At 42.6% G+C, this 72,089-nt stretch overlaps 1 protein-coding gene across 1 annotated transcript; it reads left to right on the top strand.

Moving 5' to 3' along the window:
• The first annotated feature begins 32,180 nt into the window (after positions 1-32,180).
• meox1 (mesenchyme homeobox 1) lies at positions 32,181-58,218 on the top strand. The gene is made up of 3 exons (XM_041173512.1): positions 32,181-32,869; positions 52,556-52,728; positions 57,501-58,218. The coding sequence occupies exons 1-3, from the start codon at positions 32,377-32,379 to the stop codon at positions 57,693-57,695; spliced, it is 861 nt and encodes a 286-aa protein (XP_041029446.1). The 5' UTR covers positions 32,181-32,376; the 3' UTR covers positions 57,696-58,218.
• Positions 58,219-72,089: the final 13,871 nt, after the last annotated feature.

Genomic DNA, 72,089 nt, shown 5'->3' with positions numbered 1-72,089 from the left:
TAGAGACAGCAGACAATTGAGAGTTGCTTCCATCTTTGCTTAAGCTGGCTCTTTAACTGGAATGTGTGCTTCTGCCAAATTTGGGGGAAGAGATGAGTGAGCTGAATTCAATTGCCTCTTATGGTTGAGTTATTATATGAGCATATTCATGATGAACGGCCACTAACTGGATACTGGAGGACATCTAATACGCTGAGAGCAATAAACTGGAAATATGATTCACTAACTGACCACAGAAGAGGAGGAATAAGAGGAACAATTTGTAGTTAAAAAAAAAGTAATCCAATTTATTTACCTGGGGGGAGTTACTCAATCTGAAAACAGACAGACTATTTTCTTGGGGTCTTTTTTACCTTCAGCATTCTAGATCTTTCCGGTCCCTCTATTAGATTGCTCTCTTAGATGAATCTCAACCCCCTGTGAATCCCAAAAGTATCTTCATTACCTTTGGCATTTTGATAACTCTTTTGATGCAAAAAAAATTCTGTTAGTTGTCATATAATTAACATATTCCTCCATAGGATCTTTCTCCCACAAAGAGCAGTAGAGATCACAGCAGATCTTGTTGTGTCTTTGACTACCAAATTTATTTCACAATAACTAAATAAACAAGAATAATATATCACATATACATCAGAATAGGAATTATACTATCTAACTCTTAAAGTGTTATCAAATAGTCTCAGTGCTTATTAGGGGTGAATCATTTTTTAGGATCTTACAGCTGGAAAATTCAGCTCTGTGGCACCTGTGGTTTCAGTGCTATGAAGTTGTTTTGGTCCTAAAATTACCATTTCTGGCATGGTCCATGCCAGACACTATTCTGGGGAGCTCACTAGGGTGGACATTAGGACTATGTTGTGTCCTGCATAGCTGTGCCATCATAAAGGCACAGCCACCAGGGATATGGTGAGCAGCTGAGGAACATGATGAGGAGAAGGAGGAGGAACAGAAATAAGGGAAGAGGCAAGCAACGCATCCCCATTCTCGTTGCGGTGTCTGTAGTCACCTTATTTGATTAAGGTTCCAATGAACACAACCTGACATCCTCATTCACCTATAGTCACACACCTTACCATCACAGCATCCCCTTTGCACAACATTGAAATAAAAGCCACTACAAAACAACCATTCCAAACTAACTTTATCAAAAAGACACCCAATGTTCTAAAAATAAGCGAACTAATCACCCTTGTGCATTCTCTCAGTACCTGTCTTGCAAGTGCCCTTGCCTGACCTTGTGCTCCCAAGCACTGCTAACCCAGTGGCTGCAGCGTGGCTAGTGGACGGCTGCTGACTTTCAGTGGGGGAGGCATGGATGGCCTTACAGAAGCCATCAAGCAGCTTTGAGCCGAGAAGGTCCACATCGAATTGCACCACCTTGGCATGGGCAGCAGCTGTCTGGACTGGCTGGCTGAGCAAGGACACGGGCAGAGTGGCAGGTTGGGAGGGCAAATGCTGTTATTCTGAGAGAGAACTAACAGATTTTTGCTCCATAGCCATTTCCCTGGGGCAGTGTCTCATCAATCCTGGTAATTCTGTTGGAGGACAGGCTATTGGACTGTTGTGAGACCCTGCAAGCTTCTATGAGCACTTGCATCCACAGCCATGATGACAGCAGGATGAGCTTGCATGAAAACAAGCTGAGATTTCATGGCCTCAGTTTGAGTTTTCACTGAAACACACAGACTTTGTGCTGGATTTAGTCAGCCCGATGATTGAAGAAACCAGTGGGGATTCCCTGTCAGTTCCATGGTGGAGACCCAATGATACCTAGTGCCCTTCAGGCCCTTAAGTGGCCACCGTTGGGTTTCCCCTGGGATTCAGGAACCCAGCAGCAGAAGCCCCATCCACCGAGAGCTGCCAGCCAATCAGAGCCTGGCAGCTCTCCATTGCTCATCAGTGCCACTGGCAGTGGTGGCAGCTGCTGGCAATGCACCCACCTGAGGCCCAAGATTGCCACAGGACCCCAAGCCAAAGGTGAGTGAGGACAGGATGGGGACTGCAGGATAGGGGTCGCAGGAGGAGGGGGTGTAAGGGAGTCAGAAGAAAGGACAGAAGTTGGCTTGTAGCGGCCTCTCCCCACTTCCCAACGCTGGATCCCTTGCTCAGGCCACTGAGTGCCTGATAATGAGGAACACCACCAGGGGCAGGATTTCATGTCCTGCAGATGGGCGCGCACCCGACCGGGCTTAAAATAACATGTGATGACGTCATGCGAGCTTCCCAACGTCATCGTGCATGCGCGTGATATTTCAGTCAGCGGGCGCACCCAAGAGTCAGCAGCGCGTCCACCAACAACTAAGAGGCTTTTAAGGCCTTTAATCAATTAATTAAAAGCTCTTTATCACTGCCCGTCCAACGTTACGGTTGGCGGGCAGGCAAATCGGCCAGGCGGCCTTTGGATTCTTTAGGAAACCTCATCCACGGGCAGGATGAGGTTTCCAATATTAATTTTAAAAATTAAAAATGGTTTGGCAGCATTTTTACAATGTCTTTGTTCATGTGAGTGAGCCCAAATGGGGACATGTTTTTCACATTCCTAAAATCTTTATTCTTAGCTCCCTGAGGCAGCTCTCCGCCCTCAGGAAGCTTTCAGTGTGCGTTCCCCCCGCGCATGCGCAGATTTTATTACTCGCACTCCTCCCGCCCCCACTCCTCCAGTGCTGAGCTTCTCAGCGCATCTTTCCCGCTAGCTGGCCGTTAATTGGCCAGCCCAGCATGACATCGCGGTCGGGGGGCCGATTGCGGGTGGTGGACTGTTTCCCAGCCCACCTGACGACCCAAAAATCCGGCCCCAGGACACTGATGCTGGTGTTTCTGCTTGTGCTGCAGTGGAAGCTGAAACATTGACCATCAGATGCTGCATCATGGTCAGGGTCTGCGAGTGTTATCATGGAGCTGGCAACCATTTTCATGCCAAAAAGAATGAGCTCCATGTTGGTGCGGGACTCCCTCATGTCCCTTGACAGAGGCAGCAGGTTTTCTTGCAGGCCTGCCAATGCACCAAGCATATCATTGAAGAAGCCTTTTTCTGGAGATCAGCCCTATCAAAGTCAGGGCTTAACCAATTTTTCCTCCCATATCTGCCAGTCTGTATCCAGGGAGAATAATTGGTAACAGGTTGAGATGTGATGGGATTAGAGATTGTAAGAAAGACTGTTTTTGTTCTAAATTCGAAGCCCATGAATTCCCTGATATACTTGCAGCACCTCCTTGAACTCTCACCAGTGTACAGTTGTCATCATTGCGAAGGAGCTAGAAATGAGATATTTGACCTAAAAAAGAATGGGACAGATTAGAAAACTATGTGGTTATCTTCCAACGCATTAAAATAGGGTCTTTTCAAAACAGAACGAGTTATTAATTCAAGACACAGCTATGTTAAGGAAGGAGCATTGAGTGCAAAACTGTAACCATTTAATGTTATTTTTTAATGGCTCAGGCTGGGGTTTTCTATCAGGGCTTATTTGAGAAAATGAATTTTCTAGCAAAACTCCCAGCTGTAAACCTAGAAATTACTGTTGATGATATTCATGGATGAACACTTAACACATTTGTATGATGTGGCTCTGTTTCAGTGAAGGCATTAACCCATTTAAAATAAACAGGATAACGCCCTCAAGAAAATAGCAGAAGTATGTTGCATTTATCCACTAATATTGGCAACATTAATTTCTAGGACATCGGTTCTTGCTGTAGAGCTTGGCTCAGTGGTCACATTTTCACTTCTAAGTCATAAGGTTATGGATTCAAGATCACTCCAGGATATAATCAAATGCCGTCTTTTGGATTAGATGTTAAACTGAGGTCCTGTTTGTTTTCTCAGGTCAATGCATGATAATTTTTCAAAGAAATTCAGGAATATTTCCCAGTGTATCAGCCAACAATTGTTCCTCCACTGACATCAACAAAGTAGTCATCTCACTGTTTTTTTTTTGTGGGGTATTGCTGCATTCTTATTTGTGGCCTCATTTGTCAATTTGACAACAGTGTTGATAATTCAGAAATAACTCAGTGGCTGTAAATGGGGAGCCTGAGTGGCTCAGTTGGTAGCTTTCCTGCCCTCTGCATCGGAAGGCCTTGCCTTTAAGACCCACTCAAGGACTTGTTGGCCATGGAGAGAATCTTCATGTGGCCCTGAGCAGGTTATTAATCAGTGTGCAAAATCCTTCCAATTCTCATAGGAGAAAAGAGTGCAACGATACAAAAAACAAACAAAGCGGCTGTGAAGTTATTTGCAAGACAGCGCTTCCCCAAATAATTTTCCAATATTATCCAATTTAACACCTGAAAATTAACACAACCCCAGACACCAACAAAAATTAAAAAGCAATAAAGCAGCAATGTAACATTCAGCAGAAAATTAAAGTTTGCTTATTATAGGTCAACATATAAGATATCATGTGAATATGAAAATCTGTGAGACTAAAGTACTTTGTAAATATTTTATTATTTTATGTACTCATCAGCCCATTACTTCATCTGAGTTGCTCTAGCTCATGAACTCTGGCCAGGAAGCAACGAAAGCATAGGTGGATGGTCTTGAGGTGGCCGATGTTGGAGCTTTGGTTGTTCTGCAGCACCAGCGTGATGGGGTTGGGCTCAGACAGTCCACAGCTCAGCAGCAGAGGCAAGATTTTGGGTTTTGAGAATCAGTGAAGTGGCCACATGCAGGAGCCCATGGCCCAGAGAGTGAGACTGAGAGATGAGCAGGGCAAGGGAAGGACTGGATGCTGCCTGAACATCGCAGCTGTATGGTCTTGAAGGAGAGGGAGCTCCAGACCCCATTCGATGTTTCTGTAACCTCAAAAGGGGGCATGACCCACAATTTTGGAACCATTTCCTTAAGGACATGTAAGGTACAATGTAATTGGGAAGAACTATGGACCATCCAAAAGTCCTCTTCCTTTGAGCTTAAAAAACATTTTTAGAAAAAATCATTGATTCATTCGGAAACATCAAGTAGCACATAGAAATACTTCATTTTTGGCATCAAAGAAAATTTTCTTCAAGAAAGAAAAATAGAATTTTTTGTTTAAAATTATATAGTGTGTGGTGATTCATGTGCTTTGGGAAAAGCCGGTATTTTCTTTTTGTGCAATGTCCCCTTTAAGACCAAGGTGAACTGGAAAATATTTTGAAATAGAGTTAATGAGTTTCCTGGTTTTGACATCATTAAGTTCCTAGAAATGCCCATGTGATCTGAAGTTGCCATGGGGATAAATAGGTAAGAGGCAAAGGGTAAATAGAAAGCTAACTGCAATAGTTTTGGGTTAGAATGGAGAGCTGAAGACAGGAAAACCAAGGGATTGTGGATTGGACTAGATCTGCTGTTTTGTGTTGCCAGAGACCACCAGACCATTTAACCAGTCAGAGAAGGGAGTCTTCTGTGCCATCAGGACTGTCATGACCTGAGTGAGAGAGGGTTTGTAGACTTGCGCCTTGTCACTGTTATCCATGTCCAAGGACTTTTGATGGAATGCAGCTGCTGGTGAATGCAACAGAAGAGCCAAAATGATTAGATGGGAAGTGAGAGATCTGGCAAAATGGAGGCTGAGTTGGAAAGATTGCACATGGTGCCACATTTGTCCAGAAAGTAATGTGAGTACTTGTAACTACTTGAGACATATCTTAATTGTATCAACCATTTAAAGTGAAACTTACCTTTTTATGAGAAATATCCTTTGCTTGTTATTTAATGTTTGAATTAGGTTGATTTTAGCTGGTTTGTTTCAGCGAAAGCATTTATAAGTGGAATCTTGTCCATCGGTTTTCCTTCTGTCGGCATCCTGGGGATTCCTTTCTTTTAAAAGTTAGCGGACTCTGTAGGGATCGTAGCAAGCGCCTGTCACACATTCTTCTTCTTGAGTTCTCTGCCCCAAGGCAGGTTCAACCCATAGCGCCACAACCTCAGCTAAAACAGGGACTGAACCCTGTGCTATTGGCACCAATCTGATCCACACCAACCATCCACAGGGCATCTGAGTTGCTGTGGCAGCATACACTTTTCCACACATGTTGTAGCCTGGAGCTAAGGATGGTGATGGCAGAGGCTCCAATTTCTTTCCATCATGTGGCTGACCAAGAGCCTTTCCCACTCTCACCACCTGCTATAGCTGTATATTGGGAGGATTTTTACAGGTTGATACTCAACCTCTTTGGCCACGTTGTGAACACACCTTCAATAGCCATCAAGTCCTGGAGTGGAACTTGAACCCAGAGCTCCTGGCTCAGAGGCAGGAACACTACCCACTGTACCACAAGACCTCCAGTTTTCACACCTTAGAGCATCCCATAGTGACTTACAGGGATGAAGTATTTTTAAATGCAGTGACTGATGTAATGGAGGAAGCAAAAAGCATTTACAAAACCAGCAGGTTTCATCTGGAAAATTGAAATCTCATCATAAATTAAAATATACATTTATTTTACATAAAGGAATTGTGGTGTGAAAGTCTTTAATTTACAATTTACTCATGCAAAGCTTTGAAGTGCAGAAAGACATTTCTCACCTTTCAAAATATGAAAGCATTTTCTTTAATGTAACATCTGCAGTAATGTGATAGACAATTTTGCTGGAATTTAGGATCTTTATCAAAAGAAACACATTGCAATATCTTTTTTTTAAATACAAAGATTTTCTAAAACCGAAAGATATAAAATCGGTTTGGTAAAAAAAGGTGTAAATTGAGTTGTGTAACTCACTGAACGTTTTCTAAATCCAGAATTATCTCTGAATCAAATTTTACTTTATAATCTCAGTGTTTTCAAAATCTAAGCTTGTGTAATTCTCTAAAGGATTGGATTTCTCAGTGTTTGTGAACGAAAAGGCACATTTTATAAGCATCAGTTACAGGAATGAGTCATTGCATCCTGAGGGAGCTCACTCCAGTCTGAGAGTGTCCTTGGAAAAAAATAGCTATATTTAAAACTGTTTACTTGAACATGAAGTTTGATTAAATTTGGGCCTGTGTCAACGGTCAGAGTCAAAAAAAGTGTGAATCTGCAAATCAAAGATCTTTCAACACCAAAGAGTTAATTAGACAATCAGAAGGCTTTGCAATGTATTCTCAAGTTAGAAATTTTACAGATTGCTGTTAAAAATACAGCTGTCCATTTTGAAATATATAGATTATTTTATTGGTTCACAGTCACTGTGGAATGGAATGAAAGTCCTGTGAAAGGGATTTTTTTTAACTATTTGTCTCCACTGATAGTATCAGTTTTAAGTTAGTTATAAATCAATATGACATTCAATAAAAGATGCTATTATTCCTGTTCTTATTCTCCTCTAGCTATGAACCATGCTCCAATACAATGACCAAATATGTTTGGGCTTTGAAATGCAACAGTACTACATGTCCTATCTGGCTTGCCATGGTCATGTGACCTCTGACATGAGGCAATTTCTCTGTAAGCTGACATTTTACATCAGTTCAATAAAGACTGTCACTGAGAAAGCATTGCTGTCTTTGAACCCAAAACAAGGTAATCGCCAGCAGGTTTCTGGTAATGGGTCAGCCAAGCACCTTCGTCAGCAGGAAGGGATTCCACTCCAGGAACGCACAGATCGTTTGTGACCACAAGACGCAGATTCTGCAAGTCTGTGAAAGTACCCTGGCAGCTCCCATGATGCATACATACATCCTCAGACAATCACAGGGGCCAAGGCAGTTCAGCCCTCCCACACGGCTGGGTGGATGGCTACTGGATAACAAAGGCTATCCATTAAAAAGATGGCTTTTGATGCCTCTCCGGCACCCAAGGACTGAAGCAGAGCAGTTATAATAGGATTCATGCCTCCGCAAGGGTGGTGATAGAGAGGACCATTGGTCTGTTGAATGGATGAGGGGCTAAACTGAGGAGTTGCTGAGTTCAAACTCTTCTACTCCCAACTATCCCACCATAAACCAGCATCCATTGAAGACATTGAATCCTTGAAAGCGCACCAACTGATCAAGTGCACGCATATTGCGGGATTCTGAATGATCTATCCGACTTTCATATGCAACGCAAATGTCTTACAGCGTTGCGAGGCCTTAAAACCAACCCGGACATACACATCAGTAAACTTGACAAAGGGACAGGAATAGTCATCCTTAACAAGTGTGAATATATCAACAAAATGCACGCCATTCTTAATGACATATTCAAATTTGTATCCATTAGACCTGCTGTTCAACATGAGTGGAGAACCTTGCTTGAAAGTTTGCTAAAAAAAATCGCTGGCTGAACTTGTGTGAGAGAGATGCGCTACCACCGTGATATATATGACAAGATTGACCCTCACGGTTCGTTACATCCATATATGTATGGGCTACCCAAGACACACAAAAGTGATGTCCCTTTACACCTTATTTTATCTATGACCGGTTCTGCACAGCATGAATTGGCCAAAGGGTTGGATGAATTGTTAAAGCAGTTTTGACCAAGTTTTCCAATGTATGGTGAAAGATTCCTTCACATTTACGAAGACCATACAGGACTTGCATATCGATAGCAATGCTGTGTCCACGTGCTCATTTGACGTTGCTAGCCTATTCACCAATATTCCATTTAAGGAAGCCATAGATATTTATGCTGCAGCATTGTATCATGGTGATCGAGACCTGGCACAATTGCATGAATCAGTATTTATTGATCTTATGAACTCGGCAACTCATACAGTTGAGCTCAGTTTTAATGACACCATGTATGCCCAAATAGATGGTGTTGCCATGGGATCCCCTCTAGGCCCAGCTCTCACAAACATCTTTGTTGGGTTACATGAGAAACGTGTCTTCGATGGAATGACATCTAACCTCCAACCCCATGCATATTTCCGATATGTGTATGGTACATTTGATATATTTAAATCCGTAGCAGCATGTAATAATTTCCTTACATGTCTTAATGGACGTCATCCAGTGCTAAAATTCACCTTTGAAATGGAGCAGTCAAATGAACTCCCTTCCTTGACGTACCAGTCAAGAAATCTGTCGGGGGGTTCCCTACCACATCTATCACAAGCCTACCTTCACTGGTCACTATATGCGTTGTGATTCTTACAGTTCCACACGCTATAAGATTGGTCTTTTTTGCAACCTTGTAAATAAGGCCTGAGTCATTTTGCTCACCATGTGAGCTTGATGGTGAAATAGGGCACATCAAAGAAATCCTGCAGGATAATGGCAATCCTGATCAGATCATTTTGCACTGTATATCACGGAAACTCATGAGCGGGTCTAAGGCCATCACTTTTGGCCCTGAAAAGTGCCCAGTTTACCTTAGATTACCCTGGAAGGGTGAGGCATCTCAAAAATTTGAGCAACAGGTGAAGCTAGCTGTTTCACGCTGCTACTATGCAGTAGCAGCACAAGTGGTATTCACCACTAACAGAATGCTGCTGTCAAGCCAAAAAGACGTTCTACCCTATCACACAAATGAGTAATGTGGTATATGAATTTCAGTGCCAGTGTGATGCTAGGCATGTAGGCTGTACATCCAAAAGACTGGTGGATTGTATCAAACAGCATGTCCCAGCTGCTGTTCGCAACGGGCGAGATACAGACCGTACCCAAGCAGCCCATGTTTGCAAAACTCAAAACACATTGTTCAACATTAGATGTGATTCTGCAATTGGACAACATTTGCTAAATAATCCTCAATGTGTTAAGAATTACATTGACAACCAATTTAAGGTTGTCAGTCAGGCTTGCAGTTTGGCACATTTGCGTGTACTGGAAGCTACATATGTTAATACACAGGGCCCTGTTCTTTGCAGACAAAAAGAACCTGTACACACATTGCACCTGTTTCAGCTAAACAAAATAAGTGACAGCCATTTGCTGACTCATTCTTCAGGCCAGTACCTTGGCCAATCAGGATCAAGCTGCCTGGTTTAAATTTCAAACAATGTCAGTCACCATTACTGGTGCATTCTCCATGGCAACATCTCTACCAGTCAGAGTCCACTTGCCAGCCAATCAGCACTTTCTTCACATACAGTATAAATTGTTGTTTTCCCCCTTATACTGGTATTCTTACGAAGTGTCCTGATGAGTTCAAGATGAAAAGCTTCGACATGTCTCTTTTTTCAATAATACTATCACATTGCCCTTCGAGTTTGCTATGTGTAAGTTGGCTGCCGCCTTCAGTGACCAAAATTACTTTATTGGATGTAAAGCGTTTTGAGACGTTCAGCAGTTGTGAAAAACGTTATACAAACTGAGGTCTTTCCTTTGGCATTGCAGGCTAGCAAACATGAGTTATATTGTTGAACACATTTCAAACTAATCTTAGCAACAAAGGAACTGTCTGCATGCATGTTAATTCACATGTAGCAGTAGAAATTGGTTATCTTTATGGCCATTTTCTGGACTGAAAATAGAGGCAAAAATGTCCCAATTTTACAGGGTTACGCCCAGCTCCTCAAAGATGCCTGAAAATTGTCCCACACCATATTGGCCTTAGGTGAATTTCAGGCATCTGGGTTAGCCATCTAAATCAGGTGCTAATACCTACGTATAAAGTGGGGCCTGATGCTGTTATACATCCTCTCCAAGAACTTGGGCTACCCTGAGCAAATTGGTCTGTAATGCTTAGATTATTCTTGATGTGGATGTGGCCTAGTAAGTGGTAAGATACATTTAGATTTTTCAAAATCCACATGGAATTGGAGGAACAGGAGTGCTACGGCCCTTCTGATCTCCAGAGGATCCCTGATGGCTGCTACCATTTCCAGTGCATTTGCAGTGAGGCAGCTGGTCTGAGTTATTGAAATGAGGTCTGATGCTCAATATCAGGCTGGCTTTGGGAGCTGAGGTTAGGCATCCTTTGTAGGTGCAGTAACGATTCTGGATTTGAAATGGGCCTAGGTGAATTTTTATTCCCTAGGTGGCTCACTTTTATTTCAAAGCGGATACCCACTTTCTAACATTATAAGCATCGGAAAATTAAGGTTATAAGATTCATAAAACACCCAGTGGTCTTAATTGGCATCTTTAAAATGTAGCTTTGCACTGGGCTGAATTTAAACTAAATGTTAAAATCAATAAGCGTGTAGAAAAGGTTCACAAAAACGGTTCCAGGGACGAGGGACTTTGATTACATGAATGGATTGGAGAAGTTGGCGTTGTTCTCAGAAAAGAGAAGGCTGAGAGGAGATTTAATAGAGGTATTCAAAATCGTGAGAGGGCCTGGGTAGAGAGAAACTATTCCGATAGGGGGAAGGGACGAGAACCAGACACAGACTTAAGGTGATTGGCTAAAGAACTAACATGAGGGAAAACTTTTTTTTTTAAATGCAGCAAGTGGTTAGAATCTGGAGTGCACTGAGAGTGTGGTGACTTTCAAAAGGGAATTGGATAAAGCAGCTGAAGAAAAAGATTTGCAGGGTTAAGGGGAAAGACCAAGGGAGTGGGACTAACTGGGTTGCTCTTGGAGAGAGCCAGCATGGACACAATAAGCTGAACGGCCTTCCCTTGTGCTGTAACCCTTTTATGATTCTACATCTGTATTTCATGTAAGAGTGTACTTTTATTCTTGTAAATTAGGTTTTAGGTTGTCACTTCACAGCCTAAATAGATCTGAAAGTTGAACTCTCAGTGCCAGCTGATATCAGAATGGTCACAGACTGATATGCTTGATGAATTTGATTGGGTCTTTGTTCGATTGCTGGTTTAGTTAGCGTTAGAAACTAAGGAACAGTTTGGAAGTGGTAACTTTGGCAGACTACTTTAACTAACCATGAGAGTAGAACAAGGGGACACATTAAAATTGTTAGAAAGTAAAATTTAGGACTGGAAGTTATTCTTCACACAAAGAGTGGTGAATACGTGGACTGGATTTCCAGATAGACAGCTAGAACAAAAATCCGAGAGTCATTTAAAAAACCAATTGGATGTTGCAGTGGAGATGCTTTCTTGATGGATGAATTATGACCAGCCAAATGGTCTCCTTCACCCATTGTGACCTTGTGATTAGCAGTGTTTTTACTTCAAAGGGGAAAGAACAGGTATTGTCCAGCCTGCCCTGACTGTGTTAACTGAATGCAACAGTACAGCAACAGTAACTGTTCTGTTTAGCCAGAAAGATTGGGTTTGGGCCACTGAATTCTCAACATGCATCAACAATGCAGCTTGAGGATCATCTAACAGGTATGCTTTAATTTATGGGGTGAAAAATGGATCTTTACTTACTGTTTCTCCAGCTGGAGCGGACTAGTGTCATAAAGTACTCCCTCTATGGGACCGCTCAGAACAGTTGAAGACCACCTAGTGTGGGAGGGGGATTTGATTGGCAGTTAATGCTGGTATTCCAAATTATTGTTGATCCCAATAGTTGAACATCTGATGCTCAGTGGCAAAAAAAAAAGAACAAAACTAACTCATTCACTCCTGATTCAGCTGTATTCTGCAGGAATTCTCATCATTTTCCAGTACCTGGAGAAATTAATACATGTCTGCTTGCAGTGGAAAACCAGCTTGTGTTTGTTGTGAAAGCGTTTTAACAAACACCAGTGTTAAAAACAAGAATGGGTTCAACTAGGTCTCAGCAAATGGATTTTAAGGTTTTGTTTTCTCTGCTGGACTGTTTCTTATTCTTTCTGAGCCAAACTGTCAGGAAGATGTATTAGCAAACAGTGATAAACACAGAGCTCCCACTGAGCCCAAGAGTGACAGCAACAGGTTCTGAAGAAAATCATCATGGCAACATATTGTGCTCATCCGATCCCCACTGGCCACAATGACAGCTTCTCAGTACGCCACTGTCTGTACACAGTAGAGGCTTTGGGATTAGTGCAGTGAAGGCAAATCCTAAGCACAGTCTAATCTTTTAAGAGCCCTGGTATCATTTTTCTACCAGATAAAGATCTGATTAATGCTCCTCTAACTTTGTTCTGAGCTGTAGAAAAGTAATATTTTGTTTTGGGTTGCCACTTTTTGGAAGATAAAGTTCACAGTTATAGGGCACTACCAATCTGGGATCAGAGGCTGCAGAGTCTGTGGAGGACCTGGCAAAGTCCCTGTAAGATGCGTGCTTGCAACTCGCACTCCAAGCTACCTGAAGAGAGTTCCATGCATGCGCACAGCTGCATTCTATGACAGTACATTTTTATGGAAAGAACGTGCATTCATATAGCAAATTCCATGACCCCGGGATGTCCCAAAGTTGCATCACAGCCAATGAAGTACTATTTAAGGTGTCCTGACTGTTGTGAAGTAGGAAATACAGAGCCGACAAGCTCCCACACACAGGAATGAAATAACGAGCAGACAATCTGTTTTCAGTGACGTTAGTTGAGGGATACAAACGTAGCCGGATAAATGTTGGCCTGAATACCTGGGAGAACAGCCCTGCCCCTCTCAGAAGAATGCCGTGGGATCTGTCACACCACCTGTGTTCAATGTGTCACAAGATTATGTCCTCAAGTTTCGAATACACAACCTTCTTTAAAATTTAAACAGCACAGGTAGTCCACATTTTCAAACATTGAAAAAAAAGCTGCTTAGGTTTATGAAGCCAGACGATGTTCAAATGACTGCCTGATTTCAAACTATATTGGAATTGTGCTGCCAGTTTCATATCTATGTACCATAGAAATCACAGCGCATTGACATAACAGTGACAGTATAACTTGGATGTGTACTTCTTTAAAGATACAATTTCTAATTTTCTTTTCTGGTGGATTTTTAAAAAATGAAACCTCTAAAAGACAATGTAAACTGCCAGATGGTTACAATATACAGCCTGCATTCCACCAAGTGGGATGGAAAAAAAAGACACTCAAACCCCTGGGGGAGAGGTGTGAAAGACCCCATCTCCTGTTGGCTTTACACTATCCTGAAACTTTGCAAATGTTTCTGAAATAAGACATCAAAATGCAATTTCCTGTTCTAAAACAATAATTGCAGCAGATATGGACTAATAGAATTTCTCCGGAATATACAGCCAGCTGGGTACTTTTAGAGACTATTACCAAGCAGGAGAGAGTTCGGAAATCAGAATGCTGTACTGAAACTGTTTGCTATCTCCCTCTCCCTCTCAGAAGTATTGTGCCGGATTAATGTAATCATTCTGAGGAGAGAAATCTACTGCAATCTGAGATCCTTTGGGAACAAACCATGGAAATCTCCTCTGTAGAACAACACCTAGGAACACAATTAAACAAAACAGCTGCAGCTTGGAATCACCACATTGAGACCAGCCAAAGAACAATAGTTTTTTTCAAATTCGGGATATAGTTTTAATAAACTTATCTTGTTCTTTTTTTAACCTAAGAAAACCTGTCTGACCAATTCTTTACAATCTGAAATCTTAAAATAGGACTCCTGAAGTATTGGCAAAGCTCATCCTATCTAAATTTTTAAAAAGACCCTGGGCAGAAATTTTCAGTCGACAGGTGGGCTAGTGCCCAACCCGCTCGAGTGTGAAACGACGCGCATTGACATCAGCCGAGCGTGCCAATGTCAACGCACAGTTGCGCGATAGTTTGGTCAGCGGGCGCGTGCTGGAGCCAGCAGCATGCTCGCTGACAATTGAAAGTCCTTATAAAGCCATTAAGTAATCAATTAAATTAAAATTTTCACTGGATGAAGTTTCCAAAAGCAAATAAAAATAAAATAAAAACTTTAATTTTACATGTCCCTGCTCATGTGGCAGAGTCACATGAGGGGACATGTTTCATATCATTTTTATTTTTAAAAAATTTTCTTTCATACCTCTTCAGCTGCCTGAGGCAGCTCTGTGCCGCAGGGAGTTTATGTAGTGCTCACTCATGCATGTGTGAAGTTCGTGCCCAGCCCACTCACTCTCCTCCCCACACCCCATACAGACAGCATTCAACGCTGCTGCTCGTGTTTCACGCTGGGCAGGTCTTAATTGGCTCACCAGCTTGCTCTTTTTAAATGCTTCATACTTCAGTATTGCTGAAAAATGAGACATTTTTGTTGAAGCTTTTCGTCTTGCACTCATCAGGACAATTTTCAAGAATACCAATGTAAAGGAGACAATACATTTATAATGTAAGAGAAGAGAGTGCTGATTAGTTGGCAAGTGGACTCCAAATGGTAGAGGCGTTGCCATGGAGAATGCACCAGTTGATAGTGACTGACAGCGATTAGCTAGTCTCTTTTTGTCTATTTTTCTCAGCAATACTCAAGTTCTCCACTACCAAATGGCTACTTGACTGCTTCATACTTTTTTTGGTATAGCAATAGCTTGTAAATCAGAACAGGTCAACATTCTGGGGGATTGGTCGGATTGGGTCTGGATAAATGATGTCTAATCCAAGTAGGCTTCCGATGCAACAGTGCCATTTTTTTTATCAGTTTAGAGTGATCCTGACCCCATAATTCTGATCCCTACTTGCAGTATGTGGCTTTGGCAAATTAGTTATGGGTTTATCTGGATTGATCTTTACTGCATCAAATCTGGAGCTGGCAGTGTTATTTTCACCAGGGTCAAGGCTTTATGATAAATTTATTGACAGCAGATGTCTTTCAAGTAATCCAAGATGGGCCAGGCTCCCAGAAGTGAAGCTGTTTTAGGTCTTTTTGACATCTTTCTTAACCAATTGAAAACAGTGAAAAATGAGGTTAGGTTTTCCACTTATTTACTGTGAAAACCATACTTCTTAGCATACATATTTCAAGCAATGTTATCCCTTCAGTTTCAACATTGTCAGTTAGCCAATCACTGAAAATAAATATATGTGTCCTTGTCTGAGATACAAAGACCACCAAAAACTAGTTCATTACGAGGATAGTTCAATTAATTATTGCAAGAAATTAAACAGGTTAAAATCCAGGAATCTCATCGTTTGAACACTGTTTTGTTATAGCTTTGATATAACACACATTGTTGATGGCTCAATCCCTGATTTAAAAAAAAACAATTTACAAAATACTTTTTCTATAGTGAATCTATGCCATAGCATATTGGCGAACTTGGTCAAGTCTTTCAAAGTGGAAAATTGATCAGGACCAGAAGGGATGCATACTGTAGGAAGCAAGGGTGGAAAAAGCAGAGGCTCTGACTATAGTGGTGCTAGACAACTGGAGGGGTTGTAAATATTACATTCATGTTCAAAACAAGAGAGAAGTAAACCCAGTGCAGGACAGTTAACCTTGCGCCTATAGTGGGTAAACTATTTGGGGAGTAGTGGAGGACAAGATTAATTGTCACTTGGTAAAACATGAATAAATGATAAATGACATCCAGGCATGGACTTTTTAAAGACAAATCGTGACTGACAAACTTGGATTGGATTCTTTGCTGTAGTTGATGAAAGTTGTGTAATTGATGTATATATGGACTTCTGAAAGGCAGTTGGTAAAGTTCCTTGTAGCAGACTCATTAGTATATGCCACACACTAATGTATATTAGTGTATGTTAGCAAATTGAAGGCCATGTTATTAAAAGGACAGGGGTAGCATAGATACCAAATTGGCTAAGAAACAAAAGCAGAGTGTAGCAGTAAATGGTTGGTTGTTTTGAGACTGGAGGAAGGACCACTTCTCTTCTTGATTTTATGGCCTGGATTTTCACGGACTCCAGAGGCCTTTAAAAATGACAGCTAGGACCCGATTCCAGGATTTCCGTCCCTATGCCTGACACCGGCAAGTTTCACCATCGTGGCATAAGGGTGTGGATAGTGAGCTTACACCCTGCACTCCTGACCTGTTTCCATTTTTGGGGGTAGACATATCATAGCCCCTGAAATTTCCAGCCAGCTTATCGAGGACTTGTGTTTCATGGCACCTCAGAGGTGTTGTGAACTATAATCTGGATTTGGGAACCTTTTGAAAAGTAAGTTTACGAGCGCTTACCCATGCTCCCTCATATTCTCCATGCCTCCACCATGCCACCACCATGTCCCAATGCTCTTCTATGCCTCCTTGCATCCTCCATGCCCACTCACCCAGTATGCACTAATGAGTCATATAACACTGGCAAGTCTTGAAATGCTCATGAAAAAAAGACATTCAGGAAGCCACTTCGGTAAAAAATCTGCTGCTCTTACAACCTTACAAGATTATCAACAAGACACTGCCATTCAACAGAAGCTTTACCCAACTTCACACCTCTTAATCTTGTCCAAATAAGAATATAGACATTGAAAAAATCAATCAAAGGAAGAAAAGCATATTATAACCTCATAAAGATGTCAATCAATCAAAGCTAACACTCCATTTCAGCCTGTTTAAACAAACCACTGCTAAGTTGATCTATTAGTGCCTCTTGGAGCTCAGCCAAATATTCATAATGAGACCATCCGGAGAAACAGATGTCTGGCAATCTTTTACTGTTGATACAGTTGGCAGGAAGGCAGATTAGACCTTTACAAATCACTGATTGAGTTTCCCTCGAATACTGTGTCCAATTTTGAACCATCCTTGTGGAAGGATGCCAAGGCCTTGGAAAGAGTGCAGTGGAGCTTTACCAGAATGATACTGGGGATGAGAGACTTAAAGACTAGAGTCGCTAGGAGTGACTAGAGAAGCTGGGGTTGCTCTCCTTAGAGCAGGGAAGGTTAATGGTAAATTCACTAGGTATATCCAAATTATGAGGGGTTTTGATAAGAGTAAGTAAGGAGGAACTATTTCCATTGGCGGCAGAGTGAGTAACCAAAGGTTCCCAACCTGAGGTAATTGACCAAAGAACCAGAGGGGAGATTACTAGATTTTTTTCAGCCAGTGATTTGGAATGCTTTGCCTGAAAAGTTGGTGGAAGCAGGTTCAATGAAAAATTTCAAAAGGGAATTGGATATATAATTAAAAAGAAAAAATGTGAATGTTGTGGGGAGTAGGAATAACTGGATAACTCTTTCTAAGACCTGGCACAGGTATGATGAGCCAAATGACCTCCTTTGGTCTTGTATGATTCTATGAATTTTGATTCACCACCTGTAATCTTTCATTATTTATTTAATTAAAGCATTTTCAAAGCTTTAAACACTTCTGATGGATTCACTCCTTTTCATTTCTTGGACAAATACTCAATTTTTGATCTTAATCCACTGATAAGTGTCCTTTTTTAACACTAGTTTTTTTAAATTTTTGTCACCTCTCATGACACATACTACAAAAATGAACTACCATTATCTGACAGATGGATTAATCGCTCTAAAAGTGTTGGTGAACCTTTATTCTAAAAAGGATTTAATTTAGTCAATTTGTTCACTGTGATGTTAAGGTCTAAAATGATACCTCAGACTGCAATGTGTTGGGATGGATGCAAGGTCTTCAGTAGAACAAGCAATTCAGCTGAATTTGGTGCTTGGAGGTCTTGCATTTCACTGCTGCATTCTCCGTAGTTCTACTTAATGCTGGATGCCCCAATTAACAAGGATAGTTGAGAGATGTGTAAAATCTATTAAATTGATTATGTTTTGCAATCATTAAAAAGCTGTTGGAGCACAGAAAAGGTCATTTTCTATTTTCATCACCGGACAATATTATAAAATTCCTCAAAAGTACTGGTATCGAATTTTTTATTAATCACATATTTCTGAGACTGAAGCATTAAAACATATTGTGATGATGTACTGGTGATCTGTCTAAGGGCAGATCCTCTGCTCATTTCTCCATGCCTCGTGGTCCTGCACCTTCCTCTTCAGTTGCTCAAATTTCAAGGAGCAATATGACTCAGGAGAACATACATGAGGTGCTTTCCCATTGCCTTTCTCTTATGTGTGTAAAGGAAACACCAGTTCCCTTCCCAAAGGATCCTCCGCCTGTAAGCAGCCACTGCCCCTTGAGGTTCGAGCTCTTTTGCCATCAGCAGCAAAAAGTCACTGGTTCAGCCTTTGGCCATGGCTTGTAACCCTGAGCATAGGACCTTTACCTGGGCCCGAGGCAACTTGCAAAACGGCAGGGACGGCCATACCCTGATGTCTCAAATGACCTTGTTAAACTAATAACACATATTCGGAATTAAACCTTCAGAGCCTGCATTGTGTGGCAGATGCTGGTGTCACGGTAAATATCATTTCTCCTCTTGACTGTCACTTTAGCGTATTTCTTATGAATACCATAGATGTACTGTGCTAAAGGGATAATTGATCTTGCCTCATAGGTTAACAGGTGAGGTTCTGGAACAGCAGCCAGCTCCATTAGCAAGGGAATTGCTTTTGTACAGCAAGCAATGTGTGTGGTTAAATTTGCCCAATCTGTTCTGAACTTTGTACTTTTAAAACAGAAAAAATAGCAAACATGAGCATTTGGGAAATACACAAGTTTTGTTGGCTTGGAATCTGTGATGACTAATAGCTTATAGGAAATAAAGGATGTTTCATATCTTCAGATGTTCATAGCCACCCAATAAGTTGAACCTCTTGATGTTTAAGTGTAGAAAGCCAATGTTTGTTTGAGATGATGTTTCTTAATATAAACTGAAAATCACCATGTGGTGCACTGATGAACTGATTAAATATTCAAATCTAACCTCAGCCCTGCATTATAAAATGATGCTTTAATTAACTACTCAGAACAGATTTACCTCAACCATTGCTGGTTTAAATAAAGCTGTTTTAGAAGCATTATGCTCTCTTTACATGCTAGGGTAATGGTGATGTTTATATTGCAGCAACCAGGCTGTATATTGGTGGCATTAGTGACTGGTCACCAGTGTAGATAATGATTCACTAAATGGCTGATCAGAGCTAGCATTCCTTACTATCCTCCATGTACAAATACACTTTCTACCAAATAATAAACATACAATAGGAAATGACTGCAGTTTATTCCACTGCTGGGTCTTGACAACTTGTGTTTCCCCTCCCCTTCCCTTCTCGTCTGAAGATCTTGAAACATGTCAGGATATTTTCCATGTTCTGGAAGGTCATTCAAGTGCCATTTTTTGATGTGTGAGGATAAATAGTGAGATTCAGCAGGCTAATCCTCCATCATGGACATCACAGCTAAGTTCAAACATGGAAGGTTTTCTCACCTGCCATTTTTCCTGTACTCTGTTTGAACCCCTCCAATCAACTTCCTTGGCATAGCACTAAAATGACCGGTCTCAAAGTCACAAAGGATGGTAATGGTAAACTATCACTCCTAATCCTTCTCGATCTAGCTTCAACCTATAACATCGTTGACCAAACCTCTTTTCCATTGTGACTGGGTTGAACTGCCCGCACCTGGTACCATTCCTTTACCTGCAATTCGCAAAAGAAGCAAACGCAATAAGAGAAAACACTTTTTCACACAGCGGGTGTTTAAGGTCTGGAATGCATTGCCTGGGAATGTGGTGGAGGGAGGTTCAATCTCCTGCAATGGCTCCTCTTCTCACTCATGTTTACTTGGTCCCTCCTATTTCTCATTTACATGTTGTCACTCAGCAGCATCATCCAAAAACCCAACGTCAGGTTCCACATGTACACTGATGACACCCAGCCCTATCTCACCTCCAACCCGTGTGATGCCTCTACTACCTTTGGTCAGTTACGCTGCTTGCCCGACATCTAGTACTGAATAAGCAGAAGTTCCCTCCGATTAAACACTGGAAGGATAAAAAGCCATTGTCTTCCGTTCCTATCACAAGCTTTGTTCCCTAGCCACTGAAACCAATCCTGCTCCCTGGCCACTATCTGAGGCTCAGCCAGATAGTCCACAACCTTGGTGTCATACTTGACTCTGAGCTGAGCTTCTGAAGCCTTATCCTTTCCATCAAAAAGTCCACCTACGTCCAGCTACGTATCGTTATCCATCTCTGCCACTGCCCCAGCTTATCTTAAAATAAAGGGTAGAACTCTAAAGGGGGTGCAGGAGTAGAGGGACCTGGGTGTATATGTGCATTATTCATTGAAGATGGTAGGACAGGCTGACAGAGCAGTTAATAAAGCATACAGTATCCCATGTTTTATCAATAGGGGCATTGAATGCAAGAGCAAGGTGGTTATGTTGAACTTGTATAGCACACAGGTTTGGCCACAGCTGGAGTATTGCATCCAGTTCTAGGCACCACACTTTGGGAAGGATGTAAAGTCAATAGAGAGGGTGCAGAAAAGATTCATGAGAATGGTTCCAGCGATGAGGAATCTCAGATATGAAGGTAGGTTGGAGAAGTTAGGACAGTTTTCCTTCGAGAAGATTGAGAGGAGATTTGATAGAGGTTTCAAAATCTGGACAGAGTAGATAGAGAGAAACTGTTCCCACACATTAGAAAATAAAGAATGAGAAAGTACAGATTTAAAGCAATTTACAAAAGAAGCAACAGCGATAGAGAAAACACTTTTTGATGCAGCAAGTGTTTAAGGTCTGGAATGCATTGCCTGAGTGTGAAGGAGGCAGGTTGAATCAAGGCATTCAAACGGGAATTATACTGTTGTCTGAAGGGGGAGAATGTGCAGGGCCAAGGGGAGAAGGCAGGAGAATGGCACTTAAATGAACTGCTCACTCGGAGAGCCGGTGCAGACACGATGGGCTGAGTGGCCTCCTTCTGCACTGTAACAATTCTGTGGCTCTGTGATCTTTATCCATGCACTACTTACCTTCAGATTTAACTTGCCAGCTTCTAACACCCTCCATTAACTTGAGCTCATCCAAAACTCTGATGCCTGTAATCCTCACTCCCATCATCCTTTATTTTTTCATGGGACGTGGGCGTTGCTGGCAAGGCCAGCAATTTATGCCCATCCCTAATTGCCCTAGAACTGAGTGGCTTGCTCAGTCATTCCAGAGGGCAGTTAAGAGTCAACTACATTGCTGTGGGTCTGGAGTCACATGTAGGTCAGACCAAGTAAGGATGGCAGATTTGCTTCCCTAAAGGGCATGAGTGAACCAGATGGGTTTATACAACAATCAGTGATAGTTGTCAGGGTCACCATTACTGAGACTAGCTTTATATTCCAGATTTATTAACTGAATTCAAATTCCACCAGCTGCCATAGGGGGATTTGAACTCATGTCATCAGAGCATTAGCCTGGGCCTCTGGATTATTAGTTCTCATTGACCTGTGTAGGCACCTGTTCCACTAATGCCTCAGCTCTAAAATTCTCATCCTCATGTTCAAATACTCTATGGCATCCATTGCTGAAGTTCTCATTGGTGTCATATTGCTCAGTAAGATTTTTCCCTTTGTCAAATCTCCACTGATCAGCACCTGGCCAGATGTGATTTACTATTCTCTGGATCAACGTGGCAAGAAATCTAGCCATGCCGAGGCTCGAAGTGCAGATTTCGTCCGCCATTATCCGAAAACTAGAGACGCTGGAGAGCTCACCGGACGCGGTGATAGAGGCCTCTTTTGAATTCAGCAGAATTGACAACAAACAAACAATCAACTCCCTGAGGAACCTCAAAGTACTCAGAGAGATCGAAGAAGCCCTCAAGGATAGTGGAGGTCTAAGAGGGACAGAGGAAGGAAATGGCGTGGATGAAATTGGTATCGCTATGGGATGGATGGATACTACCCAAACGTCCAGGCCCAAACCCATCAACAGATTTGCTGCCAGACCTGCTGAGTTTTTCCAGGTAATTCGGTTTTTGTTTTGGATTTCCACAGTTTTTTGTTTTTATTTTTATGGCAAGAAATCAATTGACTGACTCTGACTACATCTCCAGGACAAGCATCAAAATACGTCATTCTGACCCCCAACATAATCATCAGTACCCCTCAGTGATGCAACAAAAAACATGATCCCAAACACCGTTCACTCAGAATAAAACACCGAGAAGACATCTTTTTATCAACTCATTTATTTGTCCCTCCTCCTTCTCTAAATCCCTTCTTTTCTCAATTAGTTACCTGATTATGCAACATATATTGGCTTAAAATTCCTCTGCCCTGGCGACGCAAAACTTCCATTATCTGTAGGAAAGAATTCAAGATGGCTCCCTCTCATGCAAAGTGTCCATCACATTTATGAGCTGCTGTGTGAAACCATGATTGGCATGTGGCATCATCCATCAGAAACTCAGTTAGCTCTGCCTGACTTGCCCATCCCTACCTCCCCCATCACCACCCCCCCACCGCGCCAACATTATGAATCAGCCAACACCTGAGCCTAGCATAGTGGGCCTGTTTTGTTTGTTGTTTGACAGGTTCTGTTGGGAAAGCAGCAAAACCAAAATTGGCTTTCAAAGGATGTTCCCCTATCGTTGACTGCGATGATATCCTTCCCAGCTCCTCACATCCCCATTCAGGTGAGATGCCAGTCCTGTTGAAAATTGTGCAGGCCCTGACCCAAAAAATACCCCTGACTCTGGGATTTAAGACGAAGATCCCAGGATGCATCCCGCCATTTCCCCACCTTATTTCCCACCAACAAAACCAACAAGGGAACCAACAGAAGAATTTTTTATTAGTTTTCAGACTTCCCACAAGGACTTTGTCATTCGGATAGAATCATTATGGCACAGGAGGAGGCCATTCAGCCCAATGAGTGAATCTCACCTCTCTGTAAGACAATCCAGTCAGTCCCATTTCTCCGTTCTATCCCTGTCGTTTATTTATTTCAAATGCCCATCCAATTTTCTCTTGAAATAATTCATTTTCTCTACTTCCAACACCCTTGTAGGCAAAGAGTTCCAGGTCCTTGCCACGCGCTGCATGAAACTGTTCTTTTTCACATCACCCCTGCAGCTCTTGCCCCCAGGTCTTTTACGATCAGTTCATGGCAACAGCTTTTCTTTGACTACCACGTCTGGACCTGTCATGATCTTGTGCACTTACGTCAAATTGCCCCTCAATCTCCTTTACCCCTACAGAGATCAACCCCCAGCTTCCCCAGTCTGAACTTCCAGCTTCTTGCTGAACACATTATTGGCTTGGCACTTCCCACACCTTAATTTCTTATGTTTCTTTTCCCACCACTCGCACCTCGACAGTCTTGGGGGAGAAATGCGATTGTGTGGTCACCACTTCCAGTAGTGCTGTGCAGACTTAGCTTGATTTTCTAGGGGCAGGCAGCATAGCTGAATGCTGCTGCATGGTCTGTGCAGTGTTTTCAGTGATATCTCTGAGATGGCACAATGCAAAAAAAATTTCTCCCTCCTTGTTTGCTTATTAAGTGCCTGATTGTTGTATGACGCTGATGATCATGTTACATTCTGGCTACTGTGGTTCCACTTCTTTGCTACTTTTGGATCACGCGCGTTTAGTTAATCAGATATTTGATTGGTAGCTGGTAAAATTTGGACCTTGTTGCATGAGTTTTAAGGATGCAAAGTGGGCACAATGAAGTCCAATTTCAGGCTATGACATCGAGGGCCCCAAGAACACCTGAAAGACATGTGACCTGATATTAGGTTGGCCTGTTTCCCAGCATTCCCTATGGCCATCTAATATATATATATAAATGAGCTGACGCCTATTTTAGGCTGTGACTGTGAAAATTAATTCTGATTAGCAGCGCAGGAGCCCAACCTGCTCCATTCAGGATTCTTCAGTGGCTGCTGCAGCCTAAGTTTACTTTGTTAAATAAAATATAAGAGCCAGCAGCTCACCTAGATTTTTTGTACAAGGTCGGAAGCCTTCTTTAGTCTTGCATTGAACTTTCCCATTCAGACATGTGTTGTGGCCATATCACTACCTTGAGACCTGAACCCAGGAGCTGACAGGTTTCTACCCTAAGGTGTTTCACAGAATTCATCGGGAAGAATTTTCCCATCGGCGAGCGGGAGCGGGGGCGGGGCCCACTCGCCGACGCGTAAAATGACCTGCGGTAACATCGGGCAGGGGTCCCGACGTCATCATGTGTCATTTAGATTGTCAGTTCAGCGGGTGTGCAGCCACATCATACTTATCAAAGTAATTAAAGCTGTTGAGAAAGGTGCTTGTCCAACCTTAAGGTTGACGGGCAGGGGAAGAGCCCAGGCGGCCTTTGCGTTTTTCATGAAACTTCATCCACGGGCGGGATGAGGTTTCATGAAGGGTTCATAAATTAAATAACATGTTTTGAAAAAATGAACGGACAGGTTCACATGAGGGGACATGTCCTTAAATTTTTTTTTTTACCTTTATTACGTTTTTCACAACTTAAACTGCGCTAAAACTTTCTGCGCCATTTCGTGCGCATGAGCGTGAAAGAGCGCAGGCCCCAACTCAGGAAATCCCCCCCCCCCCCAACTGCACAGGGAGCGCACAGCACACCTGGGTGAGCATCACGCTGGGCGGGCTTTAATTGGCCCGGCCACATAAAATGGTGGCATGCACCCGATCAAGTGTGCCGATTGGGTGTGCGCCCGCTCCTGCCCACACCCACACAACTACCACCCCCCCCCCCCACCCAGGCCAATGGGCGGAAATTTCAGCCCATAGAATTGCACTGAATGTACAGCCAAGGAACAGGTCATTCAGCCCAACTGGTCCATGCTGGTGTTTATGCTCCGCATCAGCCTCCTCCCACCCCCTTTTCATCCAGCTGGATATTATAGGAAATACACACGTTGTTTGTGTAATTCACTAATAAAAACAGCTCAGGGTCCTGTGAGGTTTACTTATTGTGAACCAGGTCAAAATTATCAGCTGAAGACAATGGTGAGGCAGTTGCTGCTGAAAACATAAGGAAGTCTTTCAGAGCAGTAAGTTGAAGATTTACTGAGGTTAGATTTCCCATTTGCGGTTGAGGTGTGGAACTGGTGTTTTGGATCAGCACCCATTATAGAAACTGCCCAATTATCATTCCAGTGGGAATGAAAATCAAGGGGTTTCGACACCTGATGGCTGAGCTTTGCAAATTTCTACGCCCATGTCCCAAGCTGAAAATCAACCCCACTGACCTTGCACTGTGCAAATAATAGCTGTCAATGCAACAGCGACAACTTATATTTGTATAGCACCTTTAACATAATGAAACGTCTGGGTCTTCACAGGAACATTAACAAATAATGAGACAGATAAGGGGATATTAGGTCAGATGACCAAAAACCTGGTCAAAGAGGTAAGTTTTAAGAAGTGTGTTAAAGGAGGAAAGTGAGATAGAGAAGTGGAGAAGTGTAGAAAGAGCATTCCAGAGCTTTGGGCCGAGGGAACTGAAGGCAAGGCCACCATTGTTGCAGGAATTATAGTTGGGAACACACAATAGATCAGAACTGGAGGAATGCAGATACCTCAGAAGGTTGAGGGTTTGGAGGAGATTGCAGAGATAGGGAGGGGCAAGGCCATGGAGGGATTTGAAAACAGGGATGAGAGTATTTTAAAATGCACTTAAAAAAGGTTCACCTAATGATTAATAATTCCCAGGATTTGGTATGTATTTAAATTCTACAGTTGGATTACTGCTTTATAATGCACAGGCAGCCAGGACTCTCAGTTTGCAGTTTGCAGTCCCCTTTAGTTCATAGCATACATAAACATTTTAAGCTTCCAGAAGACATTTTTTCTTTCACAGCTGCCAGAGCATTTTCCTCCTCATTTCTAATGGTGAATATTGCAGATGATACATTCAATCATGGACATTCTTTAATTAATGGCATCCAGTGAATTGACAGGAAAGAAAAAAGTAGACTTGTTCCAGTTTTAATTTCCATGCAGTGAGCTCTCCTGCAATTATCAAAGGTTATGTTCGCCAGGAGCTGTCAGGGGAAGGCCCGGCCAAAACCTTAAAATTAGGTTGTGTACACTGAAAGATATAGGTCTCGATCAATGTTAACCCCATCCAATGATGGACAGGAGTTGGGGAGTTGGGTTTCAAAAGTTGGAATTGCAAAACCCAATCACAACCCACCACATACACGACCACCACCATTTTAAAGCTGGCGATTATTGGGGCTAGAGAGTCTTCAGCTGTGGAGGGGCTCAATGACATTAAAATCGGCATCAGAGAATAGGAACTTAAATCGAGATGAATGTTAACCTGGGATTTTAATCACAGTCGTGACACTGTTTATGCAGGAAATGAGTCAACCTTTACCTATGTGTAAGTCTTCACAGGACTCATGGAAACTGTTGAAACCAGCAGTAATTGGTGTCCACTCAACACAGTCATGACAAGTACCCATTTAGCAGTTTTCATTTAAAGAAAGTTTTCAACAATGATTCAATAACAAAAAAAGCCAGCGGGAGGTTAAATGCAAATCAAAATGCCGCTAAATTAAATTACGCTGTGTATTATCCATCTAGAAAGTTGTTAATCTTGTGGTTATAATGTTAATGCCCAACAGAGTTGTGGACAATATGCGAGCTGTATATGTAACAGCTTCAGCTGTCTTTCGTCAATGCTTCTCTTTTCCCTTGAGATAACCTAAATGCCAAATGCATTGGAAATGTTCCCCTTTCTACTGCTATTCAGTTTTTTAAAAAATTACAAATATAACTTTATTACAAAGAGTTGGATCGTTGGGTGTTAGTGTAACCAGTGACATTAAAATATTCAAACTTTGCATATCCTTTTGATTGCATATTGCTTAGGCTTCTGTTGTAATGAATTCTTGATCTATAAGTTGTGCGACAAGGGTTATAAAATTAGGATATTCTTGCAGAATTAATTATGCCATTCTACAGCTCTCCGTTCCTGGAGTTTTTAATGTTACAAGTCTGAAAATACTATACACAGTCTGCTGTTTTAATACTCTTACATTATACTTTTCCTAAAACAAACTTGCCACGTAGATTTAAATGATTGTTAATAAAATTTTAAAAGGAGTATGCCATCTTTTAAATTCAGTGGGAAATTATAGGGATTATTCAACCGTTTAAGGTATTTTTGTAATGTACTTTCCATATGGCTTCTTTAAGTGTATTTATATATTGTAGGAAATGGACCTTAGGTTAGAATATACTTTCATTCATTTTTTAGCCCCATAAATACTGAATTTCCTTTACAGCTTTGAAAATACGCACGCTCTCCATCATAGTAACACTCCCAAAGATGAAAAGAACCGGCTCTTTAGTTGCTATTATTGGATATTATAAAACAGAACTAGAGAAATGTGAGGAAAGTTGCAGAAATCCTGCTCCGCATAACCTCTGAGAAATGGATCACACTTTAATGAGCAACACTCTGTCAGTCAAAGCAAGGCAGCTTATTAAAGAAGTACCATAACATGTTTAACTTTCTTCAGGAGCGCGGTCATAATAAGTAAATATGATACTTGGATTGTTTTGTCGCAGGTGTTTCAAAATCACAAGTTTCACTTCGTCAGCTAAAAAATGGGGATAAATATGCCGTTAAGTAGTCAGCAGAATTAAAAGCCTTTCGCATTTACCACAGTAAAATATCTGAACAAAGGCAGGCACATTTAAGTTTTGTATAAAAACTTTACTGCTAGAATTGTGCAATATTGAAGCAAAGCAAAAAAAAGTTCCATTATAAACCTGCAAGCCGTTCGTTTATCTGCAAGGTACTCAGGAATAGTTAGTGGAAGGGAACATGGCAATTGGAATAATTCTTTCTTCACTTAGTCAGAATCTCCGTGAGCCAATTCCAGAAACCTGTACTCCTACACCGCAATCATTTACAGTCACAAACAGCTGAGATCAGTTTGAATTCTGTAACCTGATCTTTCCATAGAAGAAATGCCATATTATCAGCCTCAAGACTTACTTCAATACAATTTATTTTCTTTCTTTTTTGCTACATACTCCATACGTAGCACTTGGCTTAAAAAAAAGCTTAGTGAAAGGTTTAGGAAAGCTCTTTTTGTCGAGATTTATTGTATATAGTTTACAGTGCCCTTGTTGCATGCAACTAACCAGTTAAGATTCTTGTCTGGTTAAAAATAAAAACAAGGGAAAATGTTGGAAAATTACAGCAGATCTGTCAGCATCTGGAAAGTGAGACGATTAGTTAACTTCTCAGGTAAAAGCCGTTCTCCAGAGCCGACCCGAAAGGGAAGGCAGGAGAGCTGTGAAGAAGAATTGATTAAAATAGCTTCTTTGTTCTTGTCATTACTGTTCAGGGTCTCTTCTGCCTTCCTTTTTAAAAAATATTCTGACAAAGAAGTCGCTAGCTGAAATGTTAATTTTTTTTTGAAAAAAACACTGTTGCTTGCAGGCTGGACGTACTTTGTGATTTTATTTCAGATTTTGAGCATTTGCATTTTTCCCTTTGGACCTCTATGTACATAAATTGTGATTCGTTTCCAAAATCTGTTGTCTGTTTCACTCTTGATAATCATACCCAGTGGTTGTAAGGAGTTCCACTTAAAGGGCTATTATGTGCTTTTGTTAGCATGCATAAGAATTAGGGACCAAAGTATTATATGCTACACAAACAGGATAAGCTGCTTTACGTTCTATTAACTCAATGTGATGGAAATTCCTGTCGCAAGCACTTTTCCTCGTGCTTGAGTAGTTTAAAATCTGTATGGTTTAACATAAATCAGTGATGGAACCACAACTACCTTTCTGAGACAAAGTGGTATATTGGATATGCTATTGTACAGTTATTTTATGATAAGTGGGTAGTATATATAAAAAGGTGTTTAATTTAGTATAATGTGCCAAGAGGAGTTAACCTGAATTTTGGCGGCTTCAGTGTAAAAAGATTAAGAAAAATTGAAGCTTGTGTTTTAAAGGAGCCATTCTGCATGATTGTGCCTACATGTTTTTCTGGGTAACAAAGTTGTAACCTAGTGTGTTTCCACTGCAAGCAACCAGTGTCTGTAGAAATTTAATTTTAATTTAAATAGGTTTCAAAAGGGCAGTGTCATCATAATTCAAAGGCAGGCTTTATTCTGGAACCACACACTCTGAAAATTTACTGCACTGTCAGTGTGATGGATATCGGGAAACGTTTGCATGCCAATTGTGATACCTCTGTTGCCATACAGCCGCCGACAAAGCAATCTTTTGATATTTACTATTTTTATTTAACCTATAAAATGTTTGATTGTGCAACATCAGACACCATTCATAAATGACATAGTCACATTGCATATTGTATTTACCTATCCTTTAACTACATACATGGCAAAATGTCTTACAAAGGCAAGGCCCTCCTCTCCCTGCCCACCCCCGCCCTCCCCCCTCCCACCTCCCACACCCCCCCCCCCCCCCCCCCCCAACTCCTTTAAGGTATCTCACTCTCAACAGCTAATCTCATGAGCCTCTAGACCCAACAATGGCCAAGTACATGGGCAGGCATGATAGTTAGCCCAATGGATCTATGATCTCTCTATTGCACTGTAACACCAGGAGAATAAAGTCAAGAGTCTAGAGAGGAAATCATCATGGTATAGTACAGGCACAGTTGCTCAGGTTGACTCAGTTCCAAGATGCTTGGAATGCATGAAATAACCAGTGACTCTTAATCTTCATCATTTTTGTTTTAGAGTTTTCAGTGGGCACTTTTGAAAAGCACATTCTGTTTTCTACTAACTGTTAGCAATCTTTGCATGACGAGCAGTTCCATCTGAACTGAACAACTCTATTATTATTTCACCCCTTTCTTGGACTCACTCAAGTTCTGTCGAAGGGTCATGAGGACTCGAAACGTCAACTCTTTTCTTCTCCGCCGATGCTGCCAGACCTGCTGAGTTTTTCCAGGTAATTCTGTTTTTGTTTTGGATTTCCAGCATCTGCAGTTTTTTTGTTTTTATCTATTGGAGGGGTATTGTCCTAGGCAAATTAATGAACTTTTTATTTTAAATTGGCGAACACAACACAGCTATCTGTTATTTTCATGTTACTGGGATTCAATACTGGTGACACAATGATTTTTTTTTGATGCAAGTCCATCAGGTCTTCCAGGCAACAATAAAAGGTGTGGCAAATACTACTTGATGAATCTAGTAGCTCCTTAAAATGCAAGTGTAACAATTGGCTGTGTGAAACATTGAAGTGGAGGATTGCATCATTGTGTTTGATCAATTAAAAGCCACTATAGGGTTTTATTAACTACAATTTAAGGGTTATTCCCCACTTAGCTTATACTATGAAACAAATGTAGTCTTCCTCTATTGCTTTTCAACTTGACAAGGTCTGGAATTTGAAATCACCTTGCTTCAAAATGCTGGATCTGGGTATAGGACAATAGGTCAAAAACACAGTATAGGGACTTTAAAATGTACTATAACAGAAAATAGCCCTAAAACCTATTATAGAATAACTCCTGCTAGTCCATCTTTTTAAAACAGTGCCAGTCTCTGCATCATAGATTCCTGGGAATGAAAAAAGGACATACATGTTTCTGCATTATGTAGCTACAGGATATGGTTATGTAAATTATAAGTATCATGCCCATTTCCTAACTCATACCAAGTCATGTTCTCCCATCAAACTGTACCCACTGACCCACATTAGCTCCTAATCAACCAATGGCTCAATTTTAAAATTCACATTCTTGTATTTAATTCCCTCCAGGGCACTGCCCCTCCCTAACTATATAATCTCCTCCGACCCTTGGAGAAATGTGCATTCCTCCAATTCTGGCCTGTTGTGTATCCCTCACTTCCTTGGCCACACTATCTGTATCCATGCCTTCAGCTATCTACACCCTAAGCTCTGGAATTTCCACCCGAAATCTCTCTGCCTTATGACCTTTCGCTCTTCCGGTGAGGCCCCTTAAAACCTACCACTTCCATCAAGCTTTTGACCATTTGTCCACATGACTCCTTTCCTGGCTCTGCATCAATTTTTGTCCGGCTATGCTCCTGTGAAGTGCCTTGGGACGTTATTCCACGTTAAAGTCGCTATATAAATGCAAGTTGTTGTTGTTGTTGACATCAATCTTATTAAAATGATGGACTCCTGAAAACAACTGAACACTGTTGCCCTCTTAACAGCCCTCAAGGGTCTCGGGCTTGCAATCCTTTATAAACTCACTCATATGCAGCCAATGGCATCATCTGATCCTCTAGCCCAAGAGCTGGTTGAAGTGTTGTAATGATCTAAACGTCATGATTTTTACCCCTACTTTGACTGCATTTAACTCAACCCACTCTAAAAATGTGTAGCTGCAAACATGAATTATTCCAACATTGCTGGTGCAGGAGTTTGCTATCCTGGATTATTGGAGAGGCTACCTGAGATGTATTTAGGAATCACGTTAAACGTGTTCAAGTGTTTCTTTTTCCCTGAGAAAGCAAGCTAGGGAGGGACAATGCTGTCTGGCTTTCAAACGTCTGTGATGTCCTTGGTCTGAAAAAGCCATTAACTTGTGCATATAAAATTTCTGCGCATACAGTAATGCTGGTGATTAATCGCAGCAATGTTTTGCTTGGTTCGAGTAATCCGACATGTGGTGCTCAACCCCGCCCCTCTCACATTACACACTATAAACTTGTCACTTTTCCCACCAAAGCACTCAGAGGGAGTCAGACTCATTGACTTGCAGGCATGTGAGCATTTTATTTTATTATTTTAAACAAAAACGCTTTTCCAAAGTTCTGATCAGTGCAAAATTTCATTTGAAGGCTTGAAGTGGCAAAGGACGCTGCATTTTGCAGAGTGGTAGGATTCAAAGCACTTTCCAGTGCAGAGAGCATCTTCCAGCCTCTCAATGGATCAGAGCACAGGCAGCTGTATGCGCAATTCGCATTCCGGGGCCGCCGTCTGGGGCTGTATGAGAAATCCACATTCCGGGGCCGGGGTGCCCGGCCTGCACCATTACCCGTCTCCTTTCTCTTTCTACAAGAAGTCGGACGCCGCCGATTTCTCCGCCTACTCGGAGTTCACGTCGCCCTGCCTGGTGTCGGCGGCGCACAGCTTCCCCGGGGAAGACCGGCTCTATGTGGACCATCACCCGGGCCGCTTCCCCCGCTCCGAGTGGCACATTCCGCCTCCCCCGCCGCCGCCGCCGCCGCCTCCTCCCCCTCCGACGGCGGCCAGGGAGAGACAAACCTCCTGCCTGTCCGCCAGCTCCGCGAATTTCGAAACCAGTGGGAGCTCGCAGCCGGCTGGCTGCGTCGGGACTGGGGATTACAGCAGCCAGCGGGGCATCGCTGCATCCGAAATCGACAAGAAAGTAACCAAGAGGAAACGCGACGTTTTAGGTGAGAGCAGCATCGAAACTTTGTCATTCATTGTAAAACATGAAATGAAACATTTTTTCCAATGCAGCTTTTCCCAAATAAAATACGTGTTAAATCCTTAGTTGCCTCTAAAAGTTTCAGTTTTAAAAAGTATTTCACTTGCAGTAAATCCAAAGCCAATTTGTGCATTTATTTTAAAAGTGACAAATTCCATTTGTTGCAATCCCACAGCAACGAAATAAAAGGAAAGTTTCAAATTAACCTATTTCCCAAACTATTAAATGTTATTTCGTTGCCACCGTTTTGACACTGAATAAGGTCCCAAGTGATGAATCCAAGTGACAAACTTGAAAGAATTTGGTTTCTACACCTGTCAGAAAGTCAGCTGCTAAAAGTTGCATTCTTACTCTGTTACTAAACTTAAACATGAACGGGGGGGGGGGGTGGGGGGGAACACAGGTTTTCAATATATATATATATATATCTGTCTTCAGAAAAGTTATGAAAATTGATTTCAATGCAATTCCTAATGTTCACTAATTTGAAATTGTGCCCGAAATCTCAACCGGCTGGAGCAGTGGAATTAGTCCTCCTCAAGTACACTGACCTGTCTTGGACGACATGAACCACCCGAGTTAATGTAAATGCATCGAATCTTTGTCCTGTACAGGATCGGGATGCACAGCTGGAGAGAAGGATATAGCGGGACTGAGTAGTGCGAATGAGGGCCAAACGGGGAATTGCTCCCAGTTGGGTGAATCGAGATGTTGCCAGGATTGTGCATATATCAGAACTGTGTGTATATATATATATATATATATATATACAGTTCTGATATAAGCATATATATATATATATATATATATGCCGTGCATTGTCAGCGTTCAGCCACTGCAGATGATCTTAAGATAATTTCTGTCTCTAGGATGCGAGCTATACTTCAACTTTCTTTTGCAATGGTGGCTGTTTTATGTGAAGGAAATAAGTTTTAGGTTATCATCGGAAGGACAGTTATATGTTTCAGATACTTTGAAATACCTTAAAATAATCTTCACCTGAATTTAAAATTTTGTCAAAGAATTATATGTATGGAAATATTTAACTGAACTGATGCCAAATAGCCAATTCTAGGAACAGTTCAGTTGGCTTAAATCATTCAAGCTTTGTTCCTGGTTTTTGCCATTTAGACTCATTGGTTAGGTTTCGACCTTGTGACTCCAATATATTTGCCATTTATATATTTTAAGTTATTCTTAATCTTAATTAAATTATTAAGAAAAATATGTGTGGTTTTTTAACATAATCCACACCAGTACAGAGACTATTTCTAAATCCCTTCCATACAATCTGCATATGTTTTGCATTATCAAAATTTAATTTGTGCTTTAAAGAGTACCAGGTGCTAATGTGTTACAGAGCTAAAACCTAAAATTGAGAACAGAATGAGCATAGTAGGGCACTCATTTATGAAAATGATAGTATTAAAGTGAATTTTATAAGCACAGCATTGTTAAATGTGTTCATTTCACACTTCAGACATGCCCTGAAACCCAGTGCTAACCTCTAGCTTTATACAAGCAGTTGTGTAATGTACAGTTTAATATATATACAAAAGAACTGCTTTTGAAAAAAGCAAATTCAATGTCATTTGAAACTGCAGAAGGGTGTATGTTGAAGTAATATTGAAGTTCCCAGAAATTTGATTTCACTTTCAAAATAAACTACTTGATGCGTATTAAGTAGTGGATCAGAGAAATAGTAAGTTATAAAAGAACCATAACAAAAAATACATTTGAGCAGACGGCGTGCCATGAATAAACACCATGAAATTACGTTGTGGCATTTGGTGGGCTCCACTCGATAGTATATTTATGACTTAAACAAAAAAATACAAAATGGCTAGCAAAACAGCAGAGCTGAACACATTGCTAGTGCAGTATCGATCTAAATATCATGTGAAAAAATGTAAAGGAATATCGCCCAAAATACTGTCCTTGAGTTTAAAAAAAATCTTTACTGAGTTTTCTGATCTGGAGGAGAAAAGCTTTTCCAAAATCTAAATGAACTCAAAATTATTTGAAATTTCAGAAAAGTTGCAATGACTTAAGTCATACAGGAAGATTGTTTCTGATTGTAACTTGATTCATACCCACTTTTCTACAACCTGGAGTCAATTTTTTTGTTGCTCATTTTTAACATTTTTTGTAATTTAATTTGCAAAATTAGTAATGAAATTTTGAATTTTAGGGGAATTTTTGAAAAGCAAGAAAGTTACTTTGTTAATGAAGATATTGCAAGTGCCCTAGATAATCTTTCAGCATTTGCAATAGTTTTATTTTATACATACTAATTAGATTGTAAATAAGCTTAGGAAATATGTTTGAATAATATTTTTTCATCACAGCCAATTAAGTTTCAGCGGTTTTAGAGTTTCTGTCAGCATTTATAGTTTTAGGATTGTTGTTGGTTTTGTGTTTGATTATCCGTACTGATTTCTTTTTAAATTGGGACTCCATTTCAAAACTGAGTTGGTACAAAAAGTGACTTATTTGTGCCTCCGTGTATTCTGCATTCTTTTTTACTTTACTTTCAATTCAGTTCTCTATTTTTCTCCCATTCTGGCTTGCCACCTTATTCTTTCCCTGGTTTTATTCAAACTTTCTGTGTCATCTGTTTGTTACCTTTTATGATTTTATTTTGCTTTGCTTTTCTCTCTCTTCAGAATCTGATTTTGGCCTACCGAAATCATTGCTAAAGCTGCCTATAATACCTGATACAATTAGCGCAGTCTAGATCCATGCTGTCAAATCTAATCATTGATAACATGATTACATTTTCCATCATGGATCATAATTTGCTTCATACTTTATGCTGAGTAACCATGAGGGAATTGATGCAACACCACAAACATCAACAAACCTTAACGTCAGTTGCAAAAAAAAATCATAAACTTGTTTAAGAAGAACTTGTGTGCCTTGGCAAGAGAAAACTTGCACAAATATACTTACAAGTTGGTAAAAATAATGAACACTCTCTGCCATATTCACCAAGACTTTTGCCCTGGCATTTTTCTGCAACGCATAAGACTTGCATAAGAAAAATAGCTATAAAAATGGAAAGCAGAGGTTGACTTAACTTTTTTATTGCCCAGTCACAGGAAAGAACTTTTCCCTTTATCACTACACAAAGAATTTTAGAACCTGCATCGCCTGAGAGAAAGGTCTCTTTGAAGAAATGTCCCTTTGAACAAACTTGGTGCCTATTAAGTAACACATAATGTTGATACCCCAGTTATTCTTCCATTCTGAAACTGAAACAGCTGCTAAACTTGGTTGTTCCTGAAAACGTTTATGTATTTGGCATTTATATGTTATAAGATAGCTACTGGACTTAGAACTTCCTGTAGTTGGCTGCATATCTTTGATACCCGTGCGTGAATCATATCATAAATCAATAATGCAGTGCGTAAAGCAACCACTGTCATTACAAATAATAAATGAATACAAATTAAACAAAGTGCATTGAACAAAGTATATTATAGCAACAAGATGTACCCTAATTTTAGGGGCTAGTTATAAACAGATTGAACTTGACTCAAAAGTTTACAACATTAATTATGCCCACTGGCTGGATAACACATGCCTAGCTAATTTTAAGGTAATCAGTATGATCCGCTTATTATTGATAAAAGGGTTTTATTTTTAAAAAGCAACATCTGGATAAAATTGATTTGACTTGATGCCAGCTTTTTATTGGGCCTATAGTTGGGGAAGAAGGCTTGAGAACTGGTAATTTGGTTATGTTTTATCTATTTCAAAGTCAATCATCATTGCATATACTGTAGTAGGTACCCCTTTTATCCAATGATTGAACTTATAATCCAATTCTGACTTATTTCTGCAGTTCAAATGGTTTATTAATCTTATTTAAAAAATGAGAATGCAGGCAGATCACTCAAAAATGGATCAATAACATTCTATGACACTATAGATTTCACAACACAATGCACCAAATTTGGAAACTGATGCACCATGTAGTTGTACGCACTCAAAGCAAAATGTCAAAATGGTTCTTTTTGTTCTGGTTGCTACATTATTCAGCTGCCTACAGAAGAAATTATAGTCCATCTTTGGTTCTGAATTTTAATCAAATTTCAGGAGTTGTTAAAAGTGGAGGGTAACCACGGTATTGGCATGGCCCAATAAATGGCATAATTATGAACACAAAAATTGGCAAACTATTTTTACAAAGTTAATTGTAAACTCCATGAGTGTTATATTGCTTTCTCCTTGTGACGACACTACAGTAAACTGATTGAGCTTCAAAAGTGCAGTCTTAATAGTGTAAAGTATTTGCTCTCCTTAAAACTTTACATTCAATAAACCTGCCTAGGCACAATGTAGAAATTTTGTGCATCCCAAATTTCACAAAGTATAAGAATCACAACTTTGAAAATTCTTGATTACAAAATAACTTAAAATAATAACCTCAGCTCGGAATCCAAACTAGATTCCTTGGCATCACACATGCCATAATTAGCTTCTCTGCTAATTTACATCATGCCCATACATTAAATCGTGTCTTTTTTTTAAACTCCCCATTGGCAATAAACTCACTGGGAATATGTTTGTTGCATAAAGCCACCCTTGAATTTATAATTTTTTCACTTATTGCAGGGGGATGCCCTTAAATTATGAAGACATCTTGGGTTGTAACAGTGTAAAGTCTTAACTATGACTTTTTATTGCATTTGGTCTGACAATAACACAACGATCCAGCAGGGAAGGTTACAATAAATCACAATTGCATTTTATTTGTGGATTAATTCATTTGAGTCTTTCTGGCTGAAGGTAACTGAGAAAGTCTCTCTGCCAGTATTAGTGGAATTGATGCTGGTTGAACAGAGGAAGTGCTATTGTTGCAGGCTGGCCCTTCAATACATCAACACTTTGTCTCCTTTGTTTCCTCAATTATTTTTTTTTAAGCATGACTTTTTTTCATTAAGGTAAGAAACTTCTGTGCTGGGAATTGGAACCTATTCCCACTTTCTCTTTGCATCCAGAGCCTGCAATGAATACTCCCAAATCAAATAAAATTACACTAACTTACAGCAGAGGAACAGACAAGTCGACCCAACCACACTATGTTAGTGCTTAGGCTTCACATGAGCCTAAACAAGCATTACCATACAGCCTAAACATGGAGTAAAGCTCAAATATAAAAGCAAAATACCGTGGAAGCTGGAAATCTGAAATAAAAACTGAAAATGCTGCAAAAACTCAGCAGGTCTGACAGCATCTGTGCTGAGAGAAACAGAGTTAACGTTTCGAGTCCGTATGATCCTTTTTCAGAGATGAAGGAGGGTCATAAGGACTCAAAACGTTAACTCTGTTTCTCTCTGCAGAGTTGCTGTCAAATCTGCTAAGTTTTTCCAACATTTTCAGCTTTTATATGGAGTAAAGCTCCTCTACTTTGCTTCAATCGTGAGATCTATTTTCCCAGTTTGCAAGTGGACTGTGTATGAAGTGTGGTTTTCCCACTTCACGTTTGTATTTTTTTTTTTGCTAACATTTACTAAATGGAAGAAAATATACCCCAGTGTGTCTAAACCTTAGTAGGATCAGCTTTGTAGTACTGAGTGCAGTTTTGGGTTCCACATATAGGGAAGATGTCGGGCACAATCTTGTGCCCTCCCCCATGGTGAGTTTAGCGGTGGGCAGGTATTTAATCAACTAGGGGGGTGGTGGGTGGGATCCCGCCATCTTCCCACCTCCACCTCAATTAAGTCCATGGCAGGAAAGCCTGTGGGTGGCCTCCCTGGTCCTGCTGCTAAATGAGGCCCTTAAGTGGGCTATTAAAACTCATTTAAGGTACTCCTTCTGCTGCCGCTGATATTAACCCAGGGGCAGGCCAGAGCCTCCACATGTGGGTTGCTTGTGGACTCCTGATTGGGGGCCCCATTCAAAGGCACGCAGTGCTTAATTACAGGAACCAGCATCAGGAAAGGGGAACCCACTGTGAGCCCCTGCCCTTGCTGCTGAACCCTCTTCCCCTCTCTCCCGTGACTCCCCCACATGACCCCCATCATTCACCTGTGCCCTGGGACCCAGCGACGATCCTAGGATTCAGGTGGGCATCATACTGACAGCAGTCACCACCTCTCTGATGGTGCTGACGTCGAATAGAACTGCCGGCCTCTTGGCGGGCCGGACTTCCGTCCCTGGGGCCCTTGTCCCTGGTGGGGGGGAGGCCCACAGGTAGCCTGTTTATGTGCCTGAGTGGCACAAGATGTGATGGGCCTTCCCAAAGAGAGGCACTCACTAGCTGTCCAGCCTGTAGCTCGAGACTGCATTGCCTCCACAAGATTCCGCCTGTTGGGGCAATAGAAAGAATACAGAATAGATTCATAGAGGAAATATAAATTCAAGAAAATTGGGGTGACTTTTGTTAGAACAGAGGGTAAACTTAGGGTGACTTGATAGAGGTTTTTAAAATTATGAAGGGACGTGGAGCAGATTGTTTCTAGTGCCTGAGGGGTCTAAAAAGTGTAAGATTACATTTGAGATTTAGGACAGGAATTTCTTACACAGAAAATTGTGAGGCTGGGATGCACCTCCTGAATTAATAATTGAAGTTGAGTCCATGTTAACATTTAAGAATAGGTTAGGTAGATGGTTGAAGAAATGGGATATAGTAACAGCGCAGGCTCATGTGGAAGTTAAATGTTAGCACAGACTGGTTAAGCCAAACAGCCTTGTCTCGGTATTGTAATTTCTATGCAAATCTAACTTCAGGAGAGAAGCCTAGCTGCACCAGTGTGAATTTTCCCAGTTCCAAAATGAGTCACCCATTGTATAGCCTCTTGTGGTAATGATAATTTCATCTTAATTAGGGCTGAAGATTGCATAATTTTACCCTTGGGTGTTCACCTGTTCAAATCATTTGACTTCAGGTGATCTCACAGCCTGGAAAAAGGGGCTTGCAACTTTTCAGTTACATGTTAAAATCAAACCTCTGACCCAGGGATGAAAGAACTTCGTGCTGATAACACCCGGTCCCCAGGCAGTGGTATTTCATTTTTACAGTTGAGAATGAAAATGCATATTCTTTATCTTTTTTACAGGAGCTGTTAACTAAGCACTCCTGAAATAAGAATAACAAATTGTGGGATTAGAAAGTTGGTGTATTGCACATTTATAAGGTATTCTAATTGTTGAACTGTAATAATGCAGAAAATTTATTTCATTCATTCATGGGGTATGGTTGACACTGGCAAGGCCAGTATTTATTGCCTGTCCTTAATCGCCCTTGAGAAAGTCATGATGAGGCACCTCTTGAGCTGCTGCAGTCCAAGTGGTGAAGGTACACCCACAGTGCTGTTAGGTAGGCATTCCCAGTATTGTGATCCAGTGACAGTGAATGAATGGTGATATATTTCCACGTTAGGGTAATTGGAAGGGAACTTACAAGTGGTGGTGTCCCCATGGGTCATCCATGCGGCAGAGGTCCTGAGTTTGGGTGGAGTTGTGGAAGAAGCCTTGGCGGGTTGCTGCAGACAAAGAATTGGAAAGTGGGGTTAGGCTCAATTGTTCTTTTTCAGTATGCAACAACACAAAGGGCCAGATGGACTCCTTCTATGCTATAAATTTTCTATGGGCAGAATTTTACATCCTGTACCACTGTCCCAATCTGGCGCAAAATAGCGCGCAATGGTGTCAGGGGAGCGTCCCGGCGTCACTGCACACTCACACGATTTTTCGGTTGGCGGGCGTGTGCGAGAGTCAGCAGTGCGCCTGCCGACAATTAAGAAGCCCTGTTAAGGCCATTAAAGAGAGATTTTTCACTCCCGTCCAACCTTACGCTTGGTGGGTGTGTGAATCGGCCAGGCAGCCTTTGCATTTTTGAGGAAACCTCATTCACAGGTGGTGGGGGGTGGGAGCTGGGGGGCTTGGAAATGAGGTTTCCGACATTAATTTTTAAAAAATGTTTTGACATAATTGTTATTATTTTAATGTTTATGTGAATGAGCCCTACGTGGCGACATCTTTTCCAGATTTTCAGAATCTTTATTTTTGATTTTAAAATTCTTCAGCTCCCTGAGGCGGCTCTCTGCCCTCAGGGAGTTTTCAGTGCACGCTCCTCTGCGCCTGTGCAGACTGCGGCGCTCGCCCTCCTCTCCTCCCCCCCCCCCCCCCCCCCCCCCCCAACCCCCACTACGGCAGTGTTGAGCCGTTCAGCATGAGTTTCACGCTGGCTGGCTGTTAATTGGCCAGCCAGCGTGAAATCGCATTTGGGGGGGGAGCCAATTGCAGGGGGCGCAACGTTTCCCAGCCGTTTCCAAGCCCGCCTGCCACGCCCGAAAATCCTGCCCTATGTTTCTATGTTAGCACTGCAGCAAGGATTGGAGCTATAGGGCCACTCTCAGGGAGCTGAAACACTGAGGAAGTGTTAGGCGAGAAATTTATTATCAGCCGAAGTAAGGCAAATTACAGATTATTTAAACATATGCAACAAAAACAGCCTCCATCAGGGTAGGTCACACTTTTAAACCAAGTCAAATGACAGACGGTCATTTCCAATGAGTGATACTTGGCAGGGCAATGGTATTGCACAACTCTTAATGCATTAACTTCTTGTAATCAAGCCTTAGGTAAAAATGCCACATTCTGGCATTTTTACTGAGCCTGTGCTGCTAGGTCGGGTAGTTTATTGACAGGCTACGGTCCAGAATAGCCAAGAATTTCCTGCTTTGAAAATTCCACTCACAATGTACCATGCTAGTCATCAGGGCAGATGTACATCTGCTGCATTGCAAATATTTACTGCACATATTTTATTCCTTTTATTTTCAAGACACAATTGATAGATTATTACACAGATGCCTATTGGTAAAATATTGCATTTTCAAAAATGTACCGAGTGTGCATCTGAAAGAGCTCTGAAAAGCAGTTGAGGAAGTAATGCACATTGTAGAAAGCATCTTTCAATCCACGGGCTTGAAAATTTATATTGTCTTTGTTATATAAGAGCATAATATGTTTATGGCAATTTTTCCTCTGCCATTTTAAAGGAGACATTGGCACATTTACTGGTCAAAATTTCTATAGAATAACAGAGGAAACTGAATACCACAGTCAGTTGCCTTTTCCCTCTGGGATTTGGGTTCAAATCCTGCTGATCCTAACAGAATGAAAGAAGCATCTGTTTGCTGGCTGAGGCTTCTGTGAGATGGGTTTTGTCAGTCTCAGTCCAGTTCCTAATACATAGGGGTGCAATGCGTTTGGAAATTTCACTCAGAGACACAGCTGGGTGGCTGGTGCAGGGGGTCAGGGATGGGATTGAGGTATGTGGTTGGCACAGGGTTAGGAGTAGAGTAGCAGGAACTACGCTCATTTGTTTCTGGGATACGGGCAAAAATGGCAAAGTGGCACTTATTGCTCATCCCTAGATGTTCTGCAAAGGTGGTGGTGGGTCTCCTTCTTGAACTTGCTGCAGTGGTGCCCTCACAATGGTTTCTGGTGGCGCTCTGCCTCATCAGGAAGTGATTGATGCTGACTCTTAGTGGAAAGAGTTCCATACCCAAATGCTGATATTCCTTAGTTTGATTAGCATAAAAATTAAAAACATAACAAAGAGGAATTTGATATATTTGTATGATAACATTGTAGCTAATAATTTACAGGCAAGAAAAACAACAGTTAGTATAGCAGAATTCTTTTTATTTATAGTCTGTGGGAGGAAGTAGCCTGATAGACTAAAAAGGCTTTTCTTCTAGATGCTTGTTTTAGAACATAAACTTTATTTACACTGTATTTAAATCCTGAAGGAAGCTGCATGTTTTCCCTGCTACCGATACAACAATTTAAACAGCAATGAGGGCAAAAACTAGTGAGAAATTCCTGTGTCTACTTAATAAACTGAAAGTTGATTGAAAATTTCAGCCTGGAAGAAAAAAGACAATTTTCCGTCTGAATATGCTAACACTGACATAATTACTAACATTTCACTGCAGTAAAGTCTTTGTCTCTACCAAGGTAAATTGCTGAGATCCTGTGGTAACTCCGCTTTACAAAGAAATTTAAGTTATCAAAACCCTTTTAAAATTTTGAGTTGCTTTTTTTTAATCAAGCTTTTTTTTGCCTTGAGGCTATATCCCAGTTCCATAGGTAGTCCTGATCAGCAAACCATCTGTAGCTGACAGGACAGGCATCTGGCCTGTTCCTTCCCTTGGCCAATAATGTGCAGTGCACATTTGAAGTGCACATCAACAAAAGGGCGCCTCTGTCCAGTTTTTCCCTCTTCCATTTCAGGAGGAAACCTGGCTTTCGCTCAGCACTGCGCTTGGCAAACCCATTTTGTTGCAATCAGGGCTCCACTGACATATGGGGAGATTTAGTAGATCCTACAATGAAATCTCCCACAGCATTTTGAGGTGCATTTCCCCTTCAGCACGTCAGTGACTCAGTCTATTGATGGTTCAGTGCATTGGAGCAATACAGCACCTTTTAGTTCTGTTTTAATTTGTCCTGGGGAAATGCAACTCTCACTATGGATTCCAAAAAGGACTTAGAGGAACTAGCATGATCCTTTTAAAAGCAGATGGCATTTGGAATGCTGACATGGTTGAGCTCATCGCAATTAAGATAAATTACTTTCCCGCTACATTTGACATTGCATGTCTATTGTTTTTATGCCCCTAGACACACATGCCTTTCTGAATTGTTGCTATTCTCCCACAAACTCTGTTGCAATGCAGTGCTATATGTTTTCTTCCTTTATTGTAGGCGCTGTTTGGCTTATAGTTGCTACCTCAGAGCTATACCTTACAAGGTACACTGCTCTAGAGATTTCAGTATTTAGCACCAAACCTAACTATTCGGCAATTATGAGAATTCCCTCAAATGGTTTTAAGGATTTTTACCCAGAAAGAAAGATTGCATTTATATATTGCTTTTCATGATCTTGAGACATCTCAAAGCAATTTGCAATCAATGAAATACCAAGTGGATCCACTGCTGCAATGTAGGAAACACGGTGGCCAATTTGCACACAGCAAGGCCCCCTTAGACAGCAATGAGAAAATCTGTTTTAGTGATACTCTTTGAGCAACACATATTAGCCGAGACACTGGGGATAATCCCCCTGCTCCTCTTAAAATAATCTCCTGGGATCTCATAGAAGTACCTGAAAGGGCAGGCCAAGGCCTTGCTTTAACACCTCACCTGAAAGGCAGCACATTCAGCAGGATGGCAGTCTCTCAGTCCTGAACTGAAGTGTGAGCCTAGATTTTGTGCTCAACTTTCTGGAGTTGCAGTTGAGCCCACAAACTGCTGGATCAGCGGCGAGAGTGCTGCCACTCAGCCAAGGCTAAACCCCCTCCCCAATTTGATTCTGATCTTTAGAGAGTCACATGAGCGGGGACATGTTACTTATGAAAAATTAAAGTTTTTCTTTAATTTTTATATGTTTTTGGAAACCTCATCCCGCCCGTGGATAAGGCTTCCAAAAAAGTGCAAAGGCCGCTTGGCCTTTTTGGCTGCCTGCCAACCGTAAAGTTGGACGGGCAGCAAAAAATTTACTTCTATTACCTTTTAAATGGCCTTAATAGGCCACTTCATGGTTGGCGGGTGTGCTGCCCACTCCAGCGCGCATCCACCGGCCAAAGTATCGCGAGAGTGCACGATGAGGTTGGGACGCACGCCTGACACCATGGCATGTCATTGTATGCTCGGTCAGGTCAGGCGTGTGCCCGCCTTCTGAGCTAAAAATTTTCCCCATAACGTCCTGTAGGATCGGAAATCTGCTGCCTTTATCCCATCTGGCCAACCGTGACTCCAGACTCACAGAATTGTGGTCGACTTTTACAGGCCCTCTGAAATGGCCACGGATGGATTCAAAAAGACAAATCACTAGCACCTTCTCGATAGGGAAGGGCACTAAATGCTGACTTTGCCAGAAACCTCTACATGATTTTAAAAAAAGAATAGCTCTAGAATTAGGAAATCAGGTTAGGACTTTGAAGTTGGTAGAAAAAGTAAATTATTTCAAAATTTTAGTAAGACATCAACCTGGAATGTTCCTCAGATAAGTTTTTCCAAAAAAATAACTAATTGGCCGTGATTTACTTTGGAATGTCCGACGGACAGAAATGCAAGTTCTTTCTAGTTGAATAAAATGCTATTTTGGTTTTGTACGAACAGTTTAAACTTTTCCACCACTGTCATCTCGTTACCATCTGCTCATTAACTGTAACTAGCTGCAAGTGAATAGAAATCACTAAGACCATGGATATTTACAGCGCAGGAGGTGGCTATTCGGTTCATCATGTCTGTGCTGGCTTTTTGTCATAGCAATCCAAAACTTAATTGTTCCATAATCCAAACACCACTCCCACATTGTAATGAGCAGATGTATATCATTCAGCAATATCCAGGTTTGGGCTGACAAGTGGCAAGTAACTTCGCACCACACAAGTGTCAGGCAATGATCATCTCCAACAAGAGAGAAACTAACCATCACCTCTTGACATTCAATGGCATTACCATCGCTGAATCCCCCACTATCAACATCCTGGGGGTTACCGTTGATCAGAAACTGAACTGGACTAGCCATGTAAATACTGTGGCTACAAGAGCAGGTCAGAGGCTAGAAATTCTGCGGTGAGTAACTCACCTCCTGACACCCTAAAGCCCGTCCACCATCTACAAGGTACAAGTCAGGAGTGTGATGGAATAGTCTCCACTTGCCTGGTTGAGTGCAGCTCCAACAACACTCAAGAAGCTTGACACCATCCAGGAGAAAGCAGCCCACTTGATTGGCACTCCATCCACAAACATTCAGTCCCTCCACCATCAACGCACAGTAGCAGCAGTGTGTACCATCTATAAGATGCACTACAGGGCTTCACCAATGCTCCTTATACAGCACATTCCAAGCCCACAATCTCAACCATCTAGAAGGACAAGGGCTGCAGACAGATGGGGAACACCGCCACCTGGAGATTCCCCTCCAAGCCACTCACCATCCTGACTTGGAGATATTTTGCTGTTCCTTCACTGTTACTGGGTCAAATCCTGGAACTCCCTCCTTAACAGCACTGTGGGTGTACCTACACCACATGGACTGCAGCTCATCACCATCTTCTCAAGGGCAATTAGGGATGGTCAATAAATGCTGGCCTTGCCAGTGATGCCCACATTCCATAAATGAATTTTTAAAAGTGACCAGTGATTGTCATGCTTGTAGAGTCTTGGTATAGAGATCATTGCTAAGTGACATAAATACTGGCCATCAAGATTTGACATGACACTCAGTGCCAGGAAAAGTAATCTGTCCAAAACTAGAACAAGGTCCGTGGTGTATGTTATAACTAAAAATGGGAGCAATTTCAATCCCACATGCTGGCTTCAATGTTCAAAATAATGGTTACAAATCTGATTTTATAGTCTAAGTGGCAGCTTAGTTGACTCAAAACCTTTGAATTTGAACTCAACCTCCATTCCAGAACTTGAGCATTTAATCTAGATACTGAAGCATTACTGGATTTCTAGTAGCGCTGTTTTTTCAGATGGAACATTTAGCCAGGACTATGTGCAGCAGGTCATAAAAAAAAATCCATGGAACAGTTTCAAAAGCAGAGTTCTCCCTGTGTCCCATCCAATATTCAACAACAATACTCAAATGGATTAACCTGTCAGTTATTTCATTGCTGATTGTGAGATCTTACTGTGCACAAGCTACCTGCTGCATTTGTCCGAATGACTGCGCTTCAGAAGTAAGCTATTGGCTATTTCTGGGCACCCTGAGGATATGAAAGGCACTATATAAATTCCTTCCACTTATGATGTTACTTGAATCTCACAGTTCGATCACAACTTTCTAACCCCTTGCAACCAATAACTATAAACAATAATTCTTGCATTGATTCAGCATCTTATTGCATTAAAATGTGTCAAAGCATTCCATTCAATGCATTGCTTCTGAAGTGTAGGAACTGTGCTGCAAGCAAACGTGACATCCATTTTGCGCAGCAAAATCCACCAACAGCAGTGAGATGAATGACCAGTTAATCTGTTTCTGGGCCGAGGGAGGAATGATGGCCAGGACACCATAAGGACACCCTGCCCTTCTTTGAATTGTGTTGTGGGATCCTTAGCTAGTGGAGCAGGAATACAGGACCCTCACATTAAAACTGAAAACTGACCTCTCTGACAATGAGCCACGCCCTCAGTGTTGCACTGGAGTTCCAATTTACAGTATGACCTGAAGCATCGACATCGAGCTAAAACCCACAATCACCTGAGCCAAGTTAAAACCCGTTATTCTCTTTGTACACACACCATACAACTCAAGAAAACATGGAGCTGAATTTTAATGGGGTGGGGTGGGGTGGGGTGGGGGAACTGCTTGCTTCCCAAGGAGGAAAGGTGTCTGGAGGCTGACGTGCTGGAAAGAAGCCCGCCTCGGAGCCATAACACGTAGGGTGGCGGCGGGGGGGGGGCTAAACTAGCTAAGAGTGGGACTTCCACTCCTCAGTGGGAGGAAGTACTACCCAAAACTCAGCATTGGGCACTGGTCAGGCTGCAGAAAGGTGCACGAGGGAGAGTGATGGCTAACGCAGGAAGGTAAGTCCTGGATTTTTAGGGTGGGGAGGGATCTGAGAGCCCAGGAAGAGGCCCGGGGTGGGGGGGCGGGTTTTGGAGGACAGCCGACAAGGAAGGAAGTGGGTGGGTGACATCTTGGTGGGGGCGGGGGGAACGTGTCACTGATGCACCCAGGGTACCCCCCCCCGAATGAGATGCCTCCTCTTCCTCCCTGTTGTTTTTCACCTAGACCACAAAAAAACCGCCTGCCCACTCCGACCGGCCTGCCCATGCCAGCCATATTATGGCACAGGCAGCGTATTATTCCAGTCAATAGAATCACAGAATCACATAATGCAGAAGAGGCCCTTTGGCCCATCACGTCTGCACCGACACATGAGAATCACCTGATCTACCTACCTAATCCCATTTACCAGCACTTGCCCCATAGCCTTGAATGTTATGACGTGCCAAGTGCTCAGCCAGGTACTTTTTAAAGGATGTGAGGCAACCTGCCTCCACCACCCTCCCAGGCAGCACATTCCAGACCGTCACCACCCTCCTAAACCCTAAACCTCCAGCACCTCACCTTGAACTTATGTCCCCTCGTGATTGACCCTTCAACTAAGGGGAACAGCTGCTCCCTGCCCATGCCCCTCATAATCTTGTACACCTCGATCAGGTCGCCCCTCAGTCTTCTCTGCCCCAATGAAAACAACCCAAGTCTATCCAACCTCTCTTCATAACTTAAATGTTTCATCCCAGGCAACATCTTGGTGAATCTCCTCTGCACCCCCTCCAATGCAATCACATCCTTCCGATAATGTGGTGACCAGAACCGCACACAGTACTCCAGCAGTGGTCTCACCAAGGTTCTATACAACTCCAACATGACCTCCCTACTTTTGTAATCTATGCCTCGATTGATAAAGGCAAGTGTCCCATATGCCTTTTTCACCACCCCACTAACATGCCCCTCCGCCTCCAGACACATGCCAAGGTCCCTTTATTCCTCAAAACTTCCTAGTTTCCTGCCATTCATTGAATACTTCCTTGTCAAATTACTCCTTCCAAAGTGTATCACCTCACACTTTTCAGGGTTAAATTCCATCTGCCACTTATCTGCCCATTTGACCATCCCGTCTATATCTTCCTGTAGCCCAAGACACTCAACCTCACTGTTAACCACCCGGCCAATCTTTGTGTCATCCGCAAACTTACTAATCCTACCCCCCACATAGTCATCTATGTCGTTTATATAAATGCCAAATAATAGGGGACCCAGCACAGATCCCTGTGGTACACCACTGGACACTGGCTTCCAGTCACTAAAGCATCCTCCTGTTATCGCCCTCTGCCTCCTACAACTAAGCCAATTTTGAATCCACCTTATCAAATTACCCTGTATCCCATGTGCATTTGCCTTCTTTATAAGTCTCCCTTGTGGGACCTTGTCAAAGGCTTTGCTGAAATCCATATAAACTACATCAACTACACTACCCTCATCTACACACCTGGTCACCTCCTCAAAAAATTCAATCAAATTTGTTAGGCATGACCTCCCTCTGACAAAGCCATGCTGACTATCCCTGATCAAACCTTGCCTCTCCAAGTGGAGATAGATTCTCTCCTTCAGAATTTTCTTCAATAGTTTCCCTACCACTGACTTGAGACCACTGGCCTGTAGTTCCCTGGCTTATCTCTACGATCCTTCTTAAATAACGGAACCACATTAGCTGTTCTCCAGTCCTCTGGCACCTCCCCTGTGGCCAGAGAGGACTTAAAAATTTGGGACAGAGCCTCTGCGATCTCCTCCCTTACCTCCCTCAGGCAGCCTAGGACACAAATCATCTGGACCTGGAGATTTGTCCACTTTTAAGCCTGCCGACACCTCCAATACCTTGTCACTCCCTATATCAATTTGCTCAAGAACCTCGCAGTCTCTCTCCCCGAGTTCCATACCTTCATCCTCATTCTCTTGGGTGAAGACAGATGTGAACTATTCATTCAACACTCTATCGATGTCCTCTGGCTCCACCCATAGATTGCCTCCTTGGTCCCTAATGGACCCTACTCTTTCCCTGGTTATCCTCTTCCCATTGATATACTTGTAGAATATCTTGGGATTTTCCCTACTTTTACCAGCCAGAGTTTTCTCATATCCCCTCTTTGCTCTCCTAATTGCTTTCTTAAGCTCCACCCTGCACTTTCTGTACTCCACTAATGCCTCCGCTGATTTGCTCCCCTTGTACCTGCTAAAAGCCCCTCCTTTTCTTCTTATCATATCCTGAATATCTCTGGTCATCCATGGTTCTCTGGGCTTGTTCCTCCTTCCTATCACCCTAGAGGGAACATGTTGAGCCTGTACCTTCCCCATTTCCTTTTTGAATGCCTCCCACTGCTCCTCTGTAGATTTCCTCACAACTAGCTGTTCCCAGCCTACCTTGGCCAGATCCTGCCTTATTTTACTAAAATCCACTCTTCCCCCAATCCAAAACATTTTTTTTGAAACTTGTCTATTTCTTTGTCCATAACAAGCTTAAATTGTACCACGTTGTAATCACTATCACTAAAATGCTCCCCCACCACCACCTCAGCCACCTGTCTGGCTTCACTCCCCAGAATTAGGTCCAGCAATGCACCGTCCCTTGAAGGACCCTCTACATATTGACCTAAGAAGTTCTCCTGTACACATTTCAAGAAATCCACTCCATCGAAGCCCTTAACACTATGTCTATCCCAATTAATGTTGGGAAAGTTGAAATCACCTCATACCCTATTGTTATTGTTTTTACACACCTCCGTGACTTATGCACATATTTGCTCCCCAATTTCCCGCTGACTATCTGGGGGCCTATAATAAACACCTAACAATGTGGCTGCCCCTTTTTTATTCCTAAGCTCTACCACAAAACTTCATTCGATGCCCCCTCCAAGATATCATCTCTCCTTACTGCAGTAACTGACTCCTTAACTAATAATGCAATGCCTCCTCTTCTTTTATCCCCTCCCCTGTCTTGCCTGAATATTCCATATCCCAGAATGTTGAGCTGCCAATCCTGCCCCTCCCTCAACCACGTCTCAGTGATGGCTACTATATCACAATTCTACATGTCAATCCTCACCCTTAACTCATCAGTTTTACCTGTAATACTCCTGGCGTTAAAATAGAGGCCATCCAGCCTTGCCTTACTCCCTTGAAACTTATTGCAGCTGTACTCCCTCTGACTTAATTGTTTTAGTGTATTATGATGTGTCCCTATTCTGCTAACATTCTGTGTCCCTCCCCCTGCCGAATTGGTTTAAACTCCTCCCAACAGCACTAACAAGCCTGCCCGCAAGGATCTTGGTCCCGCTCTGGTTCAGGTGTAGATCGTCCCGCTTGTACAGGTCCCACCTTCCCCAGAAACGGTCCCAGTGATCCAGCAATCTAGAACCCTCCCTCCTGCACCAACTCTTAAGCCACATATTCATCTGAGCTATCCTCCTATTTCTGTGCTCGCTAGCGCATGGCACTGGGAGTAATCCAGAGATTACAACCCGAGAGGTCTTGCTTTTTAGTCTACTGCCTAACTCCCTGAATTCTTGATGCAAGACCTCATCCCTCTTTCTACCTATGTCATTGGTACCAACATGTACCATGACCTCTGCCTTATCACCCTCCCCTTTCAGCATGCCCTGCAGCCGTACCAGACCCTGGCACCTGGGAGGCAACATCCTGGAGTCACGTTGATGGCCACAGTAGTGTCTATTTGTTCCCCTGACTATAGAATCCCCTATTACTATTGCTCTTCCTCTCTTCCTCCCTTCCTGTACAGACAGGCTGCTTGTGATGCCAGAAGCTTGGCTCTGTCCACACTCCCTGGAGGAACCAGCGCCCTCATTGCCTCTAAAATGGAATACCGATTTGCGAGCGGGACCCCAGGGGACTTCTGAACTACCTGCCTGTTTCTCTTGGACTGCCTGGTGGTCACCCCATTCCTTCCTTCCTCAAGCCCCTTCATCTGTGGAGTGACTATCTCTCCAAACCTGCTATCCACAATGCTAGCAGACTTGCGGGTACTCCACAATGTCCCCAGCCACCGTTCCAGCTCTGAAACCCAAGCTTCCAGGAGCTGCAGCTGGACACACTTCCTGCACACATGCTGGTCCTGGGCACTGGAAACGTTCCTGGCTTCCCACATGGAGCATGAGGAGCACACCATGTCTTTGAGCTCTCCTGCCATGACTTATCCCTTTAAATTAAACCTTTTAAATCAATTACTCTAGGGCCCATTTTTCCTGATCCTCATTACTACAGAATATAAACCACAAAAAGATCTTAGGCTATAAGCGATAAAAGTAGTAAATACTTACCCGACCTTACCCACTACTTACCAGTCATTCATTTCCCATGTGGACTGTACTGCTGTAGCAGGGCAAGACCACTCTCTGAAGATTTAAGAAGTTGGATAGCAAAGAAAAAAAATGCAAAGAGCACCTCTGTCCCTATGCACCGACTTCTCATTGTGCACCAAATTGCCAATACCCACACTCACTCTGGTATCTCACTCACGATGAGGTCTCTCCCCTGTCCGTGTGCAAGCACACTGTGGTGTGTTTCTAAATCATCCCTTTCTTAAATAGAGCTGAGATAACTCACACTAGTTAAGCTTCAAATAGTAATCAACACCTATTCAGGCCCTAATCAGGCTTCAGGTGATTGACAGTTAACTGTCACACAGCCAGCTGAGTCAGTGACCTTACCAACCTTTTAACTAGACTAGTGAATAAGAAATGAAAGAGAAAGACTTACCGGTTCAATTCCCACTGTGCACCAAATTGCCAATACCCACAATCACTCTGGCTGTGTCTCACTCAGGATGAGCTCTCTCCCCTGATTGTGTGCAAACAAGCCTAATTAACATTTAATTATTCAGTTAAATGGCAGCTGCCAATTTTAGCATATTATTGGGGGGGGGGGGTGGGTGGCGGTGTCAGCTTGGGGTTGGGTGGGAAGGCAATGGGCTACCCACTCAATATACTTTGCATATCCTCCTCTCCACCAAAAAACGCCTGGCAGGGAGCTGTAAAATCCAGCCCATGGATATTGTTTATAATCAAATGCTGTTATAACTCGTTACAGAAACTCAAGATTCAAATTACAAGTCAGAGTCTAACAACAAGGCCAGAAAAGAAAGGACAGCGTTCACTAAAGAACAGATTCGAGAACTAGAGGCGGAATTTGCCCATCATAATTATCTGACCAGACTGAGGCGATACGAGATAGCGGTTAACCTGGATCTCACAGAAAGACAGGTGAATATTTCATTGGTTTCAATATCCTTGCAACTGGTCAAGAATCACACATTTTACTTTATGTTTTTTCACTCCACCTTCCACTACTTTTTACATCTTTGGACACCCCCACCCCCATGCTTCATTCCTCATGCTGTTCCTGAAGTCACTGCACTGCTGCCTGCTGCAATACACTTGAGACTCAGGAACCAGTTTTTTCCCCTTGCTAGGGGAGTGGCAAGCTTCGACTTTCCATTTCTTTCTGATGGTCCAGGTAACTGGGATTTTGCCAGAACGAGAGCACAAGCTAGCATACTGTATTGCCTGAGACTGATGTTGCCTGTTGTTGGAACATGTACACACCAGGGCACTTTTCCCATAATATTCCTGGGACAATTTTATGATGGTGAAAATGAGGAACAGTTCCTTACCTCACACCAGCCATGCTTGTCGAGTCTGAGTACTACTGTCAGTGCTGAATTATGAGCCCCATACTGCGCACCAATGTATTTTTTATTATTCACTTTTTTTATGTGATGTGGGTGTCGCTGGCTGGGCCAGCATTTATTGCCCATCCCTAATTGCCCTTGAGAAGGTGGTGGTGAGCTGCCTTCTTGAATCCCTGCCATCCATTTGGTGTAGGTATACCCATAGTGCTGTTAGGGAGGGAGTTCCAGGATTTTGACCCAGCGACAGTGAATGAACGGCAATATATTTCCAAGTCAGGATGGTGAGTGACTTGGAGGCGAACTTCCAGGTGGTGGTGTTCCCATGTATCTGCTGCCCTCGTCTTTCTAGATGGTAGAGATCGTGTGTTTGGAAGGTGCTGTCTAAGGAGCCTTGGTGAGTTTCTGCAGTGCATCTTGTAGATGGTACACACTGCTGCCACTGTGCATCAGTGGTGGAGGGAGTGAATGTTTGTGGAAGGGTTGCCAATCAAGCAGGCTGCTTTGTCCTGGACGGTGTCAAGCTTCTTGAGTATTGTTGGAGTTGCATTCATCCAGGCAATTGGAGAATGTTCCACCACACTCCTGACTTGTGCCTTGTAGGTGGTGGACAGGCTTTGGGGAATCAGGAGCTGAGTTACTGACCGCAGGATTCCTAGCCTGGGACCTGCTCTTGTAGCCACAGTATTTAATTAGCAAAGGAGACTACCTGGATTCATTTTTTATAGGATCCTTGTAGTCAAGAGCAGAGGGACATTGGTGCCTTTTCAGTTTGGATCCTGTCCTAAAGCTGAAAGGGTAGTGTTCTGCACACTGAGTTACCATAGCACACTCATACAGACATGATGGGTATGGGAACCACAAGCAATGTGGGAGTCTGACCTAGTAATCATGCGGTTTGCCAAAAGTTATTATTTTTGGCCTTCATATTGAGGATTTGCAATGGAAATTTTTAAAGTGCAAAATTGCATTCCTTGGAAGAGCACCAGGGTTTTCCTGAGTATAACCTGAGAAGTGCAGAGATTGGGAGTAGGCTGAAGACAACTGTTTGGTCAAGAAAATGTGGAGTTAAAAGAGCTTGTCCTCCACTTATACAAAAGCAAGGGCAAAAATATAAGCGTGTTTGCAATGCTGCTGCACCTACCAGTATGAAGAAATTCCTCCCCTCCCTCGAAGATTTATGAGGGAACACTTAGGGAAAAATAGAATTTTGCACTTTCCATTTTCTCTCCATCTGCCCTAAAGGTGCTGTTGTCTGTTGCAAGGTTACAGTTCTATAGGCACCCATTTCCCTCCGCCCCAACCCTCCCCCACGTACTTCATCCAACTGCCTATTCTTCATGTGCGGACCAAGACAGTGAGGGCCAGCAGGCAATATAACTGTGGAGGCTGAGTTCATCCAAGCTGCCCTAACACACTGCTGAGTAAGTGATTATAGCTCAGACAGAGGAATTGAAACAGGACCCACATCAGAAAACCGTGCAGGGAGGAAAGGGACATGCGTCTATATAAATACAAAGAGTACTTTCTAGAACACCAGCAATACAGAAAAAAAATGCATGTGCAATGCCAAAATAAATGCAAGACTATTTTGATTTGAGCAATTAAATTGACTAAGACACTTGGTTTCTATTGAGTCATGCCATTTGTGAAGAACCTTCGCATCCAAACATTCAATCACCCCCAACAGCACACAACACCAAAAGTGCTAAAATAACACAAAACCTGCCGTGCCTCATTTGCGTGGCATCTGGTTACAATTGATTCCCCTAAAACAGGCCATAACCTTCTGCCCATTTTAAGAGCAATCGCTCTTTTATTTTAAATGCTGTTAAATCGCTTGAATTGGAACAGCCCTGTGTGGCTGGGTTACACAATTAGAGAAAGGAAAAGACCTGGATTTCAAGGTTCAAATGATTTCAGTTACAGAGGCTGTGAGTTACAAGTCCCAATTACCAGGTAGAAACCTTACTTAAAGGGGGACAGCGATTGTTTTGACGAATGAACATGAAGCCACTCGTCAGAGAAATTATATGCAAAAGCTATCTTTCTATGGGGGATTGTTTCTGACACGTCACATATGATTACCGGGGATAGCATGACCAAAACCTGAGGTATATTTCAGGATTTCTGCCACTTGCTGCTGGTCTTTAATGTCAATATTGACACAGAATCTTTTTGAAAGCTGCATTTAGGTATCTCTCATGAATCACAAGCGTGTATATAAAGTGTCCTCCGGGTTATGGGACTTAATTGTGAGTGAATGGCAACGGTTGGGAACACCGCAAAAGAAGGGAAGGGTTTGTATTCAGTTTCAGGGTAATAATGCTTCTTTAGAAAAACAGCAAAATTAAACAGAAGACAGGAAACTCCTTTGAAGAAGCCAAAAATTTAAACCTAAGTTACAATGTCTAATTTAGCAGCGATGTGACCTGTTGGCAAAAATATTAAATTGTATTTGTTCTGAAGTCCAAACTTCTATTGAGTGAATTAGAACTGGAAAGTCAGAACAGTTTCCTGTTTACACTGGCTCTATTTATTTCTGTAGGTGCGAATTCCTGTTATTTGAGCCTATTTTTCCCCTCAATTTGCTTGGGGCTTACAGTATCACTTTTACTTGGCTGCTGGCATTATTGTTTGCAAGTACAACAAACTTAAAAAGATATTGTATACCTCTTCATTGCTCTAACATTTCCCGCAGTGGGTTGGCCATGGGAAGCTTCAATGGCAATGCTTCCATCTGATTTCCTTATATTTCTGGTAAGTGAATACAGTTTTGTGGAAAACTAGTTATTCATGGAATAGGAATTTGGTTGTATAAATGCGGTATTGTGCAATTTACAGATTAATCACTGTACGAGCCCTCGAGCTGTTGGTTGTGGCATTTGTTGTTCCAGTGGTATGTAGTCCCTATATATTAGCTGAGTTAAGAATTAACCCATCAGATTCCTAATTGATTTGAAAGCATAGTTTGATGGGGCTTATCCGTTTGGTGCAGTGTGCCCTCATAGGTAGAGAAGGCTAACACACCCATTGAGTCTATATTCGTTGTTTGGGAATGCGGGAATACACTGCATATAGTTTTAGTTTTCAAAATATGAAGTAATTTATGAAATATTCCCCCGATCTGTCATTAAGTTGGAAAACTGTGCATATCCTTGTGTCCACACTCATATGCATGATGTAACACGTTCAAGCCGAGCAACCCTTTGCCTTGCCGTTTTCACAAGCAAGCAGCCTGAAAATATTTAGAATAGCATAGAAAGGTATTTATTTAAGTACTTTCTCGAAGTACGTTTGCTGCAGCTTCATCAAGTAAAAGTGCCCCCTTTTTCAGAGGAATGAAATAAATGAGAACTAAGCAAGAAAAAAAAAGGAAACTTAATATTATTGGTGTCTACCACGCACTCCAGTCCCTGCGTTTCCCACTGGGTCACAGAAGGCCTCCACGGTAAAGGCCGACACCACATGCTCCTTCTCCAGAACCACCTGGGCGTGGACAAGATCACAAAGGAGAGAGGGAGGCAGCCAGCGTGACAGTGCAACTGCCCCACCCACCATGCGCCACATCCACCCTGGACCTTGACTAGGCTCAGGAGCAGACATATGAAGATGCCCTCCAACTTGCCTGCCCAGCCCCCTCCACAGTGCTTGGTAAAAGATCAGTAGCATGAGAAGTTGAGCCATGCCCAAGAAGGAAGTGTTGGATTATGGGGAGGTGACGGAATTTGAATTCAATTAATAAATATGGAATTAAAAAGCTAGTGTCAGTCATGGTGATCATGAAACTATCATTGATTGTTGTAAAAACCCATCTGGTGCACTTTTAGGGAAGGAAATCTGCTGTCCTTACCTGGTCTGGTCTACATGTGACTCCAGGCCCTCAGCAATGTGGTTGACTCTTAACTGTTCTCTGAAATTTTCAGTTCAAGGGCAATTAGGAATGGGCAACAAATGCTGGCTTTGCCAGTGACACCCACATCCCATGAACTTGTAGACTTGTGAAAACTCTAAAACTTCGAGAGAGGAAGTTTAAACAAATTGGAGAAAGAAAGTAATTAAAATAAAATAAAAACATTGAGTTCACAGGGAATGCTGACTAAATCTCTATTTAATCTGCCCATTATATTTTTATTATAGCAAATTAGTCCCTAATAATTCAGCTTGTAAATCAACCCAGCTCTGGAGTAACTAACTTATTGGTTGGCCAGTGTTTTAGGAAAGGAAATCTAGCTGAGTTACCATTCCTGGCCAGAGTTTTTGACCAGGGGGATTGATATTTGTAAGGAGGGCAAGCAAGGACAGGACGTACATATGAGCTGTAATTTCCTACTCTTTATTCTGTAGGTAAAGGTCTGGTTCCAGAACCGAAGGATGAAATGGAAACGTGTGAAAGGTGGACAACCCATTTCACCACAAAATCAAGAGCCAGACGATGTGGACTGTGTGACTCCTGACTCAGGTCTCAGGAGTGCAGATGGAAAGAGCCACATGGTGGGCTTAGTGGACAATAAGGAAACAATACAGGACAGTATCAGATAAATCCATTGGCCTTGCCCATCAGGTTCAGACTCTAAAGTGCCTTAAGTTGGAGGAACATCACATATTTAATATCAGGTGTCAACTTGTTCAAACTTGAATGAAAATTTGAACATTTCAGAAACATCGTCTTGGACTCAGTCCGCTTCTAAACCAAAAATTCGATGGTTGTTGACCATGAACTTTTCGCTGTTCTATTATAACTAAGAGGGATCACAATCAGAACTGGAAATCTGTTGTGCTATTACTCATTTCAGCAAAATGTCATCCATTTTGTATTTTTTAAGGAAAAATTAGCTTGCAGGTTTGTTGTATAAATAATGCCAAAACTTCAGTTCATACCACAATAAGTTAAATAACAGCATATAGGTATATGATGATGAAACCATGAATGGAAGTGGACAGTTCCTCTGTAGTAGTAATTGTTCCAACATATATTAGGTGTATGTAAAATAAACTGATTCAGTAAAATGCAATATGTTAAATGTTCATTTTATATCATTAAACCTTTGTTAATGATTTATAACATATGCTTTCAGGGGATTTATTTTTGGGAGGCATTTTTAAGGGCATCAAGATGTCTACGATTGCTTTCATGTCCATGCCCATTCTTATTTCAGCAAAAAAAGGAAATTCATTTAAGGGTTAATGTTTATTGTCACAATGATGGGCAGAAAAATTTCATGTTACATAATTAATTTAACACTATAGAAGATTACAGCAGAGATGGAGGCTGTTTTACCTATTGTGTCTGTATCAATTCTTTACTAGTGCAATTCAAAACTAATTCCACTGGCTTGCTTTCTCCCCATGGCTCAGTATCTTCCTCAGCTTCAATTGTTTATTCACTTGTCATTTTGTAACCCAATGTTAAGCACTTTTAAGTCAGATTAGATTGAGGGAGAAACAAATTCGCCATCTTCAATATTCACTCCTTCCACCACTGTGGCAGCAGTGTGTACCATCTACAAGGTGCACTGTAGCAACTCACCAAGGCTCCTTAGACAGCACCTTCCAAACCCACAACTTCTACCACCCAGAAGGACAAGGGCAGCTGATGCATGGGAACACCACCACCTGCAAGTTCCCCTCCAAATCACACACCATCCTGACTTGGAAATATATCGCCTTCTCTTCACTGTCACTGGGTCAAAATCCTGGAACTCTCTCCCTAAGAGCACTGTGGGTGTAACTACACTACATGGACTGCAGTGGTTCAAGAAGACAGCTCACCACCATCTTCTCAAGGGCAATTAGGGATGAGCAATAAAAATGCTGGCCCAGCATTTTCATGTCCCATGAAATAACTTTTTTTAAAATTGCCTAAATTCCAATTTGCCAAGACTGTGACATTTTCCTTTTTCACTCTCATGACCTCAGCGAGACTGCCAATTTAAGACTAAACCAAGAAATTGTTTGGTCAAACGGGGAAGTGGGCTAAATCGGTCAAGCTCGTACTGTTCAAGGCCTTCACAGTTATCAAAAAGGAGAAATTATCATAGAAACACACAACACAGGAGGAGGGCATTTGACCCATTGGGTTGAGTTTATGGACCCCCCCACCATGCATGTTTTGTGCAGGGGCTGTGGAGGTGGGGGTCATGTAAAATATGACTGGCAGCTAGATCACTGCCTTCCCACCCGCCCCCAATATCTTCCTCATAAAACTCTGGATGGGCGGGCACTGAAATTGGCATCCTACCTGTCATTTTTAACAGGCAATTGAGCTTGTTAACAAGCCAGTTGAGCTGAATGTTACACTGCTCATGCTGTAATACGGCTGGAGCAGGCAGGCGGGCAGTAGTCAGAAGGATGCTCTGTAAACTACTTTGTTGAAAAGGCAGGATGGAAGAGGGGCACATCATTCAGGGGATGCCACATGCGCATCTGGGGCACCCACCCCTCCAGGGCCTTCCTGCAGCCCCAGCAGCACCCATTACTCAGGTGAGACTGACGGAACTGAGGGGTGGAAACCCAGCCCTCATCTCCTTAGGGCCCTTCGGAGCTTATTATGGCTGGAGGGCAACCTTGTAGTATATTACTGCTTGGGGCACTGGTGGCGAGCAGTTTGCCCCACTACCCACCAGCACCCACCCAATCCCCCACCCACCTCCCAGTCCCCACCCACCTCCTTCCCACCCCCCTCAATCCCCCTCCCCCGTAGTTAAATTCTGCACATTGCATCTGCACAGGCTCTTTGAAAGAGCTATTGAATTAGAGCCATCAAATATTAGTGGGACTTTCGTCAGTCCTGCAAGTTTCTCCTTTCCAAGAATTTATCCAACTCCCTTTTAAAAGTCAATATTGAATGTGCTGTCTTCAGGTAGAGCACTCCAGATCATAACCACTCGATGCATTACACAAATTCCCCTTTCCTTCCTTCCTTCCCCAGTTTCTTCTGTAAATCATCTTCACTCTATCTTTCTGGGGCTAAATTTGAACTCAGCTCCCACTGGTGAAAGCAGAATATGCAGAAACAGTCCCATGGCACTCCATGAAATTGTATTTGGATAAAAATTGATGACAAGCCAGTGATCGTTTTGGAAGGTCACGCAAATTCAAATGTTAAAAAAAGACTCTATTCTTGTGAAAGCTCCCCATCCCCATTTAGGTAAACCTTTGAGTCCAGCATTCACAGAGTTTCTTTCAACAACTCTAAACTCCCAACTACATTTTTCCAACTTTAAATTACAGTTACAGCACCAACAGCAGAATGTTTCAACAGATATGCACAGAAGACAGAAGTAAAATTAGAAAAATCAATATTCAGCAGGAGTAGAACCAAACATTTTCAACCAATGTCTGTTGTACTGATTCCCCAGTGATCATATTGCTGGATCTGCCTTTTAGCTAACCTTACTGTTAAACTCTTTCATTGTATTTTAACATATCCTTTATCAGCTGTGGTAAGATGCACTGAATAATAGTGGTGGTCGTGAACTGGTAGCTCATTATAATGTGGCAGAAAACAAAGTCTTTTATTTTGGACTAATTAATCCAGTTAATAAGGTTGCACATAGTAGGGGGTACCACATAGCAGAGCATGTTAGAAACAGTCCTTTGATTTTACTTCTGAGACCCAAGTTAGCATTCAGCACAGGCAGGAGGTTTTGAAAGACTTCTTTCTCAGGGTGTTATGGTGCACAGGTTAAATGAGTTTTGGCAGCTTCAGTCTAATTCGCATTAGACAGACATTGGGAACACTACAGTGACCCAGATTTAGGAAATAATTGGTGCTAAATTAGCAGATTTTCTTGGAGAGGCCACATGGATAAAATGTGAGGGTAATGGAAATATCACGTTATTGCTCTCGAACTTCTGGTGTCAGTACTGTCAGCTAAGTGCCAACATTTTGCAATGTAACTGACCCACACAGTGCTATCTATTACTTTTATTAGTGCATTCATTAAGAAACAAAATAAGAGGAAATTAGCATTTTATCATTCTTGCTTATTTTGAGTGCTCTTTGATGGTGTCATGAGTAGGTTTTATAATGTGCCAGTGTTCTGCTCCCACAGATGAAATAGACAGAGCATCATTTGTTCCTTAGCTGAGAAATGATGAAACCCATCATCAGTGTAATTGGAAAATTACAGTGTTAGCTTCTGCTGGGATTCAAAGCTGTGAACAGAGCACCAGCGTCAATGCTTTTTTAGGTGCATTTAACGTCTCTCTGGAGCTATTCCACCTTCAAACTGTTGCAAAATTGGCTGTGCTAATTCAGAGTTCAGACCCAAAGTGATTCCAGAGTTAACTGCAATCAGGCTACCCAATGGAGTGGCCACAGACTCACACCATAGACCAGTCAGCATCGGTTTGCAAAATGCTCAGGGTTGTCTGTTGGATTCCCCAGGTCACTTTTCAGCCGTACTTTAAAAGTGTTGAAACAGATAATCTACCTCTCCCCCGAACATTTGCTCTAACTGCTAGGGTTACCAACCCTCCAGGTTTGGCCTGGAGTCTCCAGGAGTTGAAGATCAACCTCCAGGACACTGCTGTGTACAACCCTGGAGAAAAATCACTGGGGCATGAAAAAGGGATATTTTTTGCCACTTTCTTTGAATATTTCTCTGTACAAACATAAAAATATTGAAAATGAGGGGGGAAATGATGTTTGGCTGATGGCAAGTATCATCCAAATGGGTAAGAGTCTTTTTGCTTTCCAATTGGCATAAAAATACAGTACGTCACAAGGATGGATATTTTGGCCGAATAATGGCTGGAGTGTGGGGGCAAATCATGTGGTGAAACCTCCAGGAATACATTTAATCAAAGTTGGGAGAGGAACTTTCACATCCAGTGATCGGTCAAACTTGCTTCAAAACAACACAGTTAATGTCCAGCCAAGCAGGAGTTAAGCAGTGTAAATAAGAGTCTGCTTGGCTGGGACCTGATCTCAGACAGTGCTGTATAAATAGGCCTTTAGATCCCTGGTCTCCACTTAACCACAATGCCAATATCCTGAATCACTGGAATACATTTAAACACCTTAAAGCCAAATGTTAGGCCACAAAATTATGCATCAGATGTTAATGTACAAATTCCCAACAAGTTCTCCGTAACTCCTCTCTCCATATTTTGATATGTTTGTTAACCCACATCTCAAATGGACTAACCTGACATGAAAACAGCAGAAAAGGGGGATTTAGATAAACTTGATCCATGTTCATAGGAAATATCTCACCTCATAATTTCAAACCCTTAACTTCTGTTTATATTATCCCAACTCAGGCACTTTGCTCTTTAACTGATGTACCAGATCACTAATCATGGGCGTCTTTAGCCACACAACTATGGGCACACTCGGTAGAGATGTGACAAGTTTGGATCAGGAACATTTTTTCATTTCATCTTATCAAATCTGTGCAGCAGCTGCAGAATTCTCTCTAAGTGCAAGTACGATACAAGGGAAAATTGTCCTCCAGTATCACAGTCCATGTTGCACCATGTGAAACCATTTGAAGCTATTTTAACTCCCAATTGGAGTTAAGTGAGATGTAACTCCAACCCATATCCAAACCCTCTATTTGCAGGTTTAATGGAGAAGTGACAAAGGGTCAGCAGCTATTCGGTTCTAAGGAGGTGGATAATCCATGCAAATTTCGTAATGAAACCGGGAACCTCACATTTAACCTGTTTTACAGGTTTCAGCCTGGCTAGTCCCATTTCCCAGACCTCTGGAAACCATGGGGCCTTGCCCCATCCCAAGACCCCCTGCCCCTTCCCAGTTGATGATCAGACTGTTGTAAATTGTTGTAGTTGTCTAAGGAAGAGGTACAGAATCTGAATAGTAACTACTTATTGTAAAACATAACTCTTTACAGATGTACACAACAGTAGGCTTCTTCATTTCAAGCCATGAGCTTTCTCCATTTGGACTACTAAAAGATGACTACTAGTCATGTGACTCCTTTTACATCATCATGTGGGCGGTACAGTTTCCCCAGTCCTACATTAGACTTTTCAGTCCTGAACACCCTAGGCTGAATTTTCAACTCAGCATGTGGGCATGCGCCCGACTTGCACAAGCGTGAAATAGCACGTGATGACACCAGGTGAGCGTCCCGACGCCATCGCGCACTCGCATGACATTTCAGTTGCCGGGCGCGTGCAGGAGTTGGCAACGCACCCACCACAAATTAAGAGGGCTGCTAAACCCACCAATTCATGAATCAAATGGGATTTTTCCCTGCCCATCCAAACCTATGGGGGGGTGGACGAAAAGGCCAAGTGGCCTTTGGATTTTTGAGGACACCTCATCCACAGATGGGATGTTAATTAAAAATAAAATAAAAATGTTTAAATCTCATTGCTCATGTGACACAGTCACATGAGGGGACATATTTTCCTTCATTTTGCCATTTTTATTTGTAAAGTTAAAAATTTTCAGCTCCCTGAGGCAGCTCTGTGCCTTCAGAGAACTTTCGCTGAGCACACTCGTGCGCATGTGTTGACTCCAGTGCTCGCCTTCCTCTCCCCAGCCACCCAGGCAGCCATTAATTGGCCAACCAGCATGAAATCGATCACAGGTAGCGGGACTGTTGTGCGGCCATTCCCGAGCCTGCCAGCCACGCCCACCCAACAAGGGGAAAATCCAATCCCCTAATACTACACCTCTCCCAAAGTCTTTATCCAAGTATATTTACATGCTACTCCTTCTCCTCCCAAGTCTCTGACTTCCCAAGTTTAACCAGTCAGGTTTCACCACTCTCCCTGATCATGTTCTTTTGGAGTTGGAGGATTGGTAGTCCCAACCTGGATCTCTTTGTTCTGACTTGACTGTTCTTCACTAGAAGCTGCAGTATTTGGTGTTTTGTTTGTGTGAGGTTCTACATCTGGTTCACCCAAATAAATGATAGAAGGCTGTCCTTGAGGACTTCTACTGTTCCTTCTGGGGTATGTATCAAGACCATTGTTGATCTTCACCCCTTAGGACAATGACGGCTTCTGTGATGAGATCTCCAATCCAAACCTTGTCTCCATCATTTAGCTTGGGCAGGTTTCTGTTATGGTGCCTCCTATTGTAAATGGAAAGGACTATTCCCAGCCCCAAATGTTGTGACAGTCCCAGACTGCTAACCCTGGGATTAACTTTGTAGGCAGCATGGAAAGCTGAGTATGAAGTTTTCTGCCCATTATCAGCTGTGATGGTGCCAATCCACATTGCAGTGGAGTGGACAGATATGTCAAAAGTGCCATTGGAATGTCATCATTTCTCTTTAAGAGGGTTTTAATAGTGTGGATGCCCCTTTCCACCTCCCCATTAGATTATGGACACCTCAGGGAGTTGGTGAGGTGTTGAAATCCATAGCTCTCGGCAAAATGAGTGAAGTATTCATTAGCGAACTGGTTGTTGTTAGAGAGCACCTGGTCCAGAATGCCATGTATCACAAAGATGTCTTTCAATGACCTAATGACTGACTCTGCAGTCATTGTGTATAAATGCCTCAACTCAACCCACTGAGAGAAGTAGTCAACAATGATCAGGAAGGATTTGCCATTGTGCATAAAGAGATCCATTCCCAAGCTTTCCCATGGTCTGTTAGGGAACTGTGTGGGGCTAAGGGGCTCCCTCTTGACTGGTTTGTGCAGAGGACACACCTGGCAGCTTAAAATCATCTCTTCAATCGCTCTTGATATTCCTGCAACCACACTGCAGATTGGGCTCGCGCTCTACACTTTGTGATGCCCATGTGGCCTTGGCGGATTTGTTGCAAAATCTCTGGCGGGAGCGAGATGGGAATCACCAATCGCTCACCATACACCAGCAGATAATCAATTATAGTGAAGTGTTTCTATTGTTCAAATCACATTTTCATGGCAATGCCACTGGAACATTGCTGTAGCCAATGCAGGATTGACAGATGTGGATGCTCTTTTCATCTTGCATCTGCTCTTTGCGTATCTGTTGTAGCTACTTAGAGCTCATTGGCAATTGTGTTGTCAGAAACTTGGAATAGGACTTTACCTCATTGAGGAGATTAACATCCTGTGGTGTGGGGTGGTCAGCTGTGGCCCTGGGCAGTGTGACTGCAGTCGTTTGATACTTTCCTTGGACAGACACTGTCTTGTCAGTGAAGCTCATGAGATGCAAGTGGAATCTCTGAATTCTGGGGGGCATTCTGATGAGCTTCTTCTCATCCAGCAGTGCGACTAATAGTTTGTGACCTGTCTCGATGACAACTTTCAGCCTAATGATATAGTCAGAGAACTTTTCACAGGCCCATGTGACTGCGAAAGCGTCTTTTTCTATAACTGCATACCTCATTTCTGTAACAAAAACAGAATTACCTGGAAAAACTCAGCAGGTCTGGCAGCATCGGCGGAGAAGAAAAGAGTTGACGTTTCGAGTCCTCATGACCCTCTGACAGAACTGATAGTTTTTCCAGGTAATTCTGTTTTTGTTTTAGATTTCCAGCATCCACAGTTTTTTGCTTTTACCTCATTTCTGTGTCTGATAGCACCCTAGGCACATAATACCGGTCAGTAGCACCCATCCAGCTGCTCTTCGAACAGGACTGCCCCTAATCCTATTGCTGAGGCATCCACTACAGTTGTGGTTGGCAGGGATGAGTCGTAATGAGCTGGAATATCTGATGAGAGCAGCGTGCCTTTGCTCTGGTGGAATGCGTGCTCCTGGTATGCGTCCCAACACCATACTTGGGTCTTTTCCAACTGGTGTCACAAGGGCCCCATTACTTGTGTCAGGTTCAGCAAGAATTTCGTGAGGTAGTTTACCATGCCCAGGAATGTTAGGTAGTCTGGAATGGATAATGGGGTCAGAAATTCACTAATTGACTTTGTTTTATGTGGATCCGCCATGATGCCATTTTTGCTCACAATATGACCTAAAGCTGAGTGGAGGTCCTGGAGAATTCACACTTATCATTCAGTGTTAACCCTGCTTCTTGCAAGTGGTTCAAGACAGCCTTGAATGTCCTGTCGTATTCCTTGACAGCCGTTCCATGGATAAGGGCATCATCCACTTGGCAGATGACTCCTTTTATGCCTTATAAAATGGCCAACATTGTGCGTTGAAAAATCCCGTGTGCCAAGGTAATGCCGACGGGCAAACGATTGAAGCAAAATCTGCTGAATGGGGTGATAAAAGTTGTCAGCAACTTAGACATTTCATCCAACAGAACCTGCCAGAAGCCACCGTTGGCATCAAGTTTCGAGAACACTGGACTCTTGGAGAATTTGGTCAAGCTGTCGTCCACCAAGGACATCGGATGGATTTCCCTCACCACAGCCTTGTTGAGTTGTGTCAGGTCGACACAGATGCAAATGGACCCATTTGGTTTTGGAACTGGGACCATCCCCGAATTCCATTCTGTCAGCCGAGGGACAGGGGAGATAACTCCTTTGTTGGTCATCCCATCAAGTTGCAGTTGTACTTGCTTCATAGGCGGGTGCGGTATTTTTCTTGGAGTAAACAGATTTGACATTTCTCAGTGTTATGCTGTATTCAGTCTTAAGTCGCCATAGCCCAGTGAATAATTTTGGAAAATCCTTTTAAAATCAGAACCAGATCCTTTCTGGTTAATCGCTTCAATCTTTTGGATGAGGTTGAGGTTGACGCAGGCTTTCCTGCTTAGGAGAGAGAATTCTTGGTTGTGAGGCACATATAAGATTTCCTGTATCTGCTTGTTCTTATATTGGAGTGTTGCTTGCAAAGTACCTTTGACCTGGAGCCTGATGCTTGCTGGTCCGTACAACTGTGTTGTAGGTGCCTGCAGAGATTATTTAACCTGCCACAGTTCTCTATCGGACAGGACTGCCACACTTAATCCTATGTCTACTTTAAAATTAGTAATGTGCCCAGTGGTGCATATGTCAGCATTCCAGAAGGTATATCTAGGATCTTTAACCTCACCTAGGAAGCAAAGTTGTTCTTTGCCTTGGTGTGACTTCTATTTTGTTGATGTCTTTTTGTGCTGAGATTCGCTGGGATTCCTCTGTATATTTAGAAGTTTTTGATCTGCACATTTTCCCAAAGTGGAACTATTCTGCCAGGACACTGTTCCTGCCTATGAGGCTTTTTGGTGCCATAACGCTGGCATGGTTTACTGCATACAGTCTTCTTTGCCCTGGATTGTCTTTCACATTTTATTGTTTAATGAGCTGTCTTTAGGAATGTGCTGTACCTTGTTTATTTTGCCCTCTCAATATGTCTCTACTTTCCTGATGGACCTCAGATTGTCTGATAATTTGTATCACCTTCTCCAAAGTTCGGTCTTCTTGGGATTGAAGCAGGTCAGCAAGGATATCGTCAGTCCCCCCAATTACTATACGGTCTCGTATCAGCTCAGACTTAAGACTACCATATTATTAGCCTTCATCCAACCAATATAAATCATTAATGAAGGTGTCCACAGGCTCTCCAGGCTTTTGGACCCTTCTGCTAAACTTTGCACTTTCCAAAATGCTGTTAATTCCTAGGTTAAAGTAAATGTCAAAGGGTTCTATGACTTCTTCTAATTTGTCAAATTATTCATTAACGCCTTGTCCGGCTATCACATCATCAGCGATTGCACCAACTGAATACAAAAAAGTATTAACTTGCTCAGCCTCTGATTTATTATTTAATCCTGATGCAATTGTTAAATGTGTCTTAAAAATTTCCTCCTCCATAGTGTCCAATTCTGTGTCTGGCCTGGCCCTTCCATCTGCCCAAATTGTTCTGCCAAAGTAAATTTTGAATCCATCACTGCTTTCAGCTCCGGAGAGGCTTGCCTTAAATTTTTTAAATGGTGCTGCAGTCATTGAGTTTTCCTGCAGGGAGCGGGACTTGCTGGACACCCACTGCGATCACTTAGCCATTTCAAACCTTCTCCGGATCTCAGGAAAAGTCGCCAAAATGATTATTAAAGCCAGTTGGCTACTTTGGTCCTGCTGGAGGATCGAATTTAGTAGACAATTGTTTCTCTTCCCTTTCTTTGTCCTCTTTTTTTTTACCAGGCAATTACCCTCATGTAATGGCGCTGACTCTGGACCCAGGCTGCGGCATGTTTCACACCACGTACTTAAAAATGAGCCATCTCTCCATGCTGTCTAGTCACCGCGCCTTGTTTAGAAAATTTTTTCAGCCTTTTTTAAAGTTTGCTCGCCCTTCCTCGATCATCACCAAGTTCTTTGGCTCTGCTTTTAAGATCAGGATTTTCAAAGAAACTGCGTGCGCCATGGTGGAGTCCTCCTGGAGCTGCCGTTGATTTTGTCTCTGCCTCTCAGCCTCCATGTCTGTCATGGAGCTTTCTTGGCGATTTCCAACTGTTTCATCGAAGTCTTCTCTTTTGGTGCATTTTCTCTTTTCATGCCAGACTGAAGATTTTTCTAACAGGTCATTGACAGGTCAGCGGGCGGACAGCTGATTTCGCTGTCCGCCCGCCTTCCTGAATATCTAAATGGACCGGGATGACATCAGGGGTTCCTCCCGATGTCATCCCACATCATTTTCTCGCCGGCGAGTGGGCCCCACCCCCAAATTGTCAACGGGGAAATTCTGCCCATAGAGTCTGAACAGCAAGTACTTATTGTAGAACCTATGTGTGGATATACATGGCAGTAAGTCTTTTTAGCCCAAGCCATGAGCTATCTCCATTCAAACTACTACTAGTCATGTGACCTCCTTTGCATCATCATGTGGTGGTACTGTTTTCCCTAGTCCCTCATTAACCCTTTCAGTCCTGAACACCCTAATACCACACAGACCTCCACTAGGGTTAGGGATCAGACACCTGCCCACCTGCTGCACTGACATACACACACACACACACACACACACACACACATACTCCTACTAATGTGGCAGCAGGTTCCTTACCTGGTCTCCTCCGGAGTGCTGCTGGCCCAACTGAGAGTTAACCATGTCAGTCAAACTGGATTCTGGGTGGGGATCCTGTAAAAAAGAAAAAGCTGCACGCTTTGGAGTTAAAATCCCACAGCCAGTGGGGCCTGCATGCCCACCAAGGTAAAAATTCTGGCCTATGCCTCTGGATTTCTTCCTTTTCCTGCCTGAAACCCCAGGTTCCAGCTCAGAAAACTCACCCAAATCAATGCTGGGGTCATTGCGTCTCTGGGCATTCTTAGATTGAGCTCGGAAAAAGTCACCAATTTGTCAAAAAGCCTCTCCTTTCAGCGATCACCAATTTTAACCAATAAGTGTTTTCAATACATAGGCGTGACAACAAAATGGCTTGTACAAATCTAACCATTTACCATTGACCCAGAACAACAGGATATTTAACATAATTGAGTAAATTAAAGAATTCTTTCCTTATGTTTACAGTTTCCTAGATACAAATGTGAACTGATCATGGATTCACTAACTCTGTGCAACTGTATTTTAAATAATTCCAGTGAGGTAACTGTGGCAACAGGAACATTTCAGAGGAATTGCTGGGCCTAGGATATTATTACATAAAGGGCACAAGAGAAATCTCCTCCCTGTGGGCCTAATCTCAGAAAAACATTTACTACTGCACCAGTATGACATCTACATTTCCCACATTTGCCATCTTTGTGGCATGAGTTAGACCAGCAAGTTGATGTCAAATTAACCAGCAGCTTGTTGCTGTGGAGAATCTCCAGCTTGGAGCTGGTCAAACCTGCCCAACTTAATAAAATATTGGGTTCAGAAGAAGAGTCATATTGGACTTGAAACATTAACTTTGTTTCTCTCTCCACGGATGATGCCAGGTCTGCTGAGTTTTTCCAGCACTTTCTGTTTATTTCACATCACCAGCATCCGCAGTATTTTGCTTTTAATATGATGTTGGAACTTGGCAGAATTTTCTCCTATTAGTCTTCATTGGATTTCAACCCATGACTCATAGGAGAAGGAATTATTTTCTAACCCGGACAAGATCCAATCTCCAGTTATATTTGTTTTTGGGAGAAGGAGCCTTGTGAATTCAGTGGTAAGTCACACTTCTATTAAATAAAAACTCTTTTAAAGTTTAAGTGGACAAACCAAACAGTAAAAAGATGTACATGATATATCAAATCTTGTTTCCAAACAACAGTGATTTACTCTTGACAATATTAACACAGGATCTTCCTCTTGAATTCCAGTACAGCATGGAGGCAGGTTCCAATTCCACCTCAGCCAAAGCAACAGGGAACAAACCACATGCTCTGTTGGCGCAATCTGATCCACTCCAGCCATCCAGACCCCCTCCCCTGAAAGTCTAATTTGCTGTACATGCATGTTGTAACCTGGAGCTATGGATAGAGACATTAGAGTCTCCAATTCCTTCTCATCACATGGCTGGTCAGGAATCTCTCCCATCTTACTGCCTGCCACATCTTGGAAGGATTTACAACTTGATACTCAAACCTATTTGGCTGCATTATGAAAACACCTTCCTTGGCCACCAAATCCTGGAGTGGGACTTGAACCCAGAGTTTCTGGTTTAAAGGCAGGGACACGACTCATTGCGCCACAAAGCCTTCTCTTAACATGGGGTACAAGGGCTGGAATTGTCCCAGGTTTGCACAAAGTGTGTTGGGGGCACAAAAAGAAGTCATTTTACCTGCCAGCTGCAATGGTGAATTTTCATCCCATATCATCCCATTTCCGCCTCATTAATTATGCAGCCACAAAAATCATGCTGTTTTGCTGTCGGGCAGCCTCCGATTTGCCCGCCACCCCATTACCTCACCGCTTCCTCATGCAGGGCACCATATTTAAACTGCAGTCACACACACACACTTCTCAATGCTTGCAGCCCAGGGCTGCTCTGTTGAAGACATGGCTTCAAAAACCAAGAAGACTACAGCCCCCTGATTTAGTGTCGCATCCCAGGGATACCTTCTGCAAGCTGTGGAGGCCCATCGCAATGTCCTCGACCCCCACTCTGACCGCTGGAGGCCCATCAGTCTCAACACTCCGGCTTGGGAGGCAGTGGCAGAGGTGGTCAGTGCCAATGCTGCACACAAGAGGCTGGTCATCCAGCGCAGAAAACGGATGAATGATCTCACCTGTGCTGCCAGGATATGGCAACAGTCTCATCACCTTAAAATCTCACACTCACTGGCATCTCTCTCACTGCCAGCTCAAGGGACATCACCACTCACACTCTCACACACACCCTCACACCTCCTTCTGGCTTCGTCTCCTCTGGAGACTACCTCCTCAGCCCTCACCACAGATCAACATGTGCCCCCACACACACCCTGGGATACCCCACTTCCCCAGTACAGTCCTCGCCCTGCAGCTTCTTCCCTTGCCTGAGGCTGCTTCTCCCCCTTCCCCGAGCAAGCCCTAGCCCAGCAGGTATTAAAAAGCCACCCCCACATTACAGCTGGTCTGGTAGGTAGAGACCTTCCTGTAAGCCCCCCTAAAAGTGATGTGATGCTGCCTGCCAAGTGCTGCCCGAAGCAAGGTAGGCAAACAAACCTCAAAGCCCCGAGTGAAATGCAGCTCACCAGGTGCACATCGCTTGTTTACTGTTGTGAAACACATCGACATGCAATCACGCCAGAGTGCCAAGATGATCCAGCTTGGGGGGATGATTTCGGTGAGCAGGGCTTATAATTGTATTGAAGTTAGGTTCCCAACATGTGGTGACAGGAAGTGCGGCCCGCCATTGACGAGTGGAGCAGACGATCGCAAACGGGTTTCACGATGGCGTGAAACCGATTTTTGGCCTTCTTGCCATATTGTCCCCCCTCCCCCGCCCCCACCTGCCATGACGCCCGATGTCAAAGGGGCCGGAAAATTCCGGCCAAGATGTTAAAAAAGGACCAAGCCATTCCTAAACAAGCTACATATTTATCTGAACCATAACACATGCAGGAAAAATAATACTTAACCAGGCTGAGCCAAACCAAATTATATCTGGCTGACCCTCAGGCCAGAGAACAAATTTAAACAATTCAGGCCAGAATAAACTC

Source organism: Carcharodon carcharias, chromosome 23, assembly GCF_017639515.1.
Source record: "Carcharodon carcharias isolate sCarCar2 chromosome 23, sCarCar2.pri, whole genome shotgun sequence".
In the NCBI taxonomy this organism is placed as follows: Eukaryota; Metazoa; Chordata; class Chondrichthyes; order Lamniformes; family Lamnidae; genus Carcharodon; species Carcharodon carcharias.
This window is presented reverse-complemented; position numbering and strand designations above follow the sequence as displayed.

What these genes read in the sequence shown, in the direction of transcription:
- meox1 (XM_041173512.1), top strand. Translation starts at nt 32,377, where the DNA reads ATGGATCAGAGCACAGGCAGCTGTATGCGCAATTCGCATTCCGGGGCC. An exon ending in GAGGAAACGCGACGTTTTAG is followed by an intron (nt 32,870 to 52,555) that starts GTGAGAGCAGCA and finishes AACTCGTTACAG; the next exon opens with AAACTCAAGATTCAAATTAC. An exon ending in TGGATCTCACAGAAAGACAG is followed by an intron (nt 52,729 to 57,500) that starts GTGAATATTTCA and finishes TTTATTCTGTAG; the next exon opens with GTAAAGGTCTGGTTCCAGAA.